This window comes from Gavia stellata, chromosome 4 (assembly GCF_030936135.1).
Source record: "Gavia stellata isolate bGavSte3 chromosome 4, bGavSte3.hap2, whole genome shotgun sequence".
Taxonomy (NCBI): domain Eukaryota; kingdom Metazoa; phylum Chordata; class Aves; order Gaviiformes; family Gaviidae; genus Gavia; species Gavia stellata.
This window is the reverse complement of record NC_082597.1, coordinates 58685359-58747574: the sequence shown is the minus strand read 5'-3', so window position 1 is coordinate 58747574 and position 62216 is coordinate 58685359. Positions and strand designations below refer to the sequence as shown.

General features: G+C 40.7%; 2 protein-coding genes across 2 annotated transcripts; both read left to right on the top strand.

Moving 5' to 3' along the window:
- Positions 1-24649: 24649 nt before the first annotated feature.
- NCF4 (neutrophil cytosolic factor 4) lies at positions 24650-34017 on the top strand. The gene is made up of 10 exons (XM_009811346.2): positions 24650-24681; positions 26441-26525; positions 27794-27947; positions 28264-28334; positions 29141-29268; positions 30246-30303; positions 31881-31979; positions 32716-32846; positions 32940-33005; positions 33789-34017. Exons 1-10 carry the CDS (start codon positions 24650-24652, stop codon positions 34015-34017), a joined length of 1053 nt encoding a protein of 350 aa, XP_009809648.1.
- A 4437-nt stretch (positions 34018-38454) lies between these two features.
- LOC104253754 (colony stimulating factor 2 receptor subunit beta) lies at positions 38455-52678 on the top strand. The gene is made up of 13 exons (XM_059816773.1): positions 38455-38563; positions 40882-41011; positions 43330-43514; positions 43835-43983; positions 44649-44820; positions 44917-45049; positions 45152-45312; positions 46215-46360; positions 46464-46638; positions 47697-47787; positions 48077-48146; positions 50707-50810; positions 51094-52678. Exons 1-13 carry the CDS (start codon positions 38494-38496, stop codon positions 52289-52291), a joined length of 2784 nt encoding a protein of 927 aa, XP_059672756.1. The 5' UTR covers positions 38455-38493; the 3' UTR covers positions 52292-52678.
- The last annotated feature ends 9538 nt before the right edge of the window (positions 52679-62216 follow it).

Sequence of the window (62216 nt, the reverse complement as noted above, 5' to 3'; positions counted from 1 at the left end):
TCTGGGCTTTTGTTTGTGGGAAGGGGGATAGAGTCGGAGTGATGGCAGATATCCTTATCTGCTTTCCTTCGGGCGAAGGTCCTGGGTTCCTGCCGGGAGCAGGCGAATCCACGTTTGCTGTGGAAGTTTGAACATTTTCTTGCTACTTACCTTTTGGATCTCTCCTAAGCACGCTTGAAAAGGGCGTTAGATATGGAGGTGGTCAAAAAAAGGTGGAACTCGGGGTAGGAACCCCACTTATATAATCTCTTTTGCTCTTTCTATATTTGGTAGGTGATACCCACTCCTCACTGGTATCAGATATTCAGGGATTTTGGTGGCGGTGTCACATTTATCTTTCCCTTAACTAATCAAGGAACACTATTAATAATCCTTGGCACTCACCTTCCCCTGGCTGTGAAAACCTATTACCTCGGCAAACTGACGGTCCGCTTGAAACTTTATTGTTAAGGGTAGAGGCAGGCGGTATGAACCAGCTATCTGGGGACAAATAGGCGCTTCATCTTCCCTCAGATGGAGGAGATGGCGTCGGGGAGATCTATCACGATGAATCAGGAGGTTCAGTTCGAGAGTTAGGACTCTGCTCAGAAGGAAGGGAATAGGAAGATGCAAGCTCCTCATCAGACTGAGGGAAAGAGAAGACTCACACTCAGGAGTTCGTCCTTTTCTCTCTAGCCCCGGCAGATACTACTCGAAACAAAAGAGTGCCTCCCGCACCTAATGCTGCAACATTCAGCTTTACCTCTTGGCCTTGAAGGAAGGCAGAAATAATTTTTCCTGCAAGCAACAGGAGACTCAATTGTGTAATTCTGGTTGCTCATACTTAGAGGAGCACCCAAAATCTCCATTCTGGGCCCCGATGGGCAAGGTTCTGTAGAAGTCTAAAAAATTTACAACCTGAGCTTTCTTAGGAGAGGCGGAGCATTGTAAATGAAGAGATACTATGTATACAGTCATAATACATTGACTGTAATCTTTTCAGCATATAAATTCTCTTTACGCCGAGTTGCTCATTCCAGGAAAAGACACCTTTGAAGACACCTGTATTTGTACTCTGTCAAGCAATAATAAAAACAATTAAAATGCCATTGAGACCTATTTGCCATTCTGTAATCCATCTGGGGACACTTTTCCTGGTATTTAATGTTTTTCTGGCAAGGGGAAATATTTTATAAAGGACTATGAATCTCATTTATCTGGAGTAAATTTGTGAGTAAAAAAAATCTTTCCTGTTTCAGGACTCAGACCCAACAGTTCTTAGGTTATAAAGCAACCAAGGCTGTTACGATACAACTGAAATTATCTTTTGGGAAAGGCAGGTGCTGCAAAAGTGAGATTTGATTTTTCTAGCTTGATTAATTGATCCTAGAAGGGATGAAAGATAATTGAGGTATGTACGGGATAAGAATAGTTAAAAATATTTCTCTACTGCCACTATCATTCTGATGCCGAGTGCTGTGATAAATTGGAAATTCTCCAGCAGCTTTAGAGAATTTCTAAAGAGGAAGTTTTATTGAATCAAGCATGACAATGGTTAATTCAATCAATTTAATGTTCTCTCTCTTATTTATTTTTATTACACTTCCTGTAGTGGTTTTTGAATTTTCACTGTGCTACAGTATTCGGGGAAGTAATATTACCTTTCAGGTAGCCTCCTTTATTTCTCACATTGTGTCTGTGCCCTATCTCAGAGCAGGGGAGACTTTGTATTTAATTACAGTGTGAGGTAGCTGACTTGTAGGTCAAAATATTTCAACCAACTGGTGTGTTGCCTTTGGAGCAGTACGATTCATGGTACGCTGTTCGCTAAATTCAGCAATGTGGGGTTTGCATTACACTTTCCCATGTTATATACCCTTGATGTAGTACCAAGATCAGATTCTGGTTTAGAAATACCAGTATCTCATGGTTGTTAGCTGGATAGTCTACTTCCATTTGGTAGCTGGCAGAACAACTTTCCTCTCTTGCCTTCTTTTGGCAGCTTAGAGAGGATAAGGATTGTAGGACTGTCTTTTTGGCTACTGGAGTGTGCATTCCATTTCTGTCTGCCCCACTGGAATGAGTGCATTTGTCCACTGGTGAAAGGAGAGCAAGTGCAGGGCTAGCCATTGTGATTCCTCTGTGTAATTCAACCATGTGAAAGCAATCCTGATTAGTGGAAATCCTTTCTTATCCTTTTAGTTAGTTCCTACTAAGGCTTATTTACAAAGAGAGAGGCGGATTTATGACCTCATGCGGCATATAGTGAGGTCTTTGTTACATGTCAAATATTTCATTAATTAAAAGGGGTTTTGTTGTTGGGATTTTTTTGTGGTAAGAAGAATACAGTAAAAATCTGACACTTTTAGCTCATTTGTACAAACCTGCCTGAAGCTGAAAGACATGGAGAGTTGTATCAACAGGATCACTGAGAGTTCACCTGTGTGAAATGATAGAATTTAGGGAGGAAGCTTGTGTTACTGCACTTAATCAGTTTCAGTAATGTGGTTACATATTTACTATCTCAATCAGGTTCATTCAGGAAAAGATTAGGACTGGGCTTCCCCTTTAGGATACATAGACTGCAGAGTTAATTGGGACACTCATCCATTAAAATTTCTTTTTCTCTTTCCCACCACACATAAACAACTGTAGTCCGAATAATAAGGTGCCCCAGGTCCATATCAGCCAGTGTACCCCAAATTTTTGATATTATCATCATAGTGCTAGCATAGCACTTTAAAAAGGAAGCTTGTCCTGCTGCTATCTCCCATGTCTAGTACATGTGTCGTGACAAGCAACTTCAGTCTTCAGCCAGTCAGCCATCTTTCACTTGCCCTGTGTTTCTTTTCCTAGTTATTTGTTAAAGAAGCCATATGTCTTCCTTTATTTCAAAGCATATTCTAAAATTTAGAGGTTTTGTTGATAAGAAATGTTTCTTGGTTGCCAGTTAACATTTCTCTTATATATTTTTATCTCATCAATATCTCATATAAGTCTCTGGATCAGCCTTCTTTTTCACTGTCTTCTTGGTGCTTATGCTTTTCAATTGATTTTACAAACAGTTATAATATCCTTCAGTCCTTGGGTTAGCCAAGCTATACAGAATTATTTGTTTTACATTTTTCCTCATGAATCAGCTTCTCTAGACCCATAATCATTTTTTCTGACTTGTTTTTGGTATTCCTCTGGTTTTGCTGGCATCTTCTTGGTATTGTGGTGCCCAGCATAATATGGAGTTACTTTGCTGTCTGAGCTTGTAGAGTGTCCTAAAGTATCTATTATAGTCTCCAACCTGTTCTATAAGACAAGAATGATGAATCAGGTTGAATTTGCTGCAGTCCAAGATGGATCTAGTACTTATCCACATTGCATTTAGATTTGGAAAGAATTCATGCAACAATTTAAATTTTTAAAAAAATATTTTGTATGCCTACATTCATTATATAGGAACTCCTTCATTTTCCTCTAAGGCAAAGCTCAGTGCTGGTCTCACCTGTGTTTAGAGGCATGATAGGAATCCTTACAATGGCAGTATTTTATTTGGTGTTTTCCCTGTAATTTATGACATAAGTGTATGTTTCTTCCTCCTGCTCCTACTATCAAACTTGCTGCTTCTCACAAGGTCCTAGGTATATTGTCCTCTTTCATCTTACTTCTAAAAAAAGGAAGAAATATCACATTGCTATCCTTCTTAGCTGAAATGAGATGCCTTAGGTGCTCCATGTAACCATAAACCATACAATACTGTGATTCAGGATTCCAGACACCTTGTACCAAAAGTCTTTTGGAGAAGTAGGAGTAAACATGAGTTTTAATTAAAGTTAACACAATTGGGAATTATTAGAAAGATGAAATGTCAATACCCACATTAGAAGTTGTCCAGAATTTTAGGACAAACCTCTCCTGGCAAAAGTACCACTAAACCTTTCATGTTGGTGAGTACAACTTGCAGCTTTTTCAAAAGATACCTTTACATAGTAAAGAATGTAGCACCTATTAGATTTAGTCTGCCAAGGATGTTGTGATGCTGAGAGCTTTTATATGTTGGAGAGGAGAACGGGCAAATTCATGGAAAAGAGATCCATTGAAGGTTACCAAACTCATACAAGCCACATCCAGCTTGTGAAGTTCCTGAGCTAAGGTGGTTGGGATTTGGGATAGGATTAGGGGAAAGTGTCACAATGTGATTGCCTTATGCTTACATTCCTCGAAAGGCTTTTGTCTATGTCCACTGCTGGGGACAGGATACTGGATTAGAGGACTAGAAGAAACTTATTTTGATCCGGTATGGTGGTTCTTAACTTATTTTCCTCAGTGTAGTTCATAACACCACACACGTGTGAAAAGTGGAAGGACCAGGTGGACAGAATGTATATGAAAAATAGATCAATTAAAAGAATGTCTCACAGTACCCATAGAAAAAAAAATCTTTTTCCTCGCTAATATAAAACAGGAAACTTCAGTCCATGTTTACTGTGACTCTTTGTTTACATGCTGCTCTTGAGTTCATATATGTCCTCTTTAGGCTGCATATGAGCATTTTTGTTCAGGTATATGTATATTTTACACTACTACCCTGTGACTGAAAATGTCAGTTTTTTCGTATATATGAATTATCATTTCCTTCTGCCGCATGGAGTATGTCAGACTGAGTCAGGCTTTTTAGGTTCCATTACTTCTTCATAGTCCATGCAATGGACTTTTCTTTGGTTTGCCTGAGAGAAGTCTGTATTCCTAGGATCAAAGCTTAGTGGTTCTGTTTTTACATACAGCTCCTCTGATAATTGGCTCAAAAGCTGGAAATAACAAATGGCTACAAGAGATACCCTGGAGGCTAGAAGTAGGTCACTAACAGTCCATGCTACCAGTGGGCTTTGGGGACTCTCCAGCTTGTATTGCAAATGGTGTGGAAAAGAACGTGAAATGTCTTGAACAGTATCACCCAAAAGAGGTAATACAAATGAAAAACAGCCATAGGTGTTTCTGTGTAAACCCCTGGTGAGAGTTAGGCTCAGATTACCAAACAAGAAAAAAGCTACTGCTGAAAGAGTAGGTCTGTGTATCTTAACACCTCCTAGCAACTCTCAAATGGATACTTACAGCAGGAAAAAAAGCTGTTAGTCCCAGTGGGACACCTTGACCCCAAGGTTAAGAGAATGGAAACAGTTGGTTTTCTTTACAGCAGATGCTTGTGGGTATCAGGCATTTGTCATAATTGACACTCTGGTGTTGTTCACACTGGGATGGATAAACCCATGTAATTATTACCACAGGGGTTATATTCCAGGAAAACTAGCACAGCAGAAAGATGGCTTCATTACTTATTCCCATTTATACTAGGCTGCTGGTAGAAGAGCAGTCAAAGCATTTAGATCAGGGTAAACAGCTTTTGGGGAAATTTGGCTTCAGTTTTAGCAGTTGGAATCCTGTGGTAATCCAAATTTTGATAGTTATTCTTTAATTAATCTGTTTGGTTTTTTTTTTTTTTTTCTTTATGCTCTTATAATTTTTTTCATAGCTGTTAGTGCATAGGTGAGATGGATTTTAAAGCCAGAGGTTTGCAAAGGAGTCATATGTTTCTGGGTAAATAATGAGTGGGAAGAATTTTATAGCAGTGATGGTCAAGTGGCAAGTTGGGGCTTTTTCTGCCAACCTCCCAAGTAGAAAGTGCTGGCTAAGAAAGTCTATGACTAGCAGCAGAAAAGGAGCAGGGTTAGGTCAGCTGTTTATTTATTGTCAATATTTCATCAGAAAACAATTCTTCCACTTACAGGATTGCTAAATGAGATATCTTCTCAGGTTTAGGTCATGATTTGAATCCAGCCAAGGAGAATTTTAGTAAATAAAAGTCATTATTCTGTAGTACTGTTTCAGTCACCCTGATGAAATGAGTTGAACAGCCCCAGTCCAGTTGTTAATAAACAGATACACACAAAACAAACTTATTGGCACTAAAAGAATATCTCCATGTAATTCATGGCCTGGATCAGACCCAAACACTGAATTCTCCTGTACTTTATCTCTTTAGGTTGCCTAAAGGGAGGACTGCAGTAAGGAAATCTCTACTCTTGTTACCTATGCTAAACTTCTTAAGAGAATGGACGGACATTCAAGTGTTAGCTTGTTCAGCAGCATTCACTTCTGCTGCATCTGGGATTCCCTCAGGTAAATGTCAAATTGAAAATTTGAGTTTATCTTTTGTAACACCCTTATTCTCTTCTGGAGAAAACAGAAGAAACACCCTTCTCTTCTGGAGAAAACAGAAGAAACACCCTTATGTCTTCTGGAGAGAATTTTATTAAAGAAAGACTCACTGGCATATTCCTAAGGGAAGCATATCTTCCCTGCCATTACCAGTTGACCACAACTCCTTACAATTACCTTTTAGATATTCCTTCTGATAATAATTTTATCACTTTGTTCATAATTTTATGTATGGGGATTTCTTTTTATTCCCATGATTTACAACATTATTTGAAAAAATTAAGTAGTTTTATTGGACTAACCCATTTTATAGAAACTTACATTACGTTTTTTGTATTCTGCACATCTGAATTGATGTTCATTATGGGTATACTTTTTTTTCCTTGGATGTTTGTATTGTTTCTCCTTCCTAAAAACATTTGTGGTGGCGATCTCTTACATAAATCACCTTATTGCAGGGCCTTTTTGCACTCCTCCTTTCAAAATCTTGTGAATATTCCTTGTGTAGGTAAAATAAATGTTGTAATCTAGAAGTGGAGCATCAACGTAGCATGAGGTATAGCTCTGAAAGATAGACAGAGGCACTTTTAGCTCATGCTGTGGTATTTTGGCAGTTATTTGTAAGAGGCAGTAGCTCCCAGGCCCTTTGAGTTTTGATCTCAGTGGGACACAGAAGCTGCTGTCTTGAAGAAGAATGAGATATTTCAATAAATTGATAGTTAATATCTTGCTTTTGGATGAAGCAGAGACTTGCAAGATACAAGTGATGTGCTGATTGGCAGCATTTTGCCTCTTTGAAATCTATCATCTCTCTCATTTTTCTGCACTTCTGTTGACATTTTTACCCTCTAATTTGGGAAAGAAGAAACAAGTAGCAGGGCATGCTAAAAACCTCATTGATCTCTGAGGTAGTGTACCTCCATGACTTCCATTACTATTGTCTGACTGTCTTGGGATTTATTTTTCCAACAACACTTTCTCCTGTTAAAGGGCAGGCAACTGAAACACCAACAAATCAATTGTTTGCATGAGACGACACAATATAGCAGCACAAGAAATTGCATGTTACATCTTGTCCTGGGATAGTATCTTCCAAAATGGACCATCCTTTTCTTTTTTGTTGCTCTAGATCTTGATTGTGAGAAGTATAGCTTGTGATAGCAGTTTTACTTGGGTGGAGCAAAGGGATTATCCCTTTCACAGAGAGGATCTGATCATTACTTGACCTCTTCTTTGCTACGAGGTTCACCCTGTGTATTGCACAGAATATTGTCTCTTTTCACTTGGACTTCTCTTACCCTTTCTTAATAGAGCCAGATTTTTTCTCATTATTAACAATATCCGTAAGCATGTTTATGGTAATAATGCTTAAAGCTGAAATCACAAGAGGCAGGGGAAGGAGAGTGGCTCTTCTTTCCCCCAGGAGAGGGACAGTTTGCTAATGCCCTGTGAAGGAATGACAGATGATTTCTCTCTAGGGTTACACATGCTCTAAACCCTCTTCACCACTTCTTTCCAGCAATGAGGAGACAGATGCTACTGTAACAGCACAGAACTTGTGTGAATCCCTTACATGGACCCTTTATTACTGCTATGAGTAAAAACAAGTGACTTGCTTACCCTTTCATCCTATTTTTAGAGGTTTACATTTCTGAAGGACATATGTGATTCCCTTACATGGCTTTGGCTAGTTTTCTGTTGTTGGCTTTTTTTTTTTCTTTTCTTTTAGTGTCATATGGGAGGATGAAGGTGGGAGAAAGCAAGTGTCTGTTTCTCTGAGCTGTTGTGTTGGAATTTGTTAACCTGACATTTTGTGTGCTGTGATGTGCCCAATTCCCTTTCTAGCTCTTTCTAGTAGCCATGGGGATACAGACAGCAGAAATCACACTTCTCACACGCACTTTCTCTCCTGAAAAAAAGCTGGTGAAAATGATAGACAAATGATTTTGGAAACAAATCTTTGATGTGTCCTCAGAGTAAATGCTATGAAGTCTTTGGAGAGGAAGTTTGTTTTTACCTGGTTTGCAAGAATTGCTTTTACATCCAGAGAGCTGTAGTCTCAACTCAGTTGAACCATCTTCCACAGTTGTCATTGGGACTGTTTCTGGTGTTTTTAATGGAGATTTCACCAGGCCCTTCTTCTAGAGCTTTTTACAGAAATTGCAAAGAGATAGGGATCAATAAGTACTGCTTTGTACAGAAAAGGCCAATCTGTTAGGAATTTGATTGACGCCATGAATGTTTGTGGGTACTGATCTCTTGTTAGAGATCAGTGACTTCTGAAAACTACTGATGGTTTAGATTGCAATTACTGGCCCACAGGTAAAAAATACGCCATTTCCTCTTAAGCATCCCTATTTTTTCTATGTGCTTTTTTCTTTTTAAGAAAGAGTACATACTGGACTGTACTTTTTATGTTTTGTTTTGTGTGGGGTTTTTTGGGGTTTTTTTTTGTGCCTGTGTGTAAGGATACATAATTGTCCCTCTTCTGACATAGAAGTACCATAGAAGTTCACAGTTCTGGAATAATAAGGGGTTATCATATATTGTCATCAAAACTAACCAACTATTGATGTTGACATGCAAATTATTTAAGACACTTTGTATTTTACGACTCACTAAGAGCAGGAGTGAGAGCAGGAGGGGTATCTGTTCTGATAATTACTTATGAGTGTCAGTGAGAGAAGCAAACAAGGGAATGATTCATTGTGTGAGGACAAAGACTGGGGAACAGATACGTACATATATACGCACACACACACATATATGTGTGTATGTGAGACACATATATATGTGTAGATAAATACCTTTTCACCACATGTGTGTCAGTTGGAACAGATGTCTCAAGCATGCATGCAGCCTTAACCTAAGTGTGTGTGTAAACATACCTTCTCCATATATAATATACACACTTGTAGAGGAGAGTATGTACCTGTGTGCAAATTTATGCACATGTATGCACGCACCTGATCTGGAGTTAAATGACAAGTTGTTTCAATAGTTGAGTTCTTGCTCTTATAAAATCAGGGAAATTGTGGTGATCTTGAAAAGTGTGTGGAAGCTTTGAGAAACCTTTAAAGAAAAGCATGGTTCTCCTACATCTTGGTTAGTGGAATATTTGGAGATTTCTGCTCCACCTCCCCTACCAGAAGTGCATCTGATACACTGTACAGGGATTTCAAAGTTTAATTTAGCTTAACTCTTGGCTGCAGTCAACTGCTGATAAATTTAGTTGGGGGATTAGGGAACCTTAAAGACTAATAGCTCCTTAAAAGGAGCCTGAAGATGAGATAGCAAAACAAAAACATCTGCTAAAATCTCCCTTAGAATGGTAGCACACCATACAGTCACAGTTTAGAGAAATAAATAGGTTGGTTTGGGGTGAGAGGGGATTTTTGTAGATATAGACACTTGGAGAAAGAAAACCAAATATGTAAGTGTCTAAGAGAGTTGTTCCCTTTACAAAGTGAAGGAAAGGATATCCTGACTGGAATCAATAGCATATAGCAAACACGCTTCTCCTGTAGTTCTAGATAGTTAGCTAGCCCATAAAAAATAGCTATTGTTAACTCCTTTTCCAATTACATATTTTTTATAGACTGTCATGTTTAGATGAAGTCTTTGCACTTCTGTGGTAGCATTAATTCAAGTGTGAATTCTTAAGCATGGCTACCGCATCTTCTTAACACTGTCTGTGGATGGGTAAGTAGACATGTTGACCAGTACTTCATATGTGCAGTCAAAAATGGAGACTCAAACCAAATCAATACAAGAAAACTCAGTCAGATATTTATTTGTAGAGTAGACTTATTAGAAATTACTAGAAGTTTCTTTTCCTAGACGCTTCTTTCTCACTTGTTTTTATACTGCATCAAATTTTGTAGATCCAACTGTAACTAGGGCCTTGCGTAAGTATTGTACTTATATGTCTCAGAGCGAGAAACAATTCTTGTGCCAAAGACACTATGATCTTGCACAGCCTTCTGCTTTATCCTTAACTTTTAAACTATGAATAGTCCCTTTGAAGCCAAATTTGGAGCCTAAATGAGAATTCAGTAACTATTTCATGCCTTTATTTTTTCTTGCCTTCTTTACACCTTCTTCTGCTATCCCACAGTCAGATTTTTAGTTTTTCTATTGCCCAAGGGCCCAAGAAAGGACTTAGGTGAGAAAAGGTTAAAAAGAAATAAGTATTTGAATAATTATTATTCAAATTAAGATGGAGTAATCATTTGATAAAATTTAAATCTGCTTAAAAAGAAATGTCCTTTCACACAGTGTTTAATTATCTTGTGGGTTTAGCAGCTGGATGGCTATTATTTCAGCAAAGAGTTTATTGAGATTTGAAGACGGATTATATGTAAAAGCAGAGTATCTGCTGTTAGCCTAGTTAAATCTGGTAGACTTTGAAAGCATAAGAAAATCATCAGTAGGAGTAAGAATGTGAACTATATTGCCAAGGCAAGCAAGTGTGTTTTGTATTAATTTTTTTTTTCTGCAACATATGGAATAAAGCACTATTGGAAAGAAAGTATTCAGAGTAGGAATACAAGTCTGCTCTGATGAATCAAAATATGGATTCAAGAGTGAGAGAAACTAACAATTTTTCTAGTATAAAAATTTCTGATGTTCATAAACTCTTTGTATAGTTACATCATGACATAGGTGGATTGGTAAGCATTGTGTCTGGCATTCAAACATATGTGAACAGCAACTTTTCTGTAACTGAGAGCAAAATTACACAGAATTTTCAAGTTATATCTCTGATTAATAGCCACACCAGGTATCCTCAGGGTATTCAGCTCCCTGAGCTGGAAGACAAGGATGGAGAGCAAAATAAACTCCCTGTGATCCAGGAGGAAGCAGTTAATGACCTGCTATGCCACCTGGACACTCACAAGTCTATGGGGCCAGATGGCACCCACCCAAGGGTACTGAGGGAGCTGGTGGAGGAGCTTGCCAAGCCACTCTCCATCATTTATCAACAGTCCTGGTTAACAGGGGAGGTCCCAGATGACTGGAGTCTTGTCAATGTGACACCCATCTACAAGAAGGACTGGAAGGAGGATCCGGGGAGCTACAGACCTGTCAGCCTGACCTTGGTGCCGGGGAAGATTATGGAGAGGTTCATCTTGAGGGCGCTCACAGGGCACATGCAGGACAACCAAGGGATCAGGCCCAGCCAGCACGGGTTCATGAAAGGCAGGTTCTGCTTGACCAACCTGATCTCCTTCTATGACCAGGTGACCCACCTAGTGGGTGAGGGAAAGGCTGTGGATGTTGTCTACCTCGACTTTAGTAAAGCCTTCAACACTGTCTCCCACAGTATTCTCCTGGAGAAGCTGGCGAATCATGGCTTAGACAGGTGCACTATTCGCTGGGTAAAAAACTGTCTGGACGGCCGACCCAGAGAATCGTGGTGAATGGAGTCAAATCCAGTTGGCAGCCGGTCACAAGTGGTGTCCCCAAGGGCTCAGTTTTGGGGCCGGTCTTGTTTAATAACTTTATTGATGATCTGGACGAGGGGATTGAGTGCACCCCCAGCAAGTTTGCAGATGACACCAAGTTGGGTGGGAGTGTTGATCTGCTTGAGGGTAGGAAGGCTCTGCAGAGGGATCTGAACAGGCTGGATCAATAGCCCAAGGCTAATTGTATTGAGGTTCAACAAGGTTCAACAAGGCCAAGTGCCGGATCCTGCACTTGGGTCACAACAACCCCATGCAATGCTACAGGCGTGGGGACGAGTGGCTGGAAAGCTGCCTGGTGGAAAAGGACCTGGAGTTGTTGATTGACAGTCAGCTGAATATGAGCCAGCAGTGTGCCCAGGTGGCCAAGAAGGCCAACGGCATCCTGGCCTGTATCAGAAATAGTGTGGCCAGCAGGAGCAGGGAGGTGATCGTGCCCCTGTACTTGGCGCTGGTGAGGCCGCACCTCAAAATCCTGTGTTCAGTTTTGGGCCCCTCACTACAAGAAGGACATTGAGGTGCTGGAGCGTGTCCAGAGAAGGGCGACGAAGCTGGTGAGGGGTCTGGAGCACAAGTCTTATGAGGAGCGGCTGAGGGAACTGGGGTTGTTCAGTCTGCAGAAGAGGAGGCTGAGGGGAGACCTTATTGCTCTCTACAACTACCTGAAAGGAGGTTGCAGAGAGGTGGGTGTTGGTCTCTTCTCCCAAGTGACTAGTGACAGGACAAGAGGAAATGGCCTCAAGTTGTGCCAGGGGAGGTTTAGACTGGATATTAGGAAAAATTTCTTTACTGAGAGAGTGGTGAGACACTGGAATAAGCTGCCCAGGGAGGTGGTGGAGTCACCATCCCTGGAGGTGTTCAAGGAACATGTGGATGAGGCATTGTGGGACATGGTTTAGTGGGCATGGTGGTGTTAGTTGATGGTTGGACTTGATGATCTTACAGGTCTTTTCCAACCTTAGTGATTCTGTGATTCTGTGATTCTGTGAAATACCAGTTGGACTTACGTTGTTATGTGGTGAAAGTGTTATCTTCTGTGATTCTTGTACTCTGAACCAGATATGTTTGTAAAACTCTGCAGCCTTTCTGATTGCTCACTAGTTAATGGTCTTAAGAGTCCAATTTCAAGTTGTGTGAACTTTTCTTCATCCTTTTTTTCACTGTGTCAGACATATAGCCAGGCATGCTAAGTTTCTATAACCATTTTATTTCTTACAGTAAGACTCTTGGTGTCTAAAAGCCACAGCACTAACAAGAATAAAGAGACTGTGGGTAATGGGAGCCAAGCTACTAAGGCAAAAGAAAACCTGAAGAACTATATTTATTGCTAATAAAATTAGTGCAGGTCTAGTGCTTGTGTGGTGCATAAGTGTAATCTCTCTATTAATTTTCATGGTAGCCATATTCCCCTTCTCCCCCCATTTCAAGCACTGAATACTTGATGTGTCAGGCAATATTTGAGGAAGGCTGCTCTAAGGTACTTTAGGCATGAAACTCTCTTGTTTATTTTACATTAATCATTAATGCAGATCAGGCTTTCCCTGGGATTACCAGGTCAGTTTATGGGTTTCTTGGTTATTCCAAAGCTTCCCCACACACTTGATAGACCTGTTGACAAGAGAGAGCTGACAAAACAGGAGTAGGCCCACAGCCAAATAATTAGGTGCTCTTTAGGGGAGGTGCCTTGAAGAATTCTTTTCCAACTCAGGATCAGAGATTTAGGACTAGAAGAATAAAGGGTGAGATAAGGATCAAAAAACGACAAAAAAGGGTGAAGTGGATAGGAAAGTAGGTTGAGGAGGAAGATGAGCTTGGAGATGGATGAGTGCCACAAAGGGAAAATGGTCAGGAGGGTCAAGTTGGTGTTCGAAGAGAAAAGAATTTGCAGATGTATGAGGTAGGTAGTATAAGCAAGGCACAGAGGTCAGTTGATTGCTTCTTACTGGCAATCCAATCTAAGAATATCCATCAATATGTTTTGCTATGGAGTTATTAAAGGTAATGTTTTTAGAAGTCTTGCTTTTAGGAGAACTTGTGTTTCCTCCCACTCCTTTTTTTTCTTTTTATACAGGAAATTTAATTTTATAGCACTGTACCATAGACTGTCTGAAATGTTCACAGTTGCCAAATGCATGTGAGATTTTAATTTAGGTCAAGCAAATTGTCTTGGTTAAGGTGACCAGTAACTCCGATGGAGTTAGCTGAAGATAGCATCTGGTATCTGAACATAGAATAAATAAGATTAGAAGGGCCACTGGATGTCATCTATGCAGTGCCTTACTCAAAGCTGGGCTAATATAAAAGATAGATCAAGCTTGTCTAGTCAAAGTTTGCAAATCTCCCTGGATGGAGATCCCATAGTCTTTCTGGGCCCTTGTTCCAGTGTCATGTTGAATTATTTTTGCTTATGTCCAATGAGATTTTTCCCTTGTTGCAACTTGTGATTCTTGTCTCCTGTACTTCCATTGCGCACCTAGGAGAAGAGTCTAGCTATGTCTCCTCTTTAATCCCACTTTGTTTAGTTGGATTAGCAATTAGATCTCACTCCCAGCCTTCTCTTCTCTAATCTAAACAAACCCATTTGCTTCAGCCTTTCCTCATATATCATGTCGGGAGTTTCCCGAAGATGTCGGGAGTTTCCCGATGCCGGGAGTTGACCGACGGTTCGCGGCTGAAGGAACGGATGCGTCCGACTCAATATGAGTGATAAAGCATAGTCCACTTTATTATTCAAGCAACACATATTTATACCGTTAGACCTAATACGCACCTACTTGTTAGATCCTAATTGGCTGAGCCTAAAACATACGTCTACTTGCAGTTTGAGCCTAACAGTTACTTTTGTTTATGTTCTTCTACTTGCAGTTTGAGCAGCTGTATAACTCCCTTCTACTTTGATCATAACTACTTGTTATCTACATCCTCATTTCTCAAGGACGCCCAGTCCTTGCCACGTAGCCCTTATTTATTGCTTCGCTTGTAATTTTCCACAGGCCCGTCTTTGTCTCTCTCAGAACAAGCTCTGATCCATCAGCTGCACAGGACCACCCCAGGGGCCCGCATCCTGCCCTGCACAGGACCACCCCAGGGGCCCGCATCCTGCCTTCCCACAATATCATATACTCCAGCCTTATTTGTCCCCTGTTGAACTCTATTCAGGTTGCCAATATTTCTTTTGTTTTGGGGGCTCCAAAACTAGTGATAGTATTCCAGATATAGCCTTATAAGCATTTAGTAGAGAAGAAAAATAATTCCTCTTGATCTACTGGCTACTGTTTTGCTAACGCAAAAAAACCCCAAACACCTGCATATATAGAGAGAAATAAAGGAGATGATAAACAATGAAGATATATGAAAGAAGAGGAAAAAGCAAGGATTTGAGCAAAGCTTAGTCAGCAAAATTGCAAGTATCATGGATCTGAAAGTGTAGCTGTGCTAGGCAGCCATGCTGTCAGGCAGTGGAAAAAAGGCTCTGGTCTCTTAGCTTTTATAAAGGAGAGGTCTCGGCAAGCAATATTGCCACCTCAGGACACCTGCAGATTTTTAGGTGCCAACCGAGTACATCCCAGGCAGTGCCCAGGAGGGCAAGGGCAAGATTCTTATTTGACAGTTTTCCCTTCCTCTCTCCTAATGTAAATCATCTTGGCTTATCTAAGAGATATAATTTATGGCCAGCCTGCTGGCTGGTCAGCTTCACATCTCTCATAAATTAGATAGCCAGACACATGGGGGTCAAGTCTGGAAATGCAATGCATGTCTTTAGAGGAGGGATGGATTCTTCCCAATCCTTCTTTACATTTAATTGTTTCCACACATCCCTATTTTTTCTTTTTATGTTCCTCTTTTTGTCAGCTGTGCATTGTCCCTATTTTTCCTCTCAGTCTCTTCTTTTTCTCCACTTGAGCATGTTGATGGCTGTACCAGATCAGTATATGAATTTATCTGACTTTTATGCCTAATTTTTTGTTTATCCCACACCCCAGATACGGAGTAAAGGACTATGTTCCTCTTCCGAGGCTTTCCTCCCTTGTTCTAACTACATAGGCACATATTTCATGATGAGAGGAACGGCAAAGAAAGTTCTATGGATGTCAACGCTCATGATGTTCTGTTGCAGCTGATCAGCAGTAAAAATCCCAGCTCTTCTCAAATTCTCAAGAAAGATTTTCTTTAGTCTCAGATAGGTCTGTGGGATATAATAACACTTGCTGTACAGCAAGGCCTGAGATCCGTTATTTTTAAGACCAGGTCTGTACTTAATCCTGCTGGTCAACATAATTATAAGAGAAGAAGCATTAGTGAGGAGGATGCTGTACCATCCAAAGAAGTCTTTAGGCAGTGCAGTTTACTTTGTTCTGGCATAAAGTGTTTGCAGTAGGAGAAGTTATTGCTATAATTCTGTTATCAAAGTTCTTTTTTTCTTTTTAACCTGTAGCTCCCTCACTGTCTATTGGTTGATACAGTCAAGAGAAAGACAATTTGGAGTTGGGAGAAGACAGCGGTATAGAGTGTTCTCCTTCTGGCATTATCAGCACCAGGGTAGAAGAAAGTAGTATCGAAAATGTGTCTAATTCAATACTTTCTCTACTGTGGAAAGTGATGATTTCACTAAAAGGCTTCAGTAAAAATTGGTCCAGTTAGCTGGAAGCAAAGAGGGGTGTCTAGCACAAAGGCTTTTCTAGTCAGTTAATGGGGATACAGCCAGTTCAATTCCCTTTTGAGTATTATCAGGCCAGGTTTTGAAGGTTACTTGTACATTCTCATTTCAGTGGAATATATTACAGTGTGGACTATCTCTGTGAGATGCAGAGATGTTAACTAATGTGGGGAAAAAGAGACGCCAGTTTCTCTTTTAAAATCTTGATTATAATCTTGCAGAAATCGCTTCTTATTCTGTCTCAGGGTAGCAGCAAAACAGCCTCGTGCCAACAGCCTGATTTAGTATTAAAGCAGCCATATAGAATCTAATAAAGGAAAAAAAAGGGGAGAAGTGAGCACCTTAAGTTGACTGAGTCCTTGTAATGGCTGGCAAATCCACTGGTCCGGTCTGTTGACAAACAGGACTGGGAGACCTGGAGATAGATCCGTGGTAGATCTGAGAGCCAAAAATCAGCCAGATATCTTGGACAAGTTTGGAAGCTTGTTTCTCCTTCTCCCTTCCCCCATTTCTCTGCAGCAGAAGTAGTGTTGAAGGGTGTGTACTCTGTCTGGCAGGCTCTTGGAGGAGTCTCTGGCCTCAAATTACACAGCATGAGAACGCTGTGCATAAAATTAGCAGCAGAGTTCTGTGTATTAGGCGCCAGGGAAAAATGTCACATTCAGCAGAACTTAGAGGCAAGAGGTGGAACAGGAAGAACTGGGACAGGACATCAATCCTCCTCTACCTTTTATTGTTTTGCATATCTGCAAAACATATCTGAGAGTGTCATAACCAGCTGGCTTGGAGCAAAGATTATTTGGGTAGTAAATATATTTTATTGTATGTCTTAGTAGCAGGAATGTTTGATTTTTCTTCCCTTTTTTTCCCCTTCACTTGCTCTTTTTCCTTTATTCTGAAAATTTCTTACTTTTTGTCTTTTCACCAGGAAATCACTTTTCATTCATGAAGAAGTGCTATTGACATAGAGTTTTCTGCCCTCCTTTCCTCCTTTCCACCTTCCTGTGGTCTGATTCCTGGTGAGAAACCCACTGTAATGGCACTACATTCAGATTGTGCAACAGCTTATACAAGTTGTTTGTAGTGAAATTTAAATTAAGTGCTGGCAAACAGGGCAAAGACACTAAAGCAGAAAGAAGCAGCTATTCAAGGACTGGATTCTTTAGATGCTATCTCAGTAGCAGCTATCTCATTCAGAAAAACTATTACAGAAAAGCTCATAGTTTGAGGGTGTGTTTTTGCTCCTTCCTTACATCGTAAAATCAGTAAAATCCTTGCCACACCAGTGTCAGATTGCCCTGAAGCATATGCGTGACAGAGGTTGCATTAGCATCTGTATGTGGAGATGGATTGCCAAGAGAAATAAATGTGCACTTGCCTGAATTGTTTGGGGATGTACATGTACATACATACATTCACTGTGTTTCAGAGTGCTTTCATAAGACAAAGTTATCAGGCAGCAATGCTGGTTTAATGTATTCCTCCCCAGTTGTTCTCCATATTGATGTCTGTGCTTGAGCTGGGCTGGGAAATTGATCCATGGCTTAAAAAAATATTTTTACAGCTGGATTAGTTAGCTGATGTATTTTGCAGCACGGCCTCAGATGTGCCGTGCTGTAGGGCAGGGAAAAGCAAGAGTATGTGAGGACAGGGAATTTTATAAGCTGATACTATCACCATACACTCATTTCTTGAAATCACAACTTCAAAGTCCCCTATTACCTTTGTTTGGCTCATGTTATTGAAGCAATCCACAAGTGGGATGATATACTCCCAGATTAGATATCTCTCTGGGGCAGAAAGCTATTCTTCATTTTGTTTCCTTGCTCTTTTCTGTAGTAGGGCAGGCCCATTGTCTACTGCTGTTTAACATATGGGATAGTTTAGCAACTACATTATTTTCTAAGGGTTTGGGAATCACTTCTAAGGCCTGGTGTCAGAGCATTACTGGCATATTTTTAAAGAGCTACATTTTTATATTGTTTTCAATTTGCCCTGTAGGTGATTCTGAGTGCAGTTGGGTTGCTAAGGATAGTTTTTGGAATTTCTCACTTTTCACCTGACTTTCCCGAAGAATTATACCTCTTTTGAGCATTTTTCCTCCTCACTTTCCCCCCATGAGAAAACTATTAGTCAGCCTCATTCTACACATGGCAAAGCTGGGGCATAAAGAATCGCATAGCAAGCCAGTGGCTGGAACTGAATGCAGTTAATTGAGACGTCTCTTATTTAGACCCAGCTTCACATAACAAGGCAGCCTTCTGCCTATTGAGGTATGGGAGACACAAACTCCAGCCTTCCATACTTGAAGTGGACAGATTGGCAGCTGGCTTGGGATCGGATTGCTTATTGATATGATAATTGGTGGGCTCATTCCAGAAGTTTATCTTTCAAGGAATAAAGGCCAGTAGGTGAGGCAGCAGGTGACACAGGCTGTAAGTATACACTGTGAGAAATACTGACAGAACTTTGAAAAATACAAGATGTTGATACTTACTGCCTTATATTTTCCACTTGCCTGCCTATCCGAGTGTCTAGCCCCCTTGCCCCCCCATTTTATTAGGGAATATTTTCCCAATTTATGAACCATTAGAAAATGAGCCATAAACTCTCTATAATGAGCAGACTGGACATATCTGCACCAGAAAATTTTGCTTCTTTGACTATATCAGTGTAGCTTAAGTAGTACAACTCCCCTAGGGTAAAGGCAATTATACCAGTGTAAAAGTGCATATCCAAATATAGCTGAATCCCAAATGGGAAGGTACCTTTATACCAGTAATAACTAGGTCCACAGTAAGGCACAGATTTATTTCCTTAACTTTAGGAACCTGAGGTGACAAAATTGGGAATATAGTTACTTTATAATTCATGTATATTCCAAGGAGACAGATAAAACCTTCAGGGGGGCAGTTGGCCCACTTGAGGTCTCATTTACTGGCCAGTGGCGCCTGTCTCTCTTCACTGTCTGTTCAGAGAACTTCCGCTTAACTAAAGGCACTTATCTAAAATTTCTAAATTAAGTAAAAGGAATTTTGTCACAGGATTTCATCAGATGGATGGGGAAATTAAACTATTAGGAACAGAGTAGGATGGTTTGAATGCAGCACCGCACAAATTTTAGCAAATCCCAACCCTATTTTGAGATTTGGAGAAATTCAGTTAAAAATTTTTTTTGAGTAATTTTGACAGGTCTTTTGAACTTGTGAAACAGATGAAGCAGGATTTTCTTTGTCCTGAGGAGCAATAACTCCGACAAATTTTTGACTCTCAAGATGATTAGGAGACTAAAACACAGAGACTCTCCTGCCACAAAGGGTCACTGCTGCTATGCACTTAAAATTAGGTTTTAAGCTTCTGGAGGAATGGTTGTAGGCATAGCTCTCTCTGAAGTTCTTGGATGGAGCTATCCTACTTCTTTGTCTGCGATGGCCAGTTACTAGATTTTGACATTGGTAGTTGACTGGAGCATACGGGTCCACCTCCAGCCCACATCTGTCATACACAGTAGCAGTGGCAAGCTCTGCCCTATTTCTTCCGTATTTGCCTCTTTTATTCTGGAATTGATATGCTATCTGGATGAAGAAATGTTCTGTTGCTGTTTCTGAGCTTCCAGTTTTCTCACTTAGCCTAGTCTTGGGCACCAATATCCATCTGAGCTCTGCAAGAACAAAAAGCTCCATTGCTTATCAAGGAGACGGTACTACTGTTCTGGTAAGACTTTCTCTAACTCTTCCAATCTTAAGTGATCTTACTATACCAGAGAGAAATCCTGCATCTTTTTAAAAGATTTTTAAAGGGAGGAGGTTTATTGTAAAGGAAGAATTGCTTTCCACAGAGAGGAAGATCATAATACTGCTTGTGATACTGCTCTGTATAGGAAAAGCTGGCAAGATCTGGCTATGGCATCATGAACTAACAAAACCCAGAATGATACTGTTGAATGCATATTTCCAAAAGGGCTGATAATGACTAAAGAAAAATCTCATTTTTTGGGGTATTTTTTCCTGCAATACTTATTCCTTGTTTTGGTCAAGCAATTGAGGTGCAAAAGCCAAGATTCAGTTATGGGATTTAGTTTGATGTTCCAAGAAAAATGTCATTAAAAAAAAAAGGCTGCTGTTCCTTTAATATTTGGTTCTGTAAAGCCCTGTCATATTGAGTAGTAATTTATTCTAGAAATGACACCATCAAATTCACTGTCAGGATCAGTGGTAGATGCTGACCTTTAAATTTCTTTAGTTCATGATGGGTTGTTTAGCTGTGTTTATGTCGGCAGGTCATGATCATAGTCCTTTTCTGCAAATGCCTACTAGTTACTTTTCACCCTAAACAAGCAGTCATGGAAGCTGTGTCAAGATTTAAATCAAAGCAAATTTCCAAAGTTCTATGTATCTATACTCCTGTGCCTTTTTTCCTACCAACACAATGTGCGACAGGGAGAATATCCATGCACTCAGCCAATAGGGATTGAGCCATTATCTAATGAAGAATATAAAACTAATCAGCTCAATTTATCTCCTCTTTGTTTTTTTTCAAGAAGTTCAGAATGACAGGACCACTTCAACAACTTTTTTTTTTTGGATGGGTTTGTGTTCAGCTGTCCTGAAACCATATATCGAAGAAAGAGAGTCTTGTTACTTACCATTGGACCAACTGCCTTCTATGGATTTTGTAGCACTACCTGCAAAAGAGCACTGAAGATTACAGGGCAGACATGAGTAACTTATCTTACGCAACTTCTGTCCAAAAATTTTGCGGCGCTGTAATTCATTATTCATGTACTATTATAATAATGATGAGGAGTTTTAACATGACTGTATTTGAAAATAAATATTGTAAAAGTGTATTAAAGCATTCTAAACCTGATGGTAACCATAAAAGCAAAATCTGTACAAGTATGCAATATGAATGGAAAATGGAATATAGCCCCAAATCACTTTTCCCAAATCAGTGTTATCAGTTGCAGCTCAGCCTCAAGCAACCACAGAAAACATTCAACTGCTAATGATGTGTATGCTGCAGAAAAAGGTATTCCACATATCCTTTGAAAACAATAGGTTGCATGAAAGTGTCTTGCAAGCCAACTCTGCTTTGCATGTTTCTATTTGATGTTCAGCTTTCTTGCAGTGACTGTTGAAATGTTATTATTTCCTTTACAGATTAATCTGTGATAAGACCTGACATCTTTTATGAATATTATTCTTGGTCAGTTTATTCTGTCTCTTAACAAATCTATTCTATGGCTAGTGATTGAACATAACTGTGCAGCACTTTTCTAACATAAGGTGAATCAGAGAAAAGCCATTATTCTAGAGCGTACAGACGTGTACAGCCAAAATGATACAGTAGCTGCTGCCCTAGTAGACATGCTATGTAGTGCTTGCAACAGAATTGATTCAGCTAAGTATTTCTGCTATGTTCCTTTGATTTACCTTTTATTAGTGGTTTGTGTATCTTTAGTGATTTGGGAGTACATTCCCATTTTCCATTAAAATGCCATGCTTGCTCTGGCTGTTCGGTTATAGTTGATACTCTCAGATTTCCAAGGCGCTATGTATCCTTGTACAACTATTTTCTAACAACATGTGTATTAGACAGAAGGCCACAATTTCACAGCTCACAGGCATACACGGTCAAAATAATATAGTAGGTGCTGAACTACACCATGTAATGATGTCAGCATATGGTCATGATTCAGTCATCTGAGGATTTTCTTAGTAGTCTCCTTTAATTAATTAATTCGTTAGTATTTCTTGCACCTGTATGCCTGCTTTCTCTTGCACATGGATAAGGGTCGGTGCATAGTGACATAATGACCATGCTGCCCATGTTGTATGGGTGGTTTTTCTCATAACTGAGACCTGACGATGTCAACTGATGAAATTGGATACTTTCCTAGCGCAGACGTATCTCTTGACATGGGTACTGTCATTATGTATATTATTTTGTAATGGACATTTATTTCATTCATCAAGAATAAAGTAATTATTTGAGAGAGAGAATGTGTGTTTGACTAGACCCAGCCCATTTCCTCAGCCCAAATAGCAGAAATTGCTATTTCTACTATAGTAGCACAATAGTAGAAATTGAGAGAAAACACCTGGTAGTTGAGGCACTGATTTGGCACAGAAGAACATGGCAAAGCAGTGTTTCAAATCTTAGCCTTTTACAGCCTTGGTGAGCCCTCTAACCAATCAGCTAACTACTCTTCTGAGGTAGGAATCTGCCTTTTCATCAGAAAAGAAGGTCTTGGGTTTTGTTTAGTTCAGAACAAGAAAATATTGCCGAATCAGAAACTTTCTTAGCAGGTTTAGCATTATTACGTCAAATTAGTATTGTTACTGGCTATAATCTCTAGTACAGAGTAGTGGAATTGAGGAGCTGTTTTCAGTTTGTTTTACTCGGCTTACAGCAAAGCAGTTGCATAGACAATTTGTCTGTGACGTTGTCTGTCAGCTTGTTCTTGAAAAACCATGTCTCCAGGTAAAAAATGAGCAAGTATTTTTGCATTGTGTCATATCCTCTGTCTCTTAAAAGATGTACCAGCATTGTATCTAGATTATCTTCCAAGATATTTGAAAAGATTAGAATATCCTTTTTATGATTTTCTTGTCAAAACTGTGATATGCATAAAAGACGAACAGTTACTTTAACAGCACCCCTCCAGCCTTTCTCTTTCACTTGTATTAAAGTTTGCACCGTTCTTGAGCTTTCCACAATCTTTTTTGCATGTGTCAGGAGGGCCCCTCTGAATTTTCATGGGTTCATATATATTGATCTTGTGATTAAGAGTTCTGGTCAAGGTGATCTGTTCCTATTTCCTTCTGAATGTCAGGAGAAAGCACGAGGATTGCAGTTAGAAAACTTGATTATTGTCTCTCTCACTTAAGGCAAAGGGAAGAGAATAATGAGCCTGACTTCAGGTTACATGAGGACTGCACATTTAGCAGGCCTAATCAAGAGTGTGAAGGTCTGGGGAAATACTTATATCCAACAACACCACTTAAAACTGCTCTGCTAAGTCTGTGTGGGCAGCACAGAGTAGCAGAACACTCAGAAAATACAGTTCAGAATTTTGTGGCTTCTCCTGGTCCCTTCTGATCAAAAGACACTATATCCCCTCTGAAATTCTATAACTGTGGCTTCAGTTATCCATGGGAAAGAGATGGGTGAAGAATGCACTTCACTAAAATGCAGTGAAATGCGGTTTACTTGCAAGGCTGATGATGACAGTTGTAAATAGAGTTTTATTTTGAAGGATGCTTGTTGACTTTTGCTCTATTCAGATGAGAATTTTTGTGCTTGACAGCGGAAGGAGGGGAAGGAACCAAATATGTGTTGAACATGAAAATGGAAGAGAGTCAAAGACTGAAATGGGGAGGCAAAGATACTATGCATAACTTTTGACTAAGGCAGATAAGCTATGCTGCAGCTTACCCACAATGTTAGGAAATGATGGTTTCCTCATCACTTTCTTCCTTTTATTTTCTTCTTGAAAGATTGTCAACTGATGTTATACAAATGCTATATCACTACCCTTTGCGTACAAGGCAGGGCAGTCAGGATTCTCTTTGAGTGAGCCATTACCCTCTCTTTGTAAGTGGCAAATGTGGATTGTTTTGAGCACATGAAGCTGAAAAGATCTCTGCTCTTTCAAGGACTCATGTCTTACTTGCATTGATCTGTCCTTCAGAGTTAATTTCCTAATCTCCTGTGCCTGATACCCTGGTACCCATATGTTTGACAAGGTTGAATTTCATGACCATACTTTCTGCTCCCACTTGAAAATTTATTCTTTAGCTCCACCTCCTGGCTCTTGGTCCATGGAAAGGAGGATTCTTGGGAATCAAATCACAGACCCTGAAGAAGGTATCAGAAGTATTCATCCTAGTTTACAAATGTTAGTGTAGAGGTGTATATGGGCACATTTTAGCTGGGACAAAACAGAATTTGTTGAGCCCGCTCGTACTGGCTTTCCACAGAGGCAGATGTTTTGGTGAAGAGGTGGACAATGGAATATGTGGCTCATAGTTTCTGCTTTTTGTTGGGCTTTTTGTTTCTCAACTGTGGCAGTTTCGATACATGACAGACATCACAAAACAGTCTTTCTTTATGACTGTTTTTTCTCTAGTACTTCCTCAATCTCATGGGGGTGGGGAGGTACAGAAGAAATCGTCTGACACTGAAACATTAAAAAAACAGATCTCTGAAGCCTTGCAAAGGAGTCTTGATTCACACACGGAGGATTGCTTTGACTGTGTTCATCCTATTCAACCAGGAACTGCCCAAGAAGTGGAGGAATAGAGCTTAGTGATCTGGATTTAAGAAGCTGAAAACCATGTCTCTTCCCCGACAGCTGCGAGAAAAGAGGTAATGTGTCTCTTCCTCCTCCCGCCTCCCCACAAGCCTCCATGTAACTGCTATGACCTGTTCATTTAATTTGGATGCAAGCTGCTTTGGTGATTCTAAAAGGCTTCTTGTTATTGCAGCTTCCAAACTATTAGGCTGCTCAATGTGGAGCAGACCACTTCTTCAGTTTGAGTGGATTTTCTTTCTTCTTTTCCTGGGGAATATTCACCACCTAGGAAAATAGTGGGTCATTGTCCTCTTTATGGCTGGGAACAGTTTCCCTTTTACTGGGTTTTGTGATATGAGTGTTTGTGATATGACTAATTATATCTCTTGCTCTCTATAACCACATCCCTCTTCACAGTAAGTGGTAGTATTTATGGTGTTGTGGGTGGTGCTGATTCATGTCATTCTCCTCGTACAGCAAGCTATTGCAAGACTTTGCATCATTACTTCAGCCTTCCAGATGGGCTACGCATTGTGGAAGCCCCTGCTTGGGGCCATGGTTTTTGTATTATCAGAATATTTAACATCACATCAGCTTGGCATTTCTTAGATGACCGTTTTTAAAGTTTCTCTTTCTCTCTACCTCATTTGTTATCCTTTTTTCCTCATTCTTGATCCTTTTTACTTAAGTGTTAATATAAATACCACTCTAACAACATTGAGTTGTAAGATTGAAGCAAATGTGAATTTGTCTTCTGTTTGTCAAAGTTGTTGTACCAAAGAGAAAGTGCCAGAGGAAAAAGCACCTGCCAATCCATGCTATTTTATTGTGTGGACAATATAGACAAGAAATATGAGAGTGTGGTCATATGGCTCTTTAGGTGTTCCTCAGGGATCCTTCCTTCTCTCTTGCTTCACATCCAATACTTTCTAGGATCTGCAAAGCTTATTCCAACCTTGCCCACTATCATGTGTTCCTTCACACATTTTTGACGTTTTTAGACAAGTATCTTTGTGCTTGCTTCAGGTTATCTGCTGTGACTGGGAAGTCTCCCTGCAAATATTTGCTAGGCTACTTGTTCTTTTTTCAAAGCCTTTTTAAGAGTCTGCTGTACTGTGATGTTTACAAGAAAACTTTACAACATTTTGACAGCTGGTGCAGGCACCACTAGTTATGATATAGAACAATACCATGTCTTTGTTTCTTTGCTTTTTTTCTGTTTGTGCTTATCCTTCTGTTGTTTCTTATATGTCTAAGGTACATTGTATGCATCTTACACACAGAGTGTGAGGTTTTTAGGAATTAGCTTTGTGCAGTCAGTTTCTACAGCACCTAGCACAACAAGCTCTTTTCTCAGAACTGTTTCCTATTCCCTACAGTAATGCAGTAATAATAATAGCATAAATCAAGGTATATAATGATCTCCTTAGAATAACATATACTGCTGCAGAGTTATTATTGTAAGTCTACTAGATGCTGTAGGAAGGATTAAGAATGCATCCACAGCTGATCACATTTCTCAAGAAAAGCTTACCAGCTCAAGCGTTTCTTTTGTAGTCCTGCTACTCTAGCAAGCCTAGGAATGATAGGCATGTTTTTCAGGCTTGATGTATCTTCACAATGGTCACTGACTTGTGCTGAACTTATAGAAACTTGACATCTCAAGATCAGACCTCCAGAGGAAGAGAACGACACCACAAGTTTCTAACTTCTTGGTTTTGACACTAGAAGACAATGCGATGCTGCCTAACTATCTTTGTTCTGTATGGTATAGAGACCTCCAAAGGCTAATGCCAGTATAAGTAACCTAAATCTTTTGTTCTTGCTTCACAGTGATTTTGACCAGCTTCCAGATGATGTACCTGTTTCAGCTAACATTGCAGATATTGAAGAGAAGAAAGGCTTTACTAATTATTATGTAAGAAGGGAGATTTATCCTGTCTCTGTGTGTCCTCATCTGTGACTGGTTTGGTTGTGGGAAGCAAAATGCAGTTAATCTGGTGTAGTTGATTTTTGGCATGAACAGTTCTGTGCAGAGAACTTCTCAGTGCTTCTTTTTTTCTGGAATGGAGGTTAGTCTATAACAGATTTAATCTAAAAATTTATTGTCTGGGTGAAATGTGACAGAGTTATCCTGTAACATTGCTTGTTTTCTAAATTCTTATGTAATTTCTGATTTATTTCCTGTTAGAGTGCTTTACCTTTGGTGAAGATAGTGGGAAAGGAATTCAAAGAGGTAGAAGGGCAGGGTCTTGTCTTCATTATTCCATGGTACTGGCAAGTTAGGATGCTTCCATCTCCGCAGAAGGTAGCATATTAATAAGTCATGAAAGAGCACACAGGAAGGGAATAGTAGGGAAAAGCACTATGAGATTTTCTGAAGACGGGTTTTGGATAAGACCAGCTCAGTCTGACTTCTTCAGGGTATGCTGCTTTTGCTGGAGACATTGCTCTTAAAACCTTCCCACTGCAGTATGCAGGATTTACTCTGTAATATAGGGACGTTTGGTTGCTCAGTCTGTATGTTTTCTGAAGGACCTGGCTGCAACGGGACTCAGAGGTCAGTGCATGGAAATCGTGGGCTCCTTTAGGGCAAAGCAATTTTGGCAAGAGATAAGAAATAAGATAGTAGTTGGAGGAGGGCATTAGAAGTAAGGTGACTAAGTTTTTTTTCCTGTCCTTACCTTTGGTCAGACCATAATTTCTGAAACTGTGTGCTTTAAAGTCAAACAGAAGTATTAATGCCTTCCACCCTGAAAATCAATTAATTTATATGTCTGTCTATAGATTTAGATGTCCAAAGCATCCTACTGTAAAATATTTATATTTACTTGCCTAATCTGTTTTGTTTGTCACTGAGGGAAGGTGTGTAAGCATAAAGTAGCATCTAGTCATTCATTTCAGGTTTCCTTTTATGGTTATGTAACAGAAAGCAGCCACAGGGACATGATCCATGGGAAAGCTGGACCCACACGTATACCACACTCTCTGGTGCTAACTTGTTATTTTCTAGTACTTGGGTCTGCAGACGCTTAACTGAAAGCTTGCTTTCCGCTCTGCCCCTAAGACAATATTCCCACTACCGGAGCACCTATCTTATGTTCCTATTGTATGCCTTGCCTTACTTTCATTTGGTAAGTATTTGTAAGTATGAACATCAGCCTGAATTCCCTTTCTCTGTTTCAGATGTTTGTCATTGAAGTAAAGGTTAAAGGTGGTGGCAGATACCTGATTTTCCGACGCTATAGTCAGTTCTATGCCCTGCACACCAAACTAGAGGAGAGATATGGGGCAGAGAGCAAAAATAGCCCTTTTACCTGCACACTCCCCATATTGCCAGGTAAGCTGTCAGTACCAAATCTGTTCATGATTAGCAGCTTTCTCAGCCCCAGGCTGTCCTAAAGAGGAGTACATTGTAGGGAAGTAGTTGTGACAAGGAACTAGTTCCCAGTTGAGGATGCTGGAGAAGTCAAGTTCCATTGGCAGTCCCTCTACTTGTGGTAAAGTTCATTTAGAAACCTAAAATCCTTTAGAAACCTAAAATCCTTTAGAAAATATGTATTTTCTTGCAGATCCTACTTTCTCCTGATTGCTTCATTTCTCTGATAGCCTCCATTCTTTTCTTCAATAACTGTCACAGGTTTTATATTTTCTAGGAAAAGTTTATGTTGGGGCCAAAAAGGAAATTGCTGAGAACAGGATTCCTATCCTAAATGTTTACATGAAGGTAAAACTTAATCTTAAGGTAGAGATTGCACTGAGCACTGCAGATACTTACCCCTTGAAATCACCTAAGAGAGACAGTACTGTTGTAGTCCTAGGTATCTGCTTCTCTCTGTATTGTTTTTCCTGAAGACACAGCGTCCACACTGTGGGACAACCTGGAGTGCTATTCCCCAGATTGTTCAGACTGTAGGGTCTGCTGGAGTATGCAGTTCACAAAGGCTCACTCCCTGCCTTCATATATAGATAGATATCCTCACAAAAAAACCCCAACACCCCAAGATGTATGAAGAAATGGTGAATCTCCAGGTGTTGCATGAATATGGAGTTGGTATGTATGCCTAAGGGACTAGGAGAGTGGGGTGGGCTTCTGGGTGTACCTGCTCTACAGTGAAGATGCAGCTAGTAACATCAAGGAGAGAAATTCTTTGTATGCAGGTTAACTGAAGACCTGACTTTAAATCAGAGAAGTCTGAAGCACTGGCCAAGATTTCCAGTACTTAAGATTGCCTTCTTTCCACAGTCATTTATGTTCTGGAGGAAAAGACAAAGAGCAATTTACTCCTTCTGCAGTAAATCAGGCACAAAAATTGTGAAGCAATACATTGGCCAACTCTGGGAGTAAACAGGAGGAACTGTCAGCTGTTCAGCCATCCTTCTGAGTGAGAAGGGAGAGGAGGGAGATGTCTGGCAGTAATGAATATCCTTCATGATCCTGTAGGTTAGAGAGGCATATTTGTTACATGTAAATAAATAGAGAATTGGTCTCTCCCACTGCTATACTCTGCTTCCTACTTGCTTTTGGCACAGAACCTGCTCTGCCTACCCGTTTGGGTGTTGATGGATGAAGAGGTACGGCTGTTCTTCTACCACTCGACCTTTGATAGCGAACAGGTGCCTCACAGACTGAGACGGCTTCGCCCACGGACACGCCGAGTGTAAGTGATTGACATGTTTTTTCAGCATTGCTTGATGTAAGAGATTCTGTCCAGTTTTGGGTGGAGAGAGATGAGGATCACCACTGTGTTTCCCAAGTGAATCCATGAAGTCCTAATATGAGGATCTTTGTGGTAGAGGGAACACAGGGTATTTCTTGTTTTCAATAATCTAAAATTTTTAAAGTGGAAAATTCCAAAATGAGAATACAGCTTGCTTTTAAAAAAATGCTGCTCAGCTCTCTCTGTTGATAATTCTTTGATAGTAATATCTATTATAATGTGCAGAATATACAGGCCAAGCTTAAGGACATAGGCTTGCACCACTGAAGTTAATGTGAGTTTTGGCACTGAATTCAGCGAGATCTGGTTCAGACACTAAATGAAACTGAATACTTCATTTGTTCCTGTCCTTTGTCTAAACAGGGGCCTGTCCTACATAGCAGCATTGGCACCCCTTTGGAGAACTGCTAAGTAGACGTCATACTTCATTACCCTTCAGACAAATTAATTCTTTCAACATAGCAAAGATGGACCTGTTTCCTTTTCACTTACCTCAAACAGTGCAAAAACTGCCTGTGTGTATGCACTCCTGGATGTGTGTATGATGTCAGAGTTTGAACTGAATGCCATAAATGCTAGAAACACAGATGCCCAGAAGGCAGAGTAGGGGGGCTGAGCAGTGCTGTGGAAGAGAGGCCCAGGATACTGACTGTATTGAAAATTCCATCTGTTCTCAGCAGCAGACATCATCAGATTGCTGGTGCTCTGCACTGAAACTGAGAGAACTAGGGCAGTGTTGTTGCATCCACATTTATTTACTTCAGTGCTACACACAGATTCTCATGCAGTTTCTCCAATGATCTATGGCTTGCCTACCTCTTAAATAATGAAAATGCAGACACTCTACTACTGATGGTGTAGTATTTTTGATGACTAGACAGACATATTTCCCTCCCTGTTGTTTCCTTTCTTTGCAGTAAAAGCATTTCACCTCAAGTGCCTATTTTTGACCGTTTGGCAGCTCCACGGGCTGAGGTGAGTACTCCGCATAATCTGTCATAGGATAGCAGATTAAACTCTGTTTTACTTTCGTATCTCATTCGTCAAGTTGCCTTTTCCAATTAGAGCTTGGGGAAAGAAGGGAAAGGGAAATTGACACAGGAAAGCAATTGATTTTAACAACAGGGAATGAAACAAAGGATGGAAAGAAGTGTTCTATTCCTCCTTACTTGAATAATAAGAATGTCCATTGTGAAGTCAGAATGACAGGAAGTTCAAAATTGAGAGACAGTTTACTGTCAAATGGTCCATATTTACATAGTGATACCCATAAATTAAATTTAAAACAAGCAGGACCTTCAGTCTCATTGACTTCAGCATACGTTTAAAAGCTTTGCAGGTGAGGCATCTTAGTATTTTCTGTAACATAAGTGTTCTACTGAAAAGTGCCTGTACCCTTGTGTTTTGCTGTATATTGTCTTGGTATTAAACACATGGAACTGCATTGTAACCAGTACTTGTCTGAGCATGGTCTTGCTTCCTGGAACATGTGACTTTGCCATGTAAGACTAAAAAAAGCCATGCAAGTGCTTTGAGGTTTGTTGTTTTTGTTTTTTACGCTGAGTATGACAGGTCTTCGGTCAGTCACATCTCTTGGGTTTTATCTATTAATTTATTAATATTGAATATACCTATCAAAACTTTTCAATAGATGAAAAAAGGCTTTTGAAAGAGCTATTAAGTAGACATATGAACTACTAGCACAACAGTGGCCTTTGTCTTTTTTTATTAGAACTCTTGACATTAACAAGACCAAAAGAACCATCTCAACACAGAATAAAGAACAACTTTTCATTTTTGCTCCTCTAAGAGCATTTAAATATTCTCTAAAGACAATGGGGGAGATGTGCATTTTTGATAACTCAGCCACTGTAATTATTCAAGAACAGCTTGTTAGGGTGGTAGCATGTGCTTACCTCCTTCTTTTTTTTTTTTCCCTGAAGGGGGCATCTAAGTTCCATTTTAACTACATGTCAACTTCCCAGACTTACCCAAATCTCTCAGTTCAGCATACAGACCTAAAAGTTAGATGTAAAACAACAGTTAGTTACCCTTAAATTAGGATACAACACTTCTGCAGTTTTTTAAGGCTCTTTGTGATATTTTGCAGAAAACCTGAAAGCTGTAAAACTGCAACCAGAAATAATATGTATTTTTTAAGTTCTTAGGATTTCAAGTTTTCAAGTTGTCAGTTGTCTTCAGCTCTGTTGACTTACTTGCTCTTAAGTGTTTTCAACTTCTTTATATTTATTTCTCCGGTGCTCAGTGTCCTGCCACTTTAAGAATCCTAGCATGTAGCCCTCTCAGAGCCATGTTTTCCTAGTGCTTTCACTACTTCTTCGAGGCATTTTTGTGTGTGGTGAGTAGGAGAAGAAATTGTGAGAACTGCAGACTACGGTCATATATATGACCTTACGCCAGAAACACATCTGTGATGACAAAGTGCATACTATCGTGCTGCTTTATGCTCTCACCCCAAGAACAAAACAGAAAGAAAAATTCACTTCTGTAATTCTGTGAATTAATAATTTCAGTGTTATTACTTTCCATAGGCACTGTTTGATTTTTCTGGAACCAATAAACTGGAACTCGGCTTCAAGAAGGGAGACTTGATCTATCTACTCAGCAGAGTAAACAAAGACTGGTTGGAGGTAAGACTGCAATAGCAGTATTGAATTATTAGCATACCTTGAAATAGAAAGGGCTTTCTTACTCCTTCGACCTGCCTCCTCCTTTCAGGAAGAAACTGTATCATAATCAGGTCTTATTGTCAAGAATAAATCCCTGACTCCAAATTTGAAATTTTTTCCTTCCTTGATGGTTTTTTTAGCTTACAAATTTTCTGCCCTCTAGACTTCAGTTTTCATTTGCATTTGCTTCTGCTGGAATGTTTTTAAATTCTTTGGAAGTGATTAGAATACAAAAAGGCCACAGAAAGGAGATGGAAACTCCATTTCAGCGATTAATTGGTTTCTTGCCTCAGGGTGGGTTGCTATATACTTCATGCTTCATACCACAACACACGTCAGCCTGATTAGAGAGAACTTGGGCAATGCAGCAGTGTTCTGAAAAAGGATGAGGAGAACATACTGTGTGTTTGCTGATATGATATCTCTCCTTGCTCAAACATCACAGCCTTCCTTGGTAACCATCTGACTTTCATTTTTTACACACTGTTTCACTCCCCAGCCTTGTATTTGATTACACAATTGTATCATCTTTTTGTAGGGATGCCATCAGGTCACTTCCATAGCCTTTCTTTTCTTGATCATAGTAGAAAAATTCTTACTGTTGTTTGAATGGAAATTAATTAATTAATTCCAGAACTTATTGTATGTGGCAAAAATGGCATGGTTTTCTTCATTCTAACACTTACTATCATTCCAGGGAACAGTTGATGATGCCACTGGGATTTTCCCATGTGCTTTTGTGAAGATCATAAAAGATTTACCACAGCAGGAAGACACAGTTAATAAAGTTCGCTGTTATTACCATGATGAGACTGTGAGCACTATCAGGTAAGAAGAAAATAGTCTTCCAGTTTACTGCTGAAGAAATGCCGACAATTCTCTTTTCATGATATGTAATGATTAGATTTGTTCTTGTTACAGGGATATCTCAGTGGAAGAGGATCTGAGCAGCATTCCATCATTCAAAGATCTCATGGAATTGATGAGGTACAATTCAAGCAGTTAGTTGTATGTTTAATATTGTTTAAACATTTGTCAAGTTCCTTCCAGTCCTAGATTTTCCACATTCTACTTGGTCATCACCATGTTTTGGGTGTGAAATACTTTTTAAGCGTCCTGAAGAAGTTGTACTTTGATGGCCCAGGGCCGTTTGTGCAGACACTAGTCTGCCTTGGGATTGTCAGTAGTTATGGAATGCCACACACTTCTAACTCGATTATGCTGGGAAGAAGTTTCCATTTCTTGTTTTAAGATCAGAGCCATACTCCCATGCAAGGATCTTTTGTCTAATATACTTCTTCAGGATGCAGGACACCACTTTCTAACACCTGTTAAACTAGTGTTAAACTAGATTAATCTAGTGTTGAACATCAAAGCATTAGAACATCAAATATTAGTAACAGAACACCTGTGCTAATGTTCTTCCATTCTTTAACCTGCCCTCCCCTCAAAAAAAGCAACCATAAATAGGCAAAAGTTGGTAGTAACTATGGTCAACTCTTATGTATGGGAATTTTATCAAACTTACAGATTGATTGTACCATGCATGTGGTGTTACTGGAAATGGTTCTTGGTTCTGACAGATTTCTTAGCTTACACACAACATATCATGAACGATTTCTAGTCCTAGCTGTATCAAGAATGCCAAGACACCCAAGGCTTTGTGTGGCTTTTAGCAGAATGAATTAGATTGCCAGTGTATTGTTCATCATGCAGCACCTCCCAGGCATTCCTTAATTTCTGGGGATCAATCCATTTCTTTTCTACCAGGCGGGAGTTCAACCAAGATGATATTGTTTTGAATTACCGGGACCTTGATGGTGATCTGATCCGGTTGCTCTCCAATCAGGATGTTGAACTCATGGTGTCTCAGAGCAGGAGAAGGCCCTCTGAGAAGCATTTCTTCCCTTGGAAATTGCACATCACTCACAAAGATGACTTAGGTGTCTACAACACTAGTCCAGGAATAGGTGCTACTCAAACAGTAAGAGCAACATAAGTGCTATATAGAGATGTTCCGGTAGGTAGCTATACAGTCCTTCCGTAATCCCTCTCTGCAGACAGTTTCCTTTAACAAGCTTTTGAAGTGAGCTTGAAAAGAGTAATTTTTAGTAATATATTACCTTTCAATGTAAAATCTGCACTTAGTTAGCTTCTTCAGCTTTTTAGCACTCCTCTGTAATAGAGACATCTACATGGAGACCAGACAAAGTGAGGAATAGAGAAATAAAATCACTGGCCCTATTAACAAAGTAAGTCAGTGTTAGCCTGCAATAGAGGTTTAGTGTCTTGAGCCCCAAAACCTGCTCTAATCTCTGTTCTCACTCCCAGAGCTACTTGTTTGTCCGGAATGTCTTCATAAGTTTTTTTCTAGACTGCCATAATTTTCTCTTCACTTGCTGATATGAAGGTTTGTGTTCCAATGCTTATGAATGCATAATTATTTCTGCCATGTGGGAGTCTGACTGGGCATTCAGAGTTTGTTCTGGAAGCATCAAGAAAACTTTTTCATATTTCAGTCAAGAAATTGCAGCTCACCTTTGCTTTCTTCTTTCCACTGACCAATATTTTGAATTCTGTGAATCAAACATAGTACACCTGTGATGTTCCTCATAGACCTTTTTGTATTTGTACAGACTACTTGTTTCCACATTCTGGGAAAATTTGTGTGATGCCTATTCAAATAGCAATTTCTTCTCTGTCTGTCTTCTGCTTTCTGACACCTCATTGCAAAGTAGAATTAACAAGAAATTACTGTATCAGATTCTTCAACAAATAAAGTTACATATGAGTCTATTTTACCAGTTTCTATTAAAAATGTTTTTTTGGGAGGGATGAAATAATTCTGCTCCTTTTTTTTTTCTCTTTGAAAGTGAGATAATTATTTTGAAGAGGAGTTTGAATATTACCTATTCAGCTTTACTTAAGGAGGAGTTCATTATTGAAAAAAAATATGTCTTGCAATAATAATTTCTTTAATGGTCATGCAATTAAAATATTTTCTTCTTGAACAAATTTAGTGCTGTGTGTAAGCATTACAGGCTATATATGTTTTACATAAATTGTTTGATACCTAAAATACTGTATTTTAGAACACCATGTGGTCATGGCGTTAAAAAGACAACACCAAGTATAAATATAATCAGTAAAAAATAAGAAGTTATAAGAATTTTCAAACACCATGATTTGGATTTGACTGTTAGTTTCTGTGGCATTAAGATACAATTCATCATTTTAAAAAATTTTGTCCTTGACCTGCTTCTAAAATTTGTACAGGCAAAAGGGAAGATTAACAAGTATCTGCAGGTTCTAAGAAAGAGTTATCTAACAATGCATGAATAACTAACCAGCCCCTCCCAAAACTCACAAAATAATGTTTTCTCTTTTTCTTAGTTGTTACCTGTAATGCTATCAGGTAACAAGGTCTTCAACAACAACAAAAGTATTTAAGGTGACTTATCCTTTAAACTTTTTTTTTTTGTTGTTCCTGATGTATATACATACACTTATTTAGATACATAAGCTTTAACATTCTATTATTCAGAGCCCTGCATTTATGCATCTAAGTGTATTGGAAATAAAGGAAAGAGTTTATATTTAAAGATAAGCATATAGTTTGCTATATTGGGATCTATTAATCATTTCTTACTTGACACTTTATAATAAAGTGCATAGTTTTAGCAGTATACCAATCCTGTACAGACTTGTATAAGAAAATGCACTCTCCAAAGAGTTGTAAGATGTGCTACAGGTCATATCTGCTTGCCAGGTACAAAGGTTCCACCTGAAGAATCCACGCATATTAAATTTCAGAAGTAGATAACATATGTTCAGAAGAGACACAGGTTATGTCTTCCATTTTTCCAATGATGGAAGGGTTTAGTTGACATTATTTTACTAAAATGTTACAAAATGTAACTTCCCACTTCAAAGGCATTGTAGCAATGCGGTCTAGGAAGGAGAAGAAGCAATATACAATGATAATGTTAGTAATCTTACACCTTGTGATACGTAAGAGAATGCACTGTAAGTTTGAAACTTAATTGGCATGCATGCCGTGCAAAGGTTCCAGTGTGCAGGATTACCTGTTCCCTGTTCCTGGAGTTCAACAGAGCAAATAACATCTGAAGATTTTCACTGACAGCTAGATCCTAACCAGCAATTCAGCAAGCCTGTTTGAAGATGGAGGAGCTATCTGAGTGAGGAAGGAGAGGGAGGGAAAAGGTCTGCTGGGAAACAAGAAACCTCTTTTCTAAGGGTGGGGAAAGAACATCCATAAATTGACTGACATCTGAAAATCAGAGCAGGAGAATTCCTTTCTGCCTTTATGCTGTAATGCAAAGTAAATTCTGTCCATCCAGGAAAGTCGCATATTCCCCCCCTTCTCTGCAGGTTTTATATGCACACCTCCTGATAGTCCCAATGACACACAATTTCCTCAGATACTCTCATATTGTCCTTCTTGCTCTGCACATGTTTCCCTTATTGACAGTATACATTTTTTTTCTTATATATTGATGTAGTTCTTATGAAAGCCTAACAGTGCTAACTATGGTTTTGGTCAGTTCTACAGGGATTTAGAGAAGGTGTAGTAGCACTGCAGGACAGACAGACTCTGGCAGTTACATTCTGTATCTGGGGACTCATCTTAGCCCCCCTGTAGTTTACCCCTGAGAGTCCAAACCTGAGTGTGTCTTTCCCTTATGGCTACCTAACTTTCCTATAGTTCTTATTATTGAAGGCTACTGGGCTAATTTTTAAAGCTGGATTTAAAACAGCGTGGCTGCCTTGGGTGCAGGATAACTTCAGATCAACTCTTCTCACCAGTTTTCTTTTGTTTCTTCTATGTACTATACTACTTATAATTTATCATTAATTGTTGTTGAAATTGGTACAACTTACTTTTTAAAATACTACTCAGATTAAAGGGTTACAGAGACAAAGGTAGTTCTCTACCCGTCCCCCCGATATATGTACAAATAAACAGAACGACCCCTTCCTTGAAAATTGTCTAGCCTAGAATGAATCAAGAAACAGCGCTGGAGTAAAAAACAGAGAATTCTTTGTTAGTCTTTCCCACTTCTGCCTCTGCTGCACTCAATCCTCTTTTTTCTGAAAATACATTAGTATTTCATGATCTGGTAATTGTTAACATGCAGATTAGCAATGACAAACTTCCTTCCCCTCCCTTCCGAGTTAAACAGTCCCATCTAAGTAAGTGCTTTGGGGGCTAAATTAGGAAGTACAGACTTCCTATTTTACAGGCAATTACACAGACTTTCCTTGAAAGGGTGTGGTCTGCTTCTTTAAAAGTGGCATTTGAGGTGCATAGAAGATACAGCAGTTACTTTGAAGACTTACTTGCCAAGAAAATGCTGTGGTCGGTTTATAGCTTCTGTCTCCAGTTCTAGGGAAGTGTGGTTTTGCTGGTTTCTGCATCAGAGGTTTCTGATGCTGTGGGGGGAGGCTTGACACAGACACTCACCCGTCAGGTTCAATCAACTGCCTCACAGACAGCTCTGGATCCAGGTAAGGGAACTGCTTCCGCTCTGGGGAAAGCAAAATGGCAGAGTTTGCTCTCATACAAGGGCTTGTGAGTAGTTAACAGGTTCCTTAGCTGTGATGATTATTCAAGGGCTCAGCCAGCTCTTTCTGGTGCAAGGAAGTGGCATTCAGGAATCTGAAAGCCAATAGGAATTTAGAAGGAGTTTTTTCCATGCTCCCCTAAAGTAGAAAAGAGTCTCAGCTCTGTGACTTGAGTAGGTGAGTTTATTATATCTTTGAGAGAGCTATGAGAGACGGCCAAAAAGACTTGAATTCCAGTATTGGACAATGTGGTCCATGGTCTTTGAACCACTCAATCTCAACGATCATTAAAAAAAAAAACAATTAAAAAAAATAGTTTCTTTGGTATTATTTCTACAATTTGCAACTTGTTTGGGGAGCAGTTGGAAGAGTAGCATGTTGAAGAGAAATCTGAAAGTGAATGAATATGGAAATTCAACCCCTATAGCTTCCAGGAGCTGTGTGGTTGGGGATCATATTTTTAAGCAAAGGTAAAAAACAGAACACCATTGGGGTTCATTAGGAAGGCTTTGAGCATGAAGAGCAGAAGCGTGAATGAATTTGCAGGCTGAGTTCTCTTCACAGATTAGTCTTGTTTCGTGTTGCTACTCAGCTGAAATGATCCCTTCACTTCCTTGGAAATGTGCATTTACTTCTTCATTCTTTGCTCATATTGCAAGCTCACACAATAAGATGACGTGGATTTTGTCCTACAATAAATACTTGGTAGAAGTTCTTTCTGAATGTCACTCCAACACAAAGCCTAAAGAAGTTCCCTAATTCAGTTTTACTTCTCTTTATGTGAAATAAAAACAAGAAGCTCCACAATAAGCAGAGCAAGAGACTAACCAGTGGGCAGTGAAAACAAGTGTCTTCTGAATTAGGATCAAACTTGTGCGCAAAGGACAGTATGATCATGAAAGAGATTTTCATCCTTCTGCTGAATCTGTATTTGGTCTTCAGTGTCCAAGCCATAAGAGGTGAGTTTCAAATTTGTATTCTCTTTTAGCCTTCCATTATTTTCTTTCTTTTTGTATCTGTCTCCTCCTTTCAGCTAATGCTCTTCCTCATTTTCTATTTGCTTTTCTGCTTCCTTCGGCCACCATCTTCTATGCTGTAGGAGAGCAGACATCTTAATCAAATCCAGTATGTAACAGATGCATGTGCAGACAAATCAGTTGTAGGTTGGTGGTATGGACAGGTGAACTACTGGACAAATGGATGAGATGAACAAGTTGACTGGTTAACGGGTGAACAGGAAAGAAGAATAGACCCTGATAGTTAGTGAAAACATAGGAAAATGAAGGGCTGCATGCGTGTTTCAGATGGTAGTGTACAGGAGTAGAGACAAGTGGACAGACACAAGACCGGGGGGTGTGTGGGGGCTACCAACAGCAACATCCAGATGACCTGATTTTCTTCTTGTGGAAATGCTGACAGGTAAAGAGACCATCTGCCATACCCATTGCTTGTGTTTCTGAGTTTAATGTCTTTCCTCTTCTGATGCAATGAGGTCTTTTCTTTCTTTCTCTTTCTTTCTTTCTTTCTTTCTTTCTTTCTTTCTTTCTTTCTTTCTTTCTTTCTTTCTTTCTTTCTTTCTTTCTTTCTTTCTTTCTTCTTCTTTCTTTCTTTCTTTCTTTCTTTCTTTCTTTCTTTCTTTCTTTCTTTCTTTCTTTTCCTTCTTTTCCTTCTTTCCTTCTTTCTTTCTTCTTTCCTTCCTTCCTCTCCTCTCCTCTCCTCTCCTCTCCTCTCCTCTCCTCTCCTCTCCTCTCCTCTCCTCTCCTCTCCTCTCCTCTCCTCTCCTCTCCTCTCCTCGCCTCGCCTCGCCTCGCCTCGCCTCGCCTCGCCTCGCCTCGCCTCGCCTCGCCTCCCCTCCCCTCCCCTCCCCTCCCCTCCCTCGCCTCGCCTCCCCTCCCCTCGCCTCGCCTCGCCTCGCCTCGCCTCGCCTCCCCTCTCCTCTCCTCTCCTCTCCTCTCCTCTCCTCTCCTCTCCTCTCCTCTCCTCTCCTCTCCTCTCCTCTCCTCTCCTCTCCTCTCCTCTCCTCTCTCCTCTCCTCTCCTTGATCCAATTTGATTTAGCAGAGCTGGGAATGGGAAGTATCTCCTTCGATCACCCAGTGCACCGTGACTGCATCAAGACTAAGCCTGTACCCATCCTAAACATGTCAGAATAAAAGTGCTGTCAGAAGGTGTGCCTCATGGACATCTGCCTTTTCCAAGACAGATGCCAATGCCTGATGTCTGTGGTAGCTGGGGAGTTATGCTGCCTGGCCCAGTGTCAATTGCAGGACATCTCCCTTTGAGATCTCTGAGGGAAAATGTATTACAGTGTAGCTCAGACTGGTCTCTTGGCCTTCCAAGCCTTAGCCTTACATTGAGACCACCCCTTCCTATGTAGGATGCTCCATTTTCTGGTTGTGCAAGGAATGCTGTAGAACTTGCTCTGCACTAGTTTTCAGTAGAAGATCAAAGTAAGGTCCTTCTTATGCCTGCTAGCTAAGACACCATCATACTTTTCTCATGTTTTTTGCCTGCAAAAAGGCCTTCACCAAGCTGACAGTAGTTCTCCTCAAGAAAAATTATTTGAGAGAGCGCACTCATGTTTGCACACTGACGTCTCTGTCATATGAAGGTCATAGCCCGATCGTGGGGCACAGATATTGCCTTCAGAGAAAATAAAGAAGAAGAAAGCAACTTGCTTCACAGTGCATGTACCAGGGGTGGACTGTATTTTCCCATTTCACAGCTGTGAGGTTAAGAAATAAAAAAGTTACCCCTGACGAGAGGTCTGGCCTCTGGCCATTTCTGGGTCATAAATCTAGTTCGAACAAATTAGTCCGGGCATTCTTCTGAGTCACAACAAGAATCTTCCCAGAGCATCTCACTTTTAAATATGCCTTTCTATTGTCATAACGTTCACTAGGAGATTAGTGGCAAAGAAGTCCCATGCAGCAATACACAAAGATATATGATTGCCATACGCCTGCTGGCCCTGGTATCTACTAATCCCTGGAAACAATCAGTATTTGGAAAGTCATACCTTGGCTAGAATTACGTGCCTTGCAGGCACAGAGGACTCACTTCATTGTTGTTGCTTGTAGCTTGGTTTGGACATTTGGGTATTGTGGACATGTGCAGAATGGCCACAACTCTGTGCATACTTTCACCAAGAGTAATTTTCTGGTGCCGTGAAGAGAGTACTGTTATCAGTGCCTTCCCCATTCTACTGTACCTCCTGCTATCTCTCACTATTTACGCTTGTAATTACTGCATCTTTTTTGCCTGAATTCCTTTCTCAGAGAGCATCCCTATGAAGAGCTTGAGCTGCTACAATGACTACAACTCACAGGTGACCTGCACATGGATGGAGCGTTCAGAGGCTCATGCCCTCGTTGGTATGATTCTTTATCAAAGGGATAATGTTATAATGTAAGTACCTGAAATGTGCTGTGCTGGATAAAAGTCCAAAGAGAACGTGGCTACAACTTGGAATCCTGGGAGCCAGCAGTCGGCTGTTCAGAAAGCATGGCCACCTCTTTCTGTCATTGGGTTAAAGTAAAAGTTGTGCCTGCTTCTGAGGCCTCTTCTAGGAAGGGAGGGATGAATAAGGTGTGCTAGTGGAGTTATTTTTATCACCTTCACAATTATTTTCCCATAATTTTGTTGTGGGATCATAGATATGAAATAAGATGGGGCATATAGGTTGCTATTGATGGAGTGGAGAAGATGGTGTCAGAGCAAGTGTTGTTTATAAACCTAAAAGGGAGGAGACATTCCCGCTGTTATTTTGCCCATCTAGGAGCATCACTGAAAGTATGGTTTTGATCACTTCTGAGAAACTTGTATAGACTGTCTCTCGGTGAGACAGAGAAGACTGCTAAGTTCGTCTGTGCTATCAGTTTTCCTTTCAGAGATACTGGTCTGTTTATGACAGTATCTCTCTGTTACATCTGTTTCCTTATGAAAAGGGAACTGAATCACCAGACTGGATCAACTGTGGGGAGAAGAAAGGACAGAGAGGGAGGAATAGTCAAGGGAGAGAGGAAGACAAAGATGGAAAGCTGAGAAGAAAATTAATTGGAGTCTGGGGATACAGGAAGGAAAGGAAAGAGAAAGAACTTCTGGTTTTATTGTAAGGAGGAGAGAACTAATAGACCTAAAAGCAGCTGAAATCATGGAACGTCTTTGGAAAACAGGACCTTGAAGCTAATAGTTCTGGGAAAAGATAATAAAAAATTACTTGGACCTTTGGAGGATTCTCTGGAACATTGTTACATGATTGAGTGTGTGGATCACACAGGGAACATGACTGAAGTGAACTAATCAGACAAGCAGATATTAAGTGTAGCCAGTCACACAGCTGAAATCAAAACGGCCAATGATTAAACAAGGTCAGCTCACAGATGAAGAATAGTTGACTAAATCCCAAACTGTAAGGTAATGCTGGTGAGTAGGTAGAAATATCTTCAGGGCTTCACAACCCTTGGGCTGACTCTTTTGTTTAAGGGTACGCACATGTATGGTCCGTCCCACCCGTACTTCAGGAATATCCCTAGTTTCCTTGCTAATACCTAACTTTTATAAAAAGCAATAGTGCTGAATAATGCTTGCTGACATACAGTTGGCTAGGAGACTCCATCCTATCCTGGAAGACAGTATTTGGCTTTAGATATTCACAACTTAATATTTCTCATCTGAACTGGAACAATGTAATATACTGGGCATGAAGCTGTAAGCACAAACGAAATTCCAGAGGGTACAAAAAGAAGCAACACATCTTTCCAGCAGCTCAGGCTACTGCAAGCACCCAAAGCTTATCCTCGCCTGTCTAGTTTAAAATATTGTTTCTAATTTTCATGATGCTCCTTGGCCTGGAGAAAGGCTATCTAAAAGGTTGATTAACCTTCTGGATGAAATCTTTAAAGAATACGTGAGGTCCTTTGACAGAACAGAACGACTAAGGATACAGAAGCACATTTTGGTTGGAGAACATTTTTTTTTAAGTGTCTTTCTGGGACTGCAAAATGAATGTCAAAAAGATCATCAGAAACTTCACTGCCTTTCACTCTGAGTAAAAGGTGCATTTCCATGGCACTGTTTTTCATCATACTCTTTCTCACATAAAAAATATGAGATTTCATAGAGTTAGGCTAAAAACTAACAAAAATAGACTGGTACCAAAATATAACATTCTGCTGCACAACTTTGACATGGGAAGGCATTTGACAAAAATCCTGATGTTAAAAATGTTTGTCGTATTTACTGATGCAAAACAGAACTAATAGTTACAATGAGAAGAGTAGTGAAACATTGGAATAGGCTGCCCAGGGAGGTGGTAGAGTCACCCTCCCTGGAGGTATTCAAGGAGCGTGTGGATGTGGCATTGTGGGATGTAGCTTGATGGACATGGTGCTGTGTGGTGTTGGGTGGGTTGGTTTTTGGTGTGTTGTGCCTTGTTGTTGTTGTGTGGTGGTTGGCTTGCGTGGGTTGTTTGTGGGTTTTTTTTTTTGTTTTTTGTTGTTTTTTGTAGTGTGGTGTTTTTTTTTTTTTTTTTTCTTTTCTTTCCCAGGTTGGACTTGATGATCTTACAGGTCTTTTCCAACCGTAGTGATTCTGTGATTCTGTGATATAAGTGCCTGAGTAAATGATAACAACACAATGGGATGGAATTGGTTTCAGACATTTAATTTTGCATTAACTGTAGGTCTCCAAATCAAATCCTTATAGATCACTTTCTCTACACACAGGGAGAACAAGAAGATGCCTTGCAAACGCCAGAGAGAAAATGACTTACATGAGGCTCCAGACTCCTATGTGCACTGGGTTTGTCACACCACCACAGAAAATTTTGGAATAGGGGTAGATGATATTTACAGCTTCAAGCCTAACAAGATGCTTCAAGCAGAACTAAATGTTGATCTTTTCCAAAATGGTAAGGATTAAATACCAAATTCTCATTTCCCAGTGAATATTAGGGACCTTGGAGAATGTATTTGCTGTTCAGTCAGGAAGTGAATTCCACTTCCATTGTGAAAACTGCCAAAGAGATCCACATTGAGAGGATGGGGCAGGGAGGGGAGCGGGCAGGTTCTGGGAGCAGCTGGACCTGGAAGGGGGACTCAAGCAGGAGCTACTTGGTGTGGCAGGGGTAAGATGCTCTGGAAACAGAGAAACTTACCTCAGCGTTTTCTTGCCCTCTTCATGTCCCTGTCCTCACTACCTCATCTCATGGGTTGTACCTGCACCTTCCAGTTCAGACCCTCCCGCCTCAAAACCTCGCAGTCAGCTTGATGAGATCAGGAGACTTCTTGCTGACCTGGAAAGCAGCTGATGGAAGCCAAGGGCTGGGCAATGCACTGGAGTATGAAGTCACTTACAAGCGGGAGTGGGAGTCCTGGGAGGTAAGAGGGGAGGAGCCGGGCTGCTCTGGTTTGGGCTACACCCTTTTGGGCGGTTGAGAGCCTGTGGTAGAAGTTGTGCAAATGAAAGGCCTTTCCATTCTCAGGCACGATGAGGAGATGCAACAAATGTTGTTTCAGGTCGGGCGGAAGGGGCTCTCTTTCTGTTTGCAAGTGACTTGCCCAGTGAAATACCATTTGTCCTCAACTGAATGCAAAGATCTTTTCTTCACTGAAAAAAGCACTTGGGTTTTGAGTTAGAATTGATTTTGCCCTGACTCCCTCCCAAATGGAATTAAAGCACGTTCCAACAAGAGCCTGTGGGTTCATGTGGGAAAATGGCAAAACACATTTGAAGCTGCTTCCCATTCCAGGAGGATATGTTTTGGGTTTTTTGTAGCTCGTAAGAGTCCATATCCTTTGCCCTGTTGTTTCCCTAGCTCCGCATATCTTTCTGTTCTGTACCAATCAGCCTGATCTTTAGTTTTTAAGAGAAGTATCATGGCCAGATTCCCACACAGCTCTGCACTGAGAAGTGTTGTGATCTTGCGTAGCTGGTGCTGAAGACAACTGGGGCTCTGCAAGCGGCAGGAACTGGCCCACCTTCTCCATTCCCCAACTCCCCAGTTTTCTCCCTCTCCGCTCTCCCTCCTTTCCCCCAACAACAGAAAGCTGCCTCGCTCTTGCTCTCCAACACCACACGTTGCCATCTCCGCTGCAAGGACCTTGTCCCGGGGAGCAGGTACGTTGCCCGCGTGCGAGCCAGACCAGGGCAGGCCAGTGGCTTCTCTGGGCAGTACAGCGAGTGGAGCATGGAGGCATCGTGGGAGACCCCTGAAGGTAGCGTGGGATGGAGCAGGGCCGTGCAGGGGTGGAAGCGCTGGCTGAGAAGCCAGACCTTTCCTGTCACTTAGCTTGCTCTCATCTTCTCTGAAGGTGGCCTTCAGCCCAGGAACCTTCACTGCCTCTTCAATGGTGCAGACCGTCTGACGTGCAGCTGGGAAGTGAAGAAAGCGATCATCACCTCTGTCCTCTTTGGCTTGTTCTTCAGGGCCCCTCTGGCATCAGCGTACGTGCTCTGCCCATGGCAGCGTGCCTGCGCCTCTCCCACGGAGTTTCTGCTCTGTCCCATTCCCCCTGAACTCAGCTCAATCTCTTTTTTTCCCCTCAGAGAAGAGGAGTGCTCTCCTGTGCACGAGAAGGCTCTGCCCCACGTCCCGTATGTGGTCCAGAGCTGTGAGATCCCTGTTAGCAACTCCAGCAGTCAGAGCCAGTACCATGTGTCTGTCCGGGCCAAGACGGAGGAGAAACTGATTGAAGCCTACAAGAACAGTGAGTTGCTGCGTTGTTTCTTGCTTCTCCTGGGAGTTTCTTGGAGAGATGCCTGTCTGGACAAGTGGGGCTGGGGACAGCGGTGATGAGGAAAAGTGTGTGGGGAGAGGAAGAGACCGGGACTGATGAAGAAAGCAACTGGATGCTCTGTCAGGTCAGAGGTCTGGGAGAGGGGCCTTGCAGGTGTGGAGTTCCTCAGTGGCACTTGCTACTCTGGGGAAGGTGGCAGCAGTGGAAACCGCTGTGCAGCAATTCGGGTTGTGACCCAGAGCTTCTCGGTGAGCGATTATCACCCTGCTGACTTCTCTGTGATTGCCCTTGAGGGGTGTCCCAGGTGACAGGGAGCTGTGGTGAGAGGTGCTTGTGGGGAGTGTGTCGCTATGTGATTTCTCAAGAAGCCAGTGGAGCTCTTGCAGGTTTGTGCAGTGGCCCCTGGAGCACTGGATGAGGTAGGACTCCTCTGCTGAGGGAGGTGTGCCAGGCGGATCATCTCTGCCTGCATGTATCTGGAGGTACTGGTGCTACTTTTCACAGACGAAGGCTGGGAGAGCTCCTGCAGTGGGTGAAAACATCAGGTAGTAGCTCCAAGAGAGCTGAAAATCTCTGGAAATGTGGTGGACAAGTACAGATGTTTCAAATATTGCTGTACTGCTTTTCTGTACACAGGGAGCGCTGTCAATATTAATGGATATGGATTTTCTGTTATTTAATGTGTCTACTGCTTTATTGTATTGGAGTAGAAAATGAAGGTGCGGGGAATTCAGAAGTGTTACAAAGGGGAGACTTCTTACATTGCATAAAAACCCCCATTGTTTTCAGTCTCTGGAAACCAGTCACAGTGGTGACAGGGAGTGCTGGACCAGTATGTTGCTAAGTACTCTGAGACATTCTGTGTGTTCCAGTTAAGGTGCTGCCGCCTGCAAATGTGTCAGTAACAGTGACAGAGAACCAAGAGTATGAACTGAGGTGGATAAAACACACTTTGGGATATAGCTTCATAAAACAGAGATACCAAGTTGAGTACTGGAAAAACAACCAATACGAAAAGGTAAGTCTTAGAAAGTGCAGGAGTCCTGGATTTCTCTTGGCTGGGCAAATGGGAAAGACAATTCCTCTCACCTCCGTCATTTGTGCTTCTTTCTTCTCCCCAGACTCTCCAGAAGCTAAGTATCAGCAATGATGAACCTCCCTTCATCCTCACCCTGCAGATGCTGGCATCGTCTACAGAATATAGGGGGAAAATGCGTGCAAGGGTGAATACGCCTCTGGATTATGAGGGGCCTTGGAGTGAATGGAGTGAGGAGTTCACCTGGAAGACTGAGAACGGTACTTTTCATGCAGGCTACTTCTGTCAGATTTTGTGGACTGTTAACGGCTGAAATGCCGCTATAGAAAAACACATTCTCTCAGCTGGGCTTGAAGTTCGGTCCAGCCATGAGCTGGGTGGGGTCGCTTAACAAGGTAGCTGTCCTGTCCGCATCCTTGCAGTACAGCAGCAATGTTAATGGAGGAGGTGAGCAGGAATGACCTTTTAAGCTTCTTTCCGACTTCCCTTCACAAGGTGAGTGCCGCGAACCATAAAGTTTTCCACATGGAGAATCAAGCAAAGATCCTGCCCAAGAGATCATCCTTGTTTCCCGATTCCAGTAGTCCCTCCTGTTACCAGTGACTGAAGAGCCCGAGATTGCAAGAAGACAGAATATAAGCCATCAGTCTTTTATATTTGCAGAGTGACTTCAGGCTTGCGTAAAACCCACAGTAGAGTCTCCTGGAGATAGGAACCTTTACATGTTTTTGCTGTTTCTGGACTTAGAGGCAGAACGTCTGCTATCATATGGTCTTCTGCCCAAAGTAATATGATCTTACACGATTTGTCCTGAGGAAGCTTGCAGTGGTAAGACAGTGGCTTTAGGCAAATTCTGATGAGTGTACTCAGCAAGAAATTGGTATGTTGTTGATGATCCGTTATGGCCATTAGCAGAGGAAGCTCGCTCTTAGAAAATCTCTGAGACGCCATCTCTTCAGGGCTGTACAGAGTAAGCAGACCTAAGATGCCTGAAGACATGCCTATTGTTCATGGTGGAGTAAGGTACCTAACCATCTTGCTACTAGCATAAATTGTGTACTCTGATGTCAGCAAAAAATAAAAAAGAATCAGTAAAGGAAACAATGAACTCCTTTGGTCAATAAGCTGTTCAGGCCACGTTTGGTCTCTCCCACTCTGGGGGGTATCCCAACAGTCTGAAGGCCTCATGATCCTATCCCGTAACATGCCACCTACATTTCCCTGATCTGCTTGCACGAAGAGTGACCAGTGTGAAAAACCTGTTTTGGGAAGCAGCCACTCTGCAGGTGGATACCTATCTCTCTCTTCTGTGTTTCAGTTCTGCCACCAGTGGTTCTCCCAGCGATGCTCCCAGCTCTCATCATCACTTTGCTAATAGTTGCTTATTGCAGCTATAAGTATTTGCTCAGGTAGGCTTGCACTGTGACTAGGAGATTTAGCAGCGTGTTGGCCATGTGGGTAGCATAAAGACCGAGGCACTGCTTATCCCCCGTGAGAGAGCGGTCCATGTGGAGATGAGCCTTGCTGTGCAATGGGCAGCCTTGTGCATGTCTGTGCAAGGGTGAGAGTTGGGTGGTGGCATGCCAGGGCCCTGGTGGTGCCTCACCGTGCAGAGCAGCATGGTGTGCGGGGCGCAGTCTTTTCTGGTTGCAGCCACATTGAGAAGCGAATCTTGAAAAATCTGTGTTGTTGTTGCAGGAAGAAGCAAATATGGGAGGAAAAGATTCCGAACCCCAGAAAGAGTCTCCTGATCCAGAGCTGCCATCAGGTAAGAGAGAACTGGGCCTTGAAGGGTTCATTATTTCTCTCTCTTTTTCTGGAGTTCCAATAATCTTAAGAGCTCTTCTTGTCTCCTAGTCGACAATGAACAGATATCTTCATTAGTCTATGCCTTATTTTTAGGAGAAGTTCTGGTCATATTTAAGATAACTGTGTTCTTATAGTTATACTACTAGACTTCTTTGTGTTGTGCTTGGCAGCATCACTGTGATTTAAAATGCAGGTAGAATATTTTCAGTAATTTAAAATTTTAACTGACTGAAATAATCTAGTGTCATTAGCAAACTTCATCTGCTGGTGCTTTCATTCATCTCCAAATTGTAATCAATAGTAAGTCAGAGATTTTTAGAATGGGCTGGTAGCCCTATTGGAGAAACTTTTATTTAAAGGAGCTGGATTTTCTGGAGTAAATGTTACCACATGTCTGTCTGTTACCAGGACAAGCAGTCTTTATTGGAAATCGAGGAACACACTTAGTCAGCATTTGGTTAAAGCTCTGTATGTAGAATCTCCCTCCCTTATTCCTCCCTTCCAAAAAAACCCAGCATCTGGAAAGGGTGGTATACGCATCTCTAGATTTTGGTGATAAAAGTCTTCCAGTCTTGCAAGAATAGCTAATCCAATAATGTGCCTACCCCAACACACACATATACACACACACAGACAGACATATTTTTGTATAACAGTGGATTCTATTCTATGTTCATAAGGGATGGGTTACAGTAAGTATAGATACATGGCAATCCAATGAGTATAATTTACAACATGGCTTTTGTGTTAGGCAAATGAGCACTTACAGTATCTACATTTGTGTGTGAGTGAAGGTGTTAACATGTTTGTTAACCACCGTACATTTGTTACGTTGCTGTAAAATGGGCTTTCATTGTAATGACCTAGTTTAATACATAATTTTCAAATAGATGGCAAAGACTCTTCTGCCAGAAGACAAGCTGGTTATGCTTATACTAAAGTCTCAAGTTAGTTTCTTTTGCCTGATTTCTACAGTAAAAACTGGAAATGTTTTCCCAGTCTAAGAAGCACCTTAATAGCTTTGTTTCCTATCCCCTACCTGTTTCTCCATCCACCAACACTCACTGCCTTAGTTTAATGGTTTTGAAAGAATCCATCCCTGCACTGAATTACCTTATCCTAAGTTTTGTAAACGTCCCAGTAATTTGTTTTCTCTGGTCAGCTGCTACAGAAGGACAGTCATTATACCCCATAGGTGAAATATTGCACAGAGTGTCCCCATATTGTTGATTGAATTGTTCTTTAAATGCCTTTCAGTAGCACCCAGTATGATAATTTCTATAATTTTTTCCAGGAACTGAGGTTAGACTAACAGGTCTGTAGTTTCCTGGGTCTTCCCTCATGCTCTTCTTGTAAATTGGAAAAACGTTGGCTAGCTTCCAGGCAGCAGGGACCTCCCTAGACTCCCAAGACTTTTGGTAGATGATCAAGAGGGGTCCTGCCATAACATTCACTAGCTCCTTCAGTACTCTGGGATGAATCCCATCAGGCCCCATGGACTTATGAACATTCAGCTGATACAGCTGGTCCCTCACAATTTCAGTGTCCACAAATGGAAAGTCACTGTTTCTGCACTCATGGTCCTCTGACTCAGAGGACTGAGCAGCCCAAGGTCTATCAGTATTATTAAAGACTGAGGCAAAAAATGCATTGAATGCCTCTGTTTTCTCTTCAACCCTATTAGTCAGGGGACCATCATCAGCAAGTGTTGGTCTAACGTTTTCTTTAAACCTCCTCTTGCTACTGAAGTACTTAAAAAAGCCCTTCTTGTTGTCTGATATAACACTGGCCAGCTTCAACTCTAATTGAGCTTTGGCCTTTCGTGTCTTCTCTCTGCATATACAAACCACAGCTCTGTAACTTTCCTGAGAAACCTGACCTTGCTTCCAGAGATCATACAATTTGTTTTTCCTCTTGGGCTCCAGAAGGAGTTCCCTGTTCAGCCAAGCTGGTCATCTGTCCCGCTTGCTTGACTTATGACATACTGGAATTGCCTGCTCCTGTACTTTTAAAAGGTGGTTCTTAAAAACTGACCAGCACTCATGGCTTTCCAAGCCCTTAAAAGCAGATTCCCAGGGGACACCACTAAATAGCTCCCTGAATAGCTTAAAGTTTGCTCTCTTGAAACCCAAAGTAGCAACTCTGCTGTCATTTTTTCTCATTACTCTGAACATTTTAAACACAACCATTTTGTGATCACTGTGGCCAAGACAGCCACCTACCATCACACCTCCCACGAGTCCTTCTCTATTCACAAATAACAAGTCTAGGAAGGTATCTTTCCTGGTTGGCTCACTGAGTACTTGTAGTTAGGTCAGTGGTAAGGCAATAGGGGTTTGAAGTAACCATCTTCTGGAGAACAGAACACACCTTCTAGTCATATTAGTGAAGTTGTATCCCTACTACCAGATGCTGTAGGCTCTACTTTTTGTTTTCTTTGTCCATGAGGAATGTATGGTTTTTGACTCTACTGCCAGTGAGACACTGCTCTTTTGTCACGTCTGCTTTTTCATTTTCAGAAAGTACATTTAGGAAACTGGACAACAAGCAGCCATCTGGACTTCAACAAATACAACCTTTCAGAGAAGATGGAGCAGTCTAGCTTCCTTCAAGTTGTGGACAGGTGAGTGAACAGCACATTATAGTGGCACTGTGGATGATAGTCTCAAAGAGCTTCCTAAGTCATGGCAGAATATAATCAAATGTTCTGTCACTAAAAAGCCTATACAAGTTGCTTTTGAGGAAGGAATAAAATTTTTTGCTATCTGGGTTAGCCTGCTTCTCCAAGAAAGATTTTTTTCTAACCCTATGTGTGGCTATGTGTGTTTTCAACTAAGCTTGTTTTATATTTAATGTTTACCACAATAATATCTCTTATGAGCAACTTTTAACTTTCCCACATTCAGGCAGTCGAAGACTTTGGCAGAGTGTCCTGAAGGGCAGACTAAAAAGACAGATGTTTCCCCTGTTGCACTGGACCTACAGAACTCATACCATGCTTTAAATGAGCCAGAGCATGCTCCAGTTCTCTGCTCAAGTCAGATTGCTGGTCATTCCTTTCCTGTTTCAAGGAGAAACAGTGCTCATGCAAGTTCTGCTTCCCAGAGAGCAATCCCTTGCTTTGCTTTCAATGGCCCATACTTGTACAGCCCAGTGATGTCCTCCCAGCCTGATATGCGTCAGACCCTGGAAGTGGACGCAGCGGAAGTCCGTGAGAAATCTGTTTCCCTTCAGTATGTGACCCTCCCAAAGGAAGACTGTCCCCAGGCTCCACAGGGGCAAGAACAGCCAGGAGCAGGTCCTCCACAGCCCCTCCTGCTCCCAGATCAGAAGGAAATGATGCAGCACCTCGACGATGAGAAAGAAGTCTCACCGGCCCCACCAGCCTGTGGGAAATGTATGAACGTGAGAACAGAAGAGCAGCAATCTCCAAAGGCTCTCAGCTGCATCATGTCCCCTCAGCAGTGCCCCTTGGAGTACATCACCACAGAGAGCCTGCTACTGCCGTCAGCCAGCAACTCCACCCGTCTGCCACTTGTCACTGCTGGGGAGTTACCTTGTGACTCACAGGAGCACCAGCCCCCCAGTGAGCACTCTTGCCATGAGTTTTCTCCCAAGAAAACTGGTGTCATGGTCCCAGTTTCAGGTCAAACACCAACCTCTTCTTCTGAATTGCACCTGGATACATTTGGAGACTATCTTACTGTCCCTTTAGGTCTTCATGGACGTTCAGAACCCACAAAGATTTCTTTGCCTGTGTTACAGAAGGGAAACGATCTTCCTAGAAAGCAGCCTTTGTCAGAGGGTAACTTGGTGGTGTTAAACCCTGACAGCAGTGAGCCAGTTTTCCTTTGCCAGGTTGGCGACTATTGCTTCCACAGCCTAAAATCCAGTGTGAAGATGGATATTAGTCAGGAAGACCACCAAGTCAAGAAACCTTCTGAAGGCAAGACAACACCTGGGAAACTTGCATCTGATGATGAATTGATTACTGGCAAGCAAAAGGATGTATCGAAAATGCAGGCTATTCAGCTTTTCAAAAACCTGAAATCAGATGATTACTTTTCCTGGCAACAATCTTTGAGGATCACAGAAATCTGTTGAATGAGCAAATATTAATTAATACCAAAGCTACAGGTAACTGAAGGAGGTTGCAACTATCTGATGAAAATGAACCCTCAAACCTAGGAACAAATAAACACCAATTCCCTTTTCCAGCTTCCAGTCCAACATGTTGAAAGACTTGAAGTAGCTCGATGTCCTTCTCAATGGCCTTCACAGATTTGGCATGAAAGACAATCCAAATATTGCCCTTTGGTGTTTTTCAAACTTTTTGACTTATCGACAATGAACAGTTTAGCCTCCCCATGATCCTGTGACAGATCACAGTAATCTTGCAATAATTCCAGATTGCCTGAGGCAAAACTCGTGGCAGGAAATGCAGACTTAACAGCATGAAATGCTATCAGAAGAAGACAGGCTTGGAATCCTTGGAAAGAAAACTTATATTCTTAAGAGCAATTTTGTTTAACTTTTGTGTGTGTGTAAAATAGATCTAAGAGTCACCAAGGAGCTTTCATATCTTTACCTTTCCACTACTAGCATGAAATAGGTATTGTCTAAGGTGACAAAAACCCAGACAGTAATAGAAGGGTAAATAAAAAATGAGAAAAAATTGTTGAAGTCCAGGAAACCTTTCTTAAGGTGCAGTGTATCACAGCGTATTTATTCTAAGGGTAAGAAGGAAACATTACTGGGATACATAAAGTAGGCTGTAGAGAACCATGGGGAAGAAGATACGTTACTGAAAGAAAACCCAAGGACTTGTAAGGTGCAGTGAGAGGGAGGGAGTGGGGCAGGTAACAGAAAATGACAAGCAAGAAATGTTGTGAAGGTGCACAAGTATGTATCGCTGGGCTTTTTCTATTTCTAAGTGTTAAAGTACTATATAGTTTTCTTTTAAGTTCATTGGCTGTTTATGCATGATATAATTAATCTTAACTATGTAATTTGGTCTTAGTTTTTTTTTTTTTTCTGAGTAATAAACTGTGTTGAGAAAGAGGAGCCAATTTTTTTCCCAGTTCTGCTGTAAAGAAAGTGGTGCAAGGTAAGAGCATTTGTTCAGAGCTGCCACTCTGTGATCAGTAAAAGGCTTTGGTTTCAGACCTGAAGGTGGGTTTGCATTCCAAAAAAACCATGATTCTTTTTTCAAATATAAAATTTGTACTAATAAAAAATACTCTTTCTTCCTATAAATCTTTCCTTTCATATGTTAAGAGCATTGTGGTTACAATGATATTACTACTAGCTCATCTGATCAGGCCTCAAAAAATTCTGTAGGTTCAGTTATGTCACCTGTGAGTTAGGATGTTTTCTCCTGACTTTGCTATATTATTTGACAGAGATAATGAGAAGCAGTTTTGTGTTTGTGCCAGCTGATTCCTCCTGCTGAGTTAATGGGACAGTGCTGATTCAGAAATTGCAGTGAAATGTATTGTTTAAATCCTCATAAATACCATTTTAAATCTAAAAGGTGTGCAAATTCAGTTTGATGTTCTTGACATCAAAAAGCAGGCAGTTGCATCCTCTGATAGAGAATACTGATGAACACTTTAAGGGATTTTCAATTTAGTCCTTTCCTAATCCATGGATTTTTTTGGTAGGCTCTTCTTTGGCCTTTTATGAGTAGCACAAACAATGTTTTCCAGGCTGTATGATTGTGCTCTATCTAGGCATGTACTAAAAGGAGATGTTCAAATTCATATGCAAATTTAGTATCTGGATTCACATCTTAGATATGCATCACCTTGCTGTCCCTTGAATTGCTGTGGTTTTAATCACCAAGAAGAATAGTGAGTAGGAGAACTTCTGTTCAGCTTAGTGGCTTTTGGATGAAGCCCATTTGCATTTTGATCAGTACTCTAAGAGCTATCTGTTCCTCCTGTCCTTCTGCACTTCACTGGGCATTTGCAGAGGCCGCTTTTGGAGACAGGATTTATAGATGCAAGAACATTTGATATAACCCCACAGAACAGATATTATGATCACTTCAGGAACTTGGAACTTGCAGAGTAACATGCCATTGTCAGGCTAGGGGAGCTGAACAGTGGTTTTCTTTTGCAATTATAATGATTATTTTAGGGCAGAATGGGTTTCTGCTCTAGGCACTCGTTCAATACCCACCTAAGCATCATTAAATAAAGTATGTAATGAACATTGGAAGCAGGGGTCACAACCTACAGCTTTGCTCTGCCAGAGGAATCCACTTCTTACTGGGCTACAGAATCAAAGCTTCCATAAACTTCATCTGTTGCTGATCCTATGAATCTGCCATTCTCTTCTGCACAAGGTCCAGCTGCAGTGGGGGTGGTAAAAAGCATTTTACAATCCTGTATCCTGGTGATTCAAGACTTGGGAGCTGTTGTGTGTCCCAGGTCTTCAACTTCCTGATCATTAGCTTCAGCCACAAAGTTACTGCATAAAAGGAGGTTGCTGTTACCTTCCCCAGTGCTAGGTACTGATAAGCAGGAGAGGAATCATCATTCTGATGATTCAGGAGCCAATTATGACATACTCCTCTCTGTCGGGCTTCCCACTAAGTAGTTCCAGCCCCTCAGCCTGTATATCTGAGTGATGATTCACCGATGTTCCCTATTTAGTAAAAAAGGAGAGCAAGGCAACTCAATTAAGACTGTAAATCGCATTTTACAACTCTTTATTTACATTGAATATACAGTTATGAATTCATTGCAACCCTTTCCTTACTGTATGCTCGAACATCAAAGATTCTGCCTCTGTTTTAACAGCAGGCATTTTTCTCTTCATTGCTCTGAAGTAATCAGTTTATTATTATTCCCTTATCATAATCTTCCTCAACCAGAAATATATTACCTGAATTTGCATGAGATTAGGGTAGTAAGTATATTGTGACCTCAATAGTTCTAATTAATATCCATGCTGAACTAGTCTGTTGTTCTGTTTCTGCTAGCCTGGGGGTTGTCTTTTATGTAAGGAAGGAAAATGAGGCTGAATGGTTTGCTAGAAAAGGAAGTCTGCAGTGGAAAGCCCTCCAAGGCCTCAAGGAACAATAGCTGGAGAATTTCTGAGAATCCTGTATCTCTGCAGGGTAATGGAAAACAAACACAACCCATCCTGCTGGTCCCTGTGTAGTTTCTTGTTCATTCAGTAAAACACATTCGTACACACAATCTCCAAAGAATGATCTCTGCCTCTTCTCCTCACTCCCTACATGAAAGAAACCCTCTGTGTCATGTTCTGTACGTGGGGAATAAGTAGCACGATGACTTCATGCCTATTTTGGCCCTTTTTAAGTCCTTCCATGTGGCTGCTAGGATTCCGTATGCTCCAACCTTGACCCTAACAACCCCTCATATTACACGACGGACGTTTCACCATGGTGTTAGGTGAATGGACCAGACTCCTCTGCAAACTTGCTCAACATGAGCCACCTTTAGCTAAAAAGCTTCGTAGATTCATTGTGTCCTTTCCAGTTTGTTGGTAGAGGAGCATATGGTCCTCATTGTTGAAGGCTAATTTGTTTGTCTAGAAAAATACATGTAAAGCTATCTGAAACAATCGGATGGCTTTTCCTATTCTCTTTCAAAAAATTTTCCAGCTCCTTGTTCACCGCGTGCATATACATTGCAAACTTTTCAAATAGTACTTTTGCACCTGCTGTAGCCTTGCAGAGTACTTCTAACCTGTTTGTCCTGCTGCTGCATTCAGAGGTACCTAGGATGTTGACATACATTTTTGAGTTTATTTCATTCACTGCAGATTCATGATGGATTCATGACGCTGTTTCAGCATCTAAAGACACCCTTTTCTTCCCTTCTACTTGCAGCAGAGACTGTTATATAGGAACATAAGACTAACACATTGGGTCTAAACAGTCATTCCATCTTGCCCAGTATTCTATCTCTGCCAATATTTGCAGAGGATGCTTAAAGCCACGTTGTAGTAAACATGGAAAAGTATACAGTAAGTAATTAAATCCTTAACTGATATATTTACCTGGTATCTGGCCTAGAGCCTTCCTGAGTTGGAGGTTACATCTAAGCTGTTGTAGATAATACATACTTAATGGCTCTGGCCTTCAGAGGTTCAACTAATCCCTTTCTAAAACCGTTTATTTTTTAGCTTCATAATGTCTGATAGTAACGCATTAATCAATTTGTTTATTCATAAAAACATTAAAAAAAAAAAGCCCGCCTTTTTCTGCACTCATTTTGTGCCAGTTGCATGGTAAGTTGCTCCTTTGTTCTTGTTCTAGGAGAATTGATAAACCATCATTCCTTATCCACCACCTCCTGTTCGAGATGCTACAAACTTCTGTGAAATCATCTGTCGGTTGTTTCTTTTTCCAAGCTGAAGAATTCCCTAGTAATTAGTCTCTCTTCCTATAGATCCCATATTTCTGATAACATTTACGTACTTTTTCTGTTTCTGCAGAATATTCCAGAAACATGTTATTTAGCCAGTCTATGATAATTGGACTCTCCCATTACTATTATTATTTGTCTGCTCTCACAGGTTCTTTGATCTTGTTGTATAGTTAGAAATAATTTTTTGTCATATGAATTTCTACATATTTATTAACACTGAATTGAGTAATTGTTTGAAAGCCATACTGCAGAGAAGGACTTGGGGATAATGGTGGATGAAAAATTGGATATGAGGCAGCAATGTCCACTTGCAGCCCAGAAAGCCAATTGTATCCTGGGCTGCATAAAAAGAAACTTGGCCAGCAGGTTGAGGCAGGTGATTCTGCCTCTCTACTCCACTCTGGTGAGACCTCATCTGGAGTACTGTGTCCAGCTCTGGGGTGTCCAGTACAAGAAAGGCATGGACCTGTTAGAGTGTGTCCAGAGGAGCGCCACGAAAATGATCAGAGGGCTGGAACACCTCTCCTATGAAGAAAGGCTGAGAGCGTTGGGGTTGTTTAGCTTGGAGAAGGCTTCAGCGAGACCTTATTGTGGTTTTTCCATATATAAAGGGGACTTACAAGAAAGATGGAGAAAGACTTTTTGCCGCGGCCTGTAGTAACAGGACAAGGGACAATGGTTTTAAACTGAGGATAGATTTGGATTGGATATAAGGAAGAAATTTTTTACAGTGAGGCTGGCAAGACACAGAAACTGGTTGCCCAGAGAAGTTGTGGATGCCCCATCATTGGAAGTGTTCAAGGTCAGGTTGGATGGGGCTTTGAGCAACCTGATCTAGTGAAAGGTGTCCCTGCCAATGGCAGGGGGTCTGGACCCTTCCAAGCCAAACCATTCTATGAATGTATGGTTCTATGATTCTAATTTCATACCCCATTTATACCTAATAACTTAGCGTTTTCTCCATCATCGTTAGATTGGAGTACCCTAGATAAAATTTCGTCTTTCTCAGTCACCCAGATCTCTCAGGTGAGAGATCTCTCATCACTCAGTCTTGCAGATCATTTATAATTATGCAGATCATTTATAAATTCCTGGGAAAACTCACTTAAAGCTTTCCTCCAATATGAAAACTAACCATTAATTTCCTTCATTTGTGTTCTGTCTTTAACTGACTTTAATCTACACGAGAACCTTCCTTTTATCTCTTAGTGTCTTGGAACAGCATTTTTAAGGGACTTCATCAAGCTTTTTAGACATCTAGGTGTAATACACTAATTGGATAACCCTGTATCTATTTGCTTCTGGAGTTCTTCCAAGAACTCTACTAGTTTTATAAGGCATGACTACTCTCTACAAAAGCTATGTTAATTCTTCCTCAGAACATTTCTCTCTACTATTTCTATTTTTCATTATAGTTTGTATCACCTATACTGTACAAAAGCCAGCCTGATTGGTCAGTAGTTCCCTGGATTCTTCTCTGAGTACTCCTCAAAAACTTGCATTCTTCTTGTACTTCTTTTTCTCTGATACTGAGGCCTGCTAAAGCCTTTGATTATTTACTACAATTACTTGTTCGGCAACTGAATTTTTAAGTTCCTTTACAGATTTTATTACAAAAAAGCAATTGAGTAAGAACGTAGGTTATGCAAGGCTTGTAAAGAAAGTAATTATGTTTTACTAAACTGAAAGATTTAGTTGGAAAAGATCATTATAAGTTATCATTTTCCTCTATATGTCTTGCCTCATTTACTTTTTCAGAACATTAAGGGTACAATAACCCTACCTTTATAGCGTGGGTAGACTTAAAAAAGGCCTAAGTTCACTTCTGAGTTTTTAAATGATTCTTTAAACAGCCCCTTTGGCACCGCAAATGTTTGACCCTTTTAACAGCTTCTTGGGCTTATTTTTGCCAGTCTTGTTATTTTTATGTATGTCCTTAAAACATTATTGTAGAAAACTTTTGTCTTTTGTTGTTTCAACTTGTACTATGTCTTGTATATTATTCAGGACTAAATCAGTTTGTTTCTTTTCTTGTGAGTGCTTCCACAAATAGCTCCAAGAAACAATCATTTATAGTGGCTAAAAAAGTAGAATCTGTGACTAGATCCATACTAGCAAATAAAGTAGACCAAGGTCCATTTCTGGCTGTAAGAGCAATTAACATGGAGCAGTCATGGAAGATTCGTGTATCCAAGCTCTTTCCCCAACAGTAGAAGGTGGCCTCTTCCACACCGCATATTGGAAACTGTCCCTGGCTTGCTCATTGACATAGACAAAAGCCATGTCAAAGTGTTTGCTAACAATTGAGAGGAGTCCATGATCTCATTTCAGAGCTCAAACCCTTGTCTTGTCCTGGCTTAGTCTACCAGTGCAGACATAGCCTCATCATGGTCCACTGTGATGTTTACCTAGTCTAGTATGATTGGACTGTCCCCTTGTTACTGTTTGTCTGCCTTTCAGACTCTCTGGTCGTCTCTAGCATTTCACTCACCTCCTTTTGGCCAGATGATTGATAGCATAGCACTAACAGCATACTGTTCCTTTTGGCGTGTAATGAAACTCTGCAGCCATTGAAATTCTGTAGTACAACACAACTGTTGACACATACTCTGTTAGACACTAGACTTTCTTTAGCATTAATGTCTAAATGCAAACTACTATTCTTGTACAAAATGTATGTTCTTGTATTAGTGTTCCACTGAATATCTTCTTTTCACCAAACTTCCATAATGCCTATTATATTTTGGGTTTTTTTTTGAAAAAGGCATTTGCCAATGGTTCTGCCATTTAAACCACATTTTAAAATTGAAGTATTGGTATAGACATATTTGGGCTTTTGTCTTGATCTAGTTGCATATTTTTATATGCTCTGCTTACCTGGAATATTGTTTTTCTTTTTTTTTTTTTTTTTCTTACCTTCTATTCTATTCATTTTTCTAAGTCATAGGCTTTCTGTTATTTCAGACTACACAGATATATCAATCTGAACAATTTACTTTCCACACCTGGCATGATTTCCTTGGTTTTCATTTTAAAATTGCCTCATAGTGTTTTTAATCTTAAATGTCAGCAGTACTGATTCTGTTTTGGTTAGGTGGAACCCATCTTATATAAACTTAATCTGCGTCAAAAATTTACCAGATACTAATAAATATAATCCCCTTTTCCCTACACAGTTTAATCAATCATGACTGAGCCTCTGTTATCTGACACAGTGTATAAAACCAGGACCACTGAAGAATGCTACCATGTAGGACCACATTTTTAGCCTCCTGGTTTAAACTTTGCTTTCAGGACCTCTTGCCTGCTGTTTGTTTGCTGGTGGTGTGCATATGGGCCATAACCATTGGGTCTTTCTTAGCACTTACTAAGAGAATGTCTAGATTCCTCGTGGTATGTGCCATCTTTTCAACTACATGGGTCTTTTCTAGGAAAATATTTGTCCGTGTTTTTATTTACTTGGTCATGATCTTGTTTAATTTTGTTAGAAATGTAGGAGATATTTTATTTTTTCTGCTCCTGAAGGGAGTCCATCCCACTTAAGACACCCATCAGCTTTTGCTGTGCATGGTACCTGTTGAGTAACTCATGGCACAGTGTTAGTTAGCGTTCATGTTACCCAGGATCACTTTTTGGGGGTGACCTTCTCCTGGAGGTGAAGACCAGATCCAGCAGATACACTCGGCCCACCCAGCAATACCTGGCTACTGTTATATCAATCTGTGCCGTCACATGCCAGAAAGAACTTCCCTTGAGTGCAAGAGAGGCTATGGGTGGCCTATACAGATATGGCAAGACCCACACAGTGTCTGAAGAATGATTTGACTTCTTCATGTCTAGTCTTGGAGCTGAAAGGCTTGACTTGTCCATGCACTCAGTCAAGTTATATCTCACTTTGGGTTAAAAGATTTTAACTGACTAGCAAATGGCCTTTTGGTGTCTTGTCAATTCACCATTCTGGGTTTTCTGAAAGGATTTATTAAAGTCTTTCTGGTCAAAGTGCCCATCCCAGTAGTCCTGAAGAGATTACCACCGAATTTATGGCAACCTGTTCACTGCTTTTTACATATACCCGTGAAGGTTGCTTTCACTGTGGCTCAGCAAACAGAGCAGGGGAAATCCAGGAATTTATATCCCTTTTTTTTTGCCAGAAGAGTTTTCTTGAACCTCTACCCTAAATTGGTGCTAAGGGTTGTCACTGGATTTCACTTTAGATAGGGAATTAACATGCCAGTTAATTCTGTTTGTGAGGCCTTTAGAAAGAAAGGCATCATGTCATAGCCTGATTATCTAGAAGAAGTTGCCTTTCAGCTTTCCGAAGCCAAAGCTCTCCAGGGCTCTGTAGCATAGGTATGTCTCGGCACAGTGACTTCTGCACAAATTAACAAGGTAACTGATGGTGTCAGACTCTGATATGAGACTAGCATGGTGAATTTGCTGTCACTGATCTGGTCAAGCTCAAGTTACTGTAGCGGCTTGGCTGAAGAGGCATGCCCCAGTTCCATCCAAGGGAACTTTAATCTCATCTTCACCAAACGTTGGTCTATTGCAGAAGCACTCCTTCTGGTAGGTAGATTCTTTGTGTCTAGGGATGCCAAAACCTAACTGGAGTAAAATAAATGAGAGGAGTAACAGAGTATTGCTTGAAATCACACACAGTGTGAGTGTGCTTAACAAGCATGAAAAGAAGACAAAGCAATTACTTACGAATGACTGAAGTTTCAAGAGACATAATGCATGGGTATTCATGACCAATCCTCATTCTTCTCCACTGAGTTCTCTGCATGTAAGTGGGATAATTCTTCTGCCTGTTAAGAATAAACTGAAGGGATAAGCTTACATCTCTTTTTTATCTGTGAAAGAAGCATGAAGAGAAGGGGAGTGCATACGTGCCCTTTGGGGACCATGAAGACAAAAAGTCTCCATTCTCAAGCTCATGTCCATACACTGTGTGCAACGTTCACTTTTACAGCATATCCAGAAAATTATTGCCAAGTAGCTTTCCCTTCTTCCTCTCTTTGGCTTACTTTGCTTTTCTTTTAGCTTTTTAAAAATTTTTCTAGTGCACTTCCAGCTGCCACTGGTTCATAGGAAATTGTGTATGCTGTGGAGGATGTAACCTGATGTTGCCTGAACTCTGCTACTTTCAACTGATAAAGGTACTGCCCAAAACTATAGTAGTCTCTTCACAGAGACTGCAGTCTAAGTTAGAGAAAGCCGTAAGAAACTTCACCGCCTCTCACTTCTTTAGATGCTACCACTCCCCTTCCTTTTTTCCTAAGATTAAAAAGAAGATCTAAATATATGTTAAATTACACTGACTCCATTTGAGTCTATTTTCCTCACTTCTACTGATGCAGAGTGATACCACCACTTAAATTAAAATATGTAATCAGACTGTGGCTTGAATTTTAATCCCTTAACAATGTGGGTTTGGCTTAAGCAGAATCCACACTTCTACTACTACTATTCAGATGGAGACATTTTTATACAGGTCAGGCTTAGCAACAGCAATGTGTCTTTAAGACAACATTCACAATGTAAACTAATGTTTTATTTAATGACCTTTTAACTTTATGGCAATGAATTTTCCTTTCAGAAAACATTGCACACAGGCAGAATGA

Bases quoted from the DNA above. Each gene is read 5' to 3' on its own strand.
- NCF4 (XM_009811346.2), top strand. From the start codon at position 24,650: ATGTCTCTTCCCCGACAGCTGCGAGAAAAGAG. The intron at 30,304-31,880 runs GTGAGTACTCCG...TACTTTCCATAG, and splicing joins TGGCAGCTCCACGGGCTGAG to GCACTGTTTGATTTTTCTGG. The intron at 33,006-33,788 runs GTACAATTCAAG...CTTTTCTACCAG, and splicing joins GATCTCATGGAATTGATGAG to GCGGGAGTTCAACCAAGATG.
- LOC104253754 (XM_059816773.1), top strand. From the start codon at position 38,494: ATGATCATGAAAGAGATTTTCATCCTTCTGCTGAATCTGTATTTGGTC. The intron at 47,788-48,076 runs GTAGGCTTGCAC...TTGTTGTTGCAG, and splicing joins AGCTATAAGTATTTGCTCAG to GAAGAAGCAAATATGGGAGG. The intron at 48,147-50,706 runs GTAAGAGAGAAC...TTTCATTTTCAG, and splicing joins TGATCCAGAGCTGCCATCAG to AAAGTACATTTAGGAAACTG.